The 70,905-nt window shown below is 45.6% G+C and overlaps 6 protein-coding genes across 6 annotated transcripts; 2 read left to right on the forward strand and 4 right to left on the reverse strand.

The window, feature by feature from the left end:
• The first annotated feature begins 8,935 nt into the window (after window positions 1-8,935).
• On the forward strand, window positions 8,936-9,894 carry LOC4335476 (uncharacterized). The gene is made up of 2 exons (XM_066309777.1): window positions 8,936-9,148; window positions 9,374-9,894. The coding sequence occupies exons 1-2, from the start codon at window positions 8,936-8,938 to the stop codon at window positions 9,608-9,610; spliced, it is 450 nt and encodes a 149-aa protein (XP_066165874.1). The 3' UTR covers window positions 9,611-9,894.
• A 1,642-nt stretch (window positions 9,895-11,536) lies between these two features.
• On the forward strand, window positions 11,537-17,274 carry LOC4335478 (FACT complex subunit SPT16-like). The gene is made up of 2 exons (NM_001419237.1): window positions 11,537-11,733; window positions 13,729-17,274. The coding sequence occupies exon 2, from the start codon at window positions 13,762-13,764 to the stop codon at window positions 16,930-16,932; it is 3,171 nt and encodes a 1,056-aa protein (NP_001406166.1). The 5' UTR covers window positions 11,537-11,733; window positions 13,729-13,761; the 3' UTR covers window positions 16,933-17,274.
• Window positions 17,275-17,452: 178 nt separating this feature from the next.
• Window positions 17,453-22,485, reverse strand: LOC4335479 (serine carboxypeptidase 1). Its single transcript, NM_001419238.1, has 14 exons — window positions 22,255-22,485; window positions 22,031-22,176; window positions 21,844-21,920; window positions 20,580-20,702; window positions 20,397-20,499; window positions 20,279-20,316; window positions 20,078-20,179; window positions 19,800-19,880; window positions 19,473-19,712; window positions 19,230-19,295; window positions 19,000-19,124; window positions 18,294-18,407; window positions 18,007-18,052; window positions 17,453-17,751 (listed from the first exon to the last, which is right to left on the reverse strand). The coding sequence occupies exons 1-14, from the start codon at window positions 22,422-22,424 to the stop codon at window positions 17,668-17,670; spliced, it is 1,515 nt and encodes a 504-aa protein (NP_001406167.1). The 5' UTR covers window positions 22,425-22,485; the 3' UTR covers window positions 17,453-17,667.
• A 3,029-nt stretch (window positions 22,486-25,514) lies between these two features.
• LOC4335480 (probable protein phosphatase 2C 38) lies at window positions 25,515-30,935 on the reverse strand. Its single transcript, XM_015781778.3, is given in 6 exon segments — window positions 25,515-25,930; window positions 25,933-26,176; window positions 26,300-26,523; window positions 28,536-28,653; window positions 28,764-29,138; window positions 30,435-30,935. Coding segments are annotated over 6 exon segments (1,497 nt in total). The 5' UTR covers window positions 30,867-30,935; the 3' UTR covers window positions 25,515-25,826.
• Window positions 30,936-47,717: 16,782 nt separating this feature from the next.
• LOC136356190 (uncharacterized) lies at window positions 47,718-48,738 on the reverse strand. The gene is made up of 2 exons (XM_066309778.1): window positions 47,987-48,738; window positions 47,718-47,727 (listed from the first exon to the last, which is right to left on the reverse strand). The coding sequence occupies exons 1-2, from the start codon at window positions 48,736-48,738 to the stop codon at window positions 47,718-47,720; spliced, it is 762 nt and encodes a 253-aa protein (XP_066165875.1).
• An 18,917-nt stretch (window positions 48,739-67,655) lies between these two features.
• LOC4335481 (cysteine-rich receptor-like protein kinase 6) lies at window positions 67,656-69,151 on the reverse strand. Its single transcript, XM_015778468.3, has one exon. It carries the CDS (start codon window positions 68,959-68,961, stop codon window positions 68,116-68,118), a length of 846 nt encoding a protein of 281 aa, XP_015633954.1. The 5' UTR covers window positions 68,962-69,151; the 3' UTR covers window positions 67,656-68,115.
• Window positions 69,152-70,905: the final 1,754 nt, after the last annotated feature.

The following is a 70,905-nucleotide window of genomic DNA, read 5'->3' on the forward strand; positions in this document are numbered from 1 at the left end:
GTCAACGGCATCGTCTATTAAAGAATGAAGGTAGTAGATGTCTCGTAGTTCTCTTAATTAATTAGGCTCATTTTGGGTGTATTTTTTTATATATCTATTTAATTAAGTTCCTTCCAATCAAAACATCGTTATTCTGATTTATAGAATCCATATTCGCTCCATCAAGAGATGAAATACTCACGAGGGCCCTTATATAGGTTGTAGGTAAATCGTAACCGGCCGCGCTATTAAAAATCGAGCTCTATTTTCGCATATGGCTCTCGCCACGCGAACATCTTATGGAGCCACATGTAAAAATAAGATCATTTTCTTATGCGGGTCTCTTAAACGGTTGCATGAGATTGCAGGCAGGCATCTTAAAAGGTCCGCCTAAAAATCTCACTTACCTCTTATTTTCCCACTCAATACTTCAATTTTCTTAACTCATCTTCCTTATCTGCTCTTCTTAGGGGTGAAAACGGAGCGGATTCGGACGGATAATGGTCATACCATATCCTATACCTTTTTTGTAAAGCGGATGCGGAGCGGTTGCGGATGACATGCGAATGCGGATACGGAGCAGATTATTTCGGACGTCGGATTCGGTGTGGAGTTGGCGCAGAGTCGGTTCGGAAACGGAATAATATTATCGGATGTTAAGTTTGTATTCAATCCATACAACAAAAGGGTAGCAATACAATGAGCAGTAATACGATGGCAAAACAACATCTAAACATGGTGTCAACTCTCTAGGAAAATACATCCAAAACACATCCATAATATAAACAACCAAAAACATAATATAAGTCCTCACTTCGCTGCATTGCTTAAAAATAACGGGCAAATGCCATAACATCACCATCAGGACCCAACAAATTAACATGTTCAATAGTCCAAGATCAAGATGACAGTACGCTAAATCTCATCTCTAAATTAATCAAATTAGACATTGCTACTGACTTAAATTACCTAAAGCAAAGCTCATCTCTAAATTTCTAAATCCCAAATCTCATCTCTAAATTTCTAAATCCCAAAATTGAAATTTCAAATTAGAGAAAGAAGTCAAAGAACACAATACTTAATATGGAGCCGGTGGGAGGCGACGGTGGCTAGCAACGGGGAGTCCGGGAGGTAGAGGCGTTGGCCGCTGGAGAGTGGCGACGGTGGATGGGACAAGCAAGCGGGAGGATGGGGACGATAAGGACTGGATCTGGAGGAGAGGCGACGTCGTAGGAGGCACTGGCCGCTGGCGAGTGGTAATGGTCGTTGGATGCGCTGGCGCTGGCCGCTGGAGAGACGGCGTCGCAGGAGGCGCTGGCCGCTGGAGGAGAGGCGGCGTCGCAGGATGGCACATGGCAGGCAGGAGGCGCTACGACGGGCAATTGATGGGGTAGTCGCGGCGCTGCGGCGGTGGCGTTGCGCATGTGCGGCGTCGGGATGGGGACTAGCCTGTGCGGCGCACGTGTGCGTCGGGACTGTGGCGCAATGGTGGCGCCGACGCGTGTGAGAGTGGGAGGAGAGCCGGCGTTTGACAGTGGGGGATTAGGATTATGTTAACACTCAACATAAATGGGCTAGATGGGCTGGCCTATTTAAATGGGCTCAATTGTGTAGCTTTTTGGCCTGAAACATGCGGATTATCCGCCAACTCATCATTCGGATAATCCGATTCAAAAATCGGATAATACGCATCCACCGGATATCGATGATACCATATCCGCATCCGCATCTACATGATAAAATCCGCATATGACGGATATCTGAAAACTCTTACCATATCCTCACTCCAGTCGGATTCGGAGCGGATCGGATCGGATAATATCCGCTCCGTTTTCACCCCTAGCTCTCCTCCTTCTGTCTCTCACCTCCCCTCCTCCTCATATTAATTATCACCTCCTCTCCTCTCTCTGACTAGCCAGTAGGCAGCGGTTGGCTCGAGTGGCAGCGACGGGCGACTAGGCAACAACGGGTGGCAGCAAGCGGCGGCTGGCTCAAGTGGGAGAGGCAGGCGGTAGGTGCGCCGTCCCCGCCATAGATGCGCAAGGGACGGCCCTCCCCCGCCCAGTGAAGGTGGCGAGGGGTTACGGCGGTAGCGGCAGGGCCATCCCCCACACAGATTTTGCGGTGGTAGTGGCAGACCGCACCTAGCTAGGGTTTTGATTTTTGGGAATTTTACTTTTTTTTCAAATTTAATTTTTACATGTGGACGACATAAGCACCCACACACGAAAATTGGATTCGAAAATCGGATTTTCGCAGACACTTTCAAGCAAAAAGACGGCTTAACCGCACGTAAAAATAGTTTTTGGCCATTTGGAATAATTCTTTGAGTTCTCAAACTAAAAGCAAATAAATGGCGCAGAACAAAAGAATTCCAAAAGTCTCCCATACACACTGGCATGAATAATTCTATAGCTCAGGTACATGTGCAACATTATTAGAAAGAAAAAAAGGTACGTGTGCAAACAAAAACTAGCACAAGCCACAAAGCTATTTTCTCCCTTTTTTTTTCTCTTGTTTCTTCTCCTCATGATGTTTTGCTATGATAACCCTCCATCCTTGCATTAATGACCCATATTAACACACGGAAGGAGGAAATTTACGAAATTTTGTGTTTTTGGGTATTTTTGGGACCGACGTGTTTAGAATTTTTAACTTTTAATAGATTTTGACTAAAATTTGAATAAACTTTTACCAAATTCAACAGGGAGGTCCATCATCCTCACGCGCTCCATTCCGAAGCGTGCGAAGCCCATCCGGAGGCCTGTCCACACCGGACACACACGCGCCCCGGTTTGCCTTAGTCGCCGCCGCCGTCCTACCCTCTCTGGACCTATGCCCCCCCTCCCCGCCCCCCTTCAAAATTTTTGCCATGAATGATAGAGTAGGAGCCTAATGCATGCCGGTGGGTACCTTTACCCATTCCCCAAACCCATACCCACCTAAAACGGGTAGGGTATGGACAAAAAATCCTTTACCCATTAGAAATAGGGTGGATACGGGTATGCCCGTAAAGTAAAAGGGTATAGGGAGGGTGCTACCCACTTTCCCCGTGTTACCCGTCCCCAATCGACCTCATCTAAGCGATGGCGGCGGCGGCGGCTTCGACGGCGGCTTCGGTGAGCATCCGGCAACAGTGACTGCAGCCTCGGTAATGGAGAAAAACCCTTGACAAGGTACTGCTTCGATTGACTCATCTGCTGCTTCAATTTGTGAAATCTTTCTTCTGCTCAAAGCCTCAAACCCTAGAAGTAATCTTGGTTGCATATGTGTAAATCTTGGTAGTGTCATCTTCCTGCAAGTTCTTGGCTTTGTTGCATCCAACATCTTGCTGATTCTAATGGGAGATCCCAGCCATGATCGTGATGCGGCCGGAAGTTCCAGTAAGTGGAGAGGACCTGCTGTACCTGTAGATGTTGCTATTTTATACTGACAACCATTCATGTGGTATGTCTTTAGGCAGTAGAATGAATTTTATTTCAAATGAGCTCCATTGGTGATATTCAAAGCTTCGATGGAAATCTAGAATTGCAAAATTTTTCACATGAATCATCTGACGAGTGGCATGATGATGGGTAATGTTTCTACTTCACACTTCTAGTTAATCGTCTTTCTTTATTTATTTTTCATGCTAATAGAACTCCAATCTTTTATAGTGTGTTTAATGTGGATTTTGCTTTAGAATTTACTAATACAGTACTTTTGTCGATTCAATTCCATAGAGTTGAGGGAATAATTGAGCTAGGTAAATATGTTAGTTCAGACAACAGAAAGTTCAGATCGAAAGTTTGGAAGGATTTTAAAGTGTCAGTAGTGGATGGTTATACTAAGGCAATATGTTTACAATGTTCTGCCCATCTAGTCACTGGCAACAAGAATGGAACAAGTCATTTGTGTTATCACATACGTGTTTGCCCAGAGCTTCAAAAGTCAAAGAAAAAGAGAACTACTTCAAAGGCAGAATTTCCTGTTTTTGATCAGCAAAGAAGTCGTGATGACTTTTGCTCGAATGGTTGTTTGCCATAATTATCCATTTTGTATGTCTGAGTATTATTACACAAGGCAATTCATTTATAATCTGCAACCTCAATTTAAGATAATGCATAGAACTGCTGTGAAAGATGATATCATTAAGTTATATAAGGAGGGAAAAAGGAAGATATATGAAATATTGGATAAAAATCAGAGCCTGAATGAGTGAAATGACAGGCTATATGAGCATGACAGTACATTACATTGATGCTCATTGGAAATTGCACAAAAAAAATTTTGGGCTTGTGCATGTCAAAACCCCACACACTGGTGTTGTCATTTCTAAGGCAATCATGGCTAGATTGTATGAATGGAATTTGGATAGAAAACTCTTTAGCTTTGTTCTTGATAATTGCTCAGTCAATGATGTAGTGATTCGGGAAATACTTGGTATCCTTTTACCCAAGCAAGCATTACATTTAAAAGGTGAATTCTTTCAAATCCGATGTGCAATGCATATATTGAACTTAATAGTTTAGGATGGATTGAAAGTAATTGCCCCCATTCTGGTAAATATTCGAGAGACAATTAGTTATATCAACAAATCCACGTCAAGATTGGAAAAGTTTGAATTGATTACCCAACAAGTGAATGCTCCCAAGTTATCTTTAGAAACTGATACTCCAACCAGATGGAATTCAACTTTTCACATGCTTGAGAGAACCATTAAATTCCGTGAAGCTTTTCTGTGATTGAAAGAATGTGACAAGTTTTTCCCATCAGATGAGGACTGGGTACATGTTACTAAAGTAACAGATTGTTTGCGTGTCATTTATGAAGCAACTCTGAGGGCTTCTGGCTCAAAATTTTCCACAGCAAGTCTTTACTTCAATGATTTTTGTGGAATATATATTTTTCTGCAAGAATTGAAGTTGAGTGATGATAACTTTATTGCTTCAATGGCTGTGCCAATGGCAGAAAAAATTGAGAAATATTGGGAGACATGCAACAAGTTATTATCTATTGCAACCATTCTTGATCCTCGCTACAAATTGAAGTCTATTGAGTACTTCTATGGATTGCTTTATCCTTCTGAAAAAGATGTGAAATTTGAACATATGAGGAGATGCTTTAGTGAATTATTTGATGAGTATTCAAAGCAAGCAACAATGCAATCCTCATCAGTTGTCGACACTTCAAGAAATTTCCAGGAGTGCAGTTCACAATCACATGAGTCCTCGTTGAGCTTATTTTCTACCATAGTAGGATTAGAAAAGTATATCCAAGATAGCAACTCAAGCCAGCAAACAAGATCAGAGCTCGATGTCTATCTTGATGATCCTCCACATCCTGGAATCAGTGATACTTCTTTTGACATCTTGGCTTGGTGGAAGTTGTATGGTTCCAAATATCCAATTATTTCTCGAATGGCTCATGATATCTTAAGTGTTCCTATGTCAACAGTAGCATCTGAATCATGCTTCAGTTTAGCTAATCAAGCACTTTGTGAGAAGAGGTGCAGTCTACTGCCTGAAACACTTGAAGGTGTGATTTGTACACAGGATTAGCTGAGGGATTATATACCAGGTACAGATCTCCAATAAAAGAGTAAAATATTGTATTGCAATTTTGATGAATTTGCTAATCACTTTTTTTTTCTGGAGCAGATGAGTTTTTGGAACAGATGATAGCAGAAGATGTGTCATGTACTCAAGAACAAGCAGTTGTAGATCAACTTGAATGAAGATGTGCTGTGATGATTGAGGCACTTGGATCAGTTGCCAATTACTAGTGACCTACCTAGCACATTGTATCAACTAGTCGAATATTTCAAACTCAGTACTTTTCACGGTCTAGTTTCATTTTTAACTCACTTAATCAGCTAGTAGCAGAAAGCATATGTACTCCTGTTATTAACAGCTTTGTTGTACCTTAAATTGTGGGGTTTCATATCTAATTTTCCTTTTAAATGATATGGCTATTACCCAACTCTCTTTATCCACACCTATCAGTTTTATCCATTCCCCAACGGGTATGGGTAATTTAGATGACAATGAATATGGGGAGGGTAAGAACGACTAAGGTTTGAAGTGGGTGAGGGTATGGGTAAGCATGGGGATCCCCGAACCCTCCCCAACGGCAGGTGTTTGAGGTCTTTGGATGACTGGAGGTTGAAGAAAGCGTGAAATTGTGTCGACGAACGCAGTTGGGCCAGGCTCACTTAGAGCAGATACAATAGCAGACTATTAGCCAGCTATAAACATATTTTAATAAGATAAAAGATGATATAGAAAAGCAGCGGGCTACAGATCTGTAGCCAGCTGCAGCATGAACTCCAAGACATAATGTGTGTATAACAGATGAGACCATACATTAATATTATAGTAAGCAACTATTGTATGAGTTGGCTATTAGATTGGCTATAGATGAATTGGAGCTAGTAGTGGGCTATACTATTAAACTTGCTCTTAGAAAAGGAATTCCCTTAGAAATTAGGCTACAGGCCCACATGCCACATCTAGCCCCCAGCGGCCCAGCCCAAGTGGCCAAATACCTAATTCCCCAATCCCCCAGCCCCAAATCCCCTAGCAGAAGGCAGTGAGCTCCCCGTGCGGCGGCGCCGGCGAGGCAGCAGGCAGAAGCGCGCGGCGCGGCGGCGGGCGGCGGCAGCAGGCAGCAGGCGAAGCGCGCGGCGCTGCGAGCGCGAGCAGCCGCAGGCCAGTGGCGGCGGAGGCTGCAGGCCGGCGCCGGCGACGCCACGGCAGCATGTGAAGGACCAGGCGAGCAGCAGGCAGCCCCTTAGCCCGACGGCTGCAAAATACAAGGTATGCAATGTTTTGTCTCATACTCTCATGTACAGATTTTGCCTCGTGAAAGATAATCCGCGTCGCACGTGAGAAAATAATCAATTGTCTTGTGAATGAAGTTGTGATGTACTGATATTTCTCATTATCTCTCTGTTTCCATATGAAACTTCTTTTAGGGTGTGTTTGAGGAGAAGGGGATTGAGGAGGTTGGAAAGATACGCAAAACGAGGTGAGCCATTAGCACATGATTAATTGAGTATTAATTATTTTAAACTTCAAAAATGGATTAATATGATTTTTTAAAGCAACTTTCCTATAGAAATTTTTTGCAAAAAACACACCGTTTAGTAGTTTGGGAAGCGTACGCGCGGAAAATGAAACAATCTTTTTCCCTTTCTCCTACGCTCGAACGCAGCCTTAGAGTACAACGTAATATTATGCTATTGTAATATTGTTTGAGACGTTATGTGCTTATGCCGGTGTTCCCAGTATGTTGAGCCCCCCCCCCACCCCCAATTTTTCATTCCTGGATCCACCACTGTTGGATCCAGTATGTTGAGCTGCCACTGTTGGATCCGAGGAGACTCCCGTCCGCTGCTGCTGGTGAGCTCCCCGATTTGGGGACTTCGCGAACCCTTGTTTGTTCGTTTGTTTGGCCATGGCGATGTTGGATGGCTTTAGGTTGACTATGAATTTTTGGAGTTTGCGGTTGCCAAGAGGGGAAAAAAATGGTTTGTTTCATCATTTAGGCTATTTTGTAGATGAGGGAATTGGCAGTTCTCTGCCTATTTTTCGCTATTGTACAGTTTTTATAGCCTGTTTGAGTTTCTGAATCTCTGGTCTTGCCATCGTCAAGGGGGCAGGTGGCTTGTTGAGTCAGTGTATGTAGTCCATGCGGGCACCAACTGTTCGATGGATTGCCCCTTAGGCAGGAAATGGCAGTGACTGTAGAATGCATGTGCTTGGTGAACTGCCAGCCTTGCATTGCTTCCCTGAGAAGGCTATTCGTTCGTTCCCCCTGTATCCTGAGGATGTGCTGGCTGTGCTGGCCAATGGCCACAAGAAGCAGGTTTAGTTCAGCCTTTCAATCCAGAAATTTTCTTCGTGATATGGTGCTTGATAGGCTAGTGGAAGAGGCCTCAGGGGGCAACTTTTATAATCTTCACAACCCAATATGTTGATGTATAGTCTTTACCTTTACATGCATATTTGATTTTTTTTTCTAGAAATTTTGTCTCAATCAAACTTGAAATTTCTTGCTACTCAGTTTTCTAATTTTGCTTGCTCCAATCAAGTAAGTTTTTTCCAATAAGTTTTCTGTGTTTGAAGTTATAATATGTACCCGTTATGAACTGTATAGTAGTGATAGTAAATATAGCTATAGTAAACATTATTTATGGTTTGAGTATCTTCAGCAATCCATGAATTGCGTGAGATTATGAAACATCTTTCTATGGAACTAGTGCATTCTTGTTCATAGTTCTCGTTGAAATAGCAAACTCTGGTTATGGATATATTTGACCTTTTCATAGTTCTCCAAAGAATGAGATGAGGTCATGTTTACTTTCCTAATTTTGCTCAGGTCTACAACTCTAAATATGACTATACTTGTAAAATCGCCTTGACGATCTCCCCAATTTATGGAGTTTTTATGGCATTGTACATTGGTATTTTCTTATGGTCACATTCATATTTACTTGTCTCCAATAGTTTTATTTATAAGAGATGTTGAGGAGCAAACACTGCATATCTTTACACTTCACATACGAATATACTTTGTGCTTTGCTGCCTAGATTACTGCATCTACTTTTTTGTTAAATTCAATTTCTTGCATAAAATGGGGATAAGTTAACTGAGAGTTTCAGTAGACTAGTACATCACAACCTAGGTAATTTGAAGAATTAGCTACTATGATTCTTTGTTGAAACTTAGGTTTAGTAAAATAGAGTAACCAGATAATAGGTTCTATCAAATGGAAACTGGAGAAGGTACTTCCATAGTCGTATCATTGTTAATTTCGCCCTCAGTATAATATTAGTGTTGAATATATGAAAGATTGCTTTCGATGATTTCAGGTGATTTGAGACAATCAAGATGGCTTTTTCATCAGTTTTCAGGAGAGGAAATGTCAAAGAATTGATCTCAAATGTTTCGGTCTACACTAGCACAGTAGGTAATGGCTTTGGCTTTAGGCAGTCTGAGACTCTTGACTGACTTGAGTCTGTATTTGCGCTATTCTTTGAATGACAAAATATACCTCATTGCAGAGTCATCTGGAGGATTGAGCTTGATTTTTAAGCGTTGGGCCACCAAAAAGACAGCTGGATCAACAAAAAATGGCCGTGACTCTAACCCTAAGTATTTGGGTGTTAAAAAGTTTGGCGGAGAGGTACAATCTTGTGATCTGTCATATGACTTTCATGTTTTTTATTGTTTATGACAGTACAAAGTACTTTCTTTAATCACGTAAAAGTAATCAGACTTCGGAGATTTGTGTGTCCCTTCTGATCCCGTACCTGAACTCCTGAAGCAACTTGTCATTTTTGTTATTAGAACAAAAAGGTGAAAAAGATCTAAACTGTTCCTGAACATCAACATTTGCATCATTTTTTAGAAAGTGGAGCCAGGAAACATCATCGTCCGCCAAAGAGGAACCCGCTTCCATCCTGGGAACTACGTTGGCATGGGGAAGGACCATACTCTCTTCTGTCTGAAAGAAGGACATGTGCGATTCGAGCGCAACAAGCTGACTGGCAGGAAATGGGTTCATGTTGATCCTGTTGCTGGGCATGTGCTCCACCCTGTCTACACCAGTGATTCGACCCCTGCAGCTGAAATGGAGCCATTGTAATGGCTTTACATGGAATGAAGTAACATATGTTGCTAACAGCTTTCGTCCTTGCCTTGAGAGTGACTTCTCTAAAGAAACTTATTGCGATTAAGAGGTTTCTGGGTTGAATTTGCTTGCAATAAGGAACCTAACCATCATGTTCAGAACCCTTTTGTTTTTGGTTCTTGCTGTGGCTTAAAGTTGTTTGTTTTAAGTATCCTTTGTGATTTGTGGCATGAAGGTTGACAAACCTACATGATTTATGAACACACAGAAATTCTAAAAATGTTGCTTGGGCCGGGAAAGTCGAGATGCTTATTTTTCTTCGAAATACCTATGGAATAACCTATGTCACGGGAATTTGAGAGAACTTTGTAGGAGGGTTAATCCTTTGGCTTCAAGAGTTTCATATGATTGTTTTTCATATATGATTTAAAATATTCTGCAATACGTAGGATTTTTATTCGAATTGATTCAGTTTCTGCAAAAGTCATCCAGAATTCGTTTGGTTCAAATGAAGTATTTCTTTGTTGCAATACATACTCTTCCCGCCCAATCACCCAATGATCCAAAGGAATATATGTGTGAGCACTTCCTTTATTGAAGTATAGTATCGGTTGTTTTAATTCCAACTCTTCACATTTTGGAATCTACCCTGGAAATGGCTATTTTGAAAGTTTTACTACTATTTTATTGTCATGTTATAACATTACATAGAAGTTAATTTGTCGGTCACTCCATCATCTTTTTAATAAGTTTTTTAAAAGCTAATAGTTAATTTTTAATAAGTTTTTTAAAAGCTAATACTTAATTAACTGTGTATTAATCTATCGCTTCATTCTGTATGTAGTGTAAGTGTTCTCTACCCTAAAATGATATAAGTACGTCTTAAAACGCCATAGAAAAACTGGTTATCTTTATTACAACCTCTCATCTTTTTGCTTTTGCTTATACTTATAAGCCAAAATTTAAATTTTCAACCTTAAATTTGGAGTTGATTTTGAGGTTTTTCATCAAAATTTATTTTTTAGTTTTTGCTTTTAGATCACTAAGGCCCTGTTCGTTTCTTATGTAAGGAGAGGGTTAAATTGTGAATACTCGTGGCACGCTTTTAAAACTGCTAAACGATGCGTTTCGTGCGAAAACTTTCTATATGAAAGTTGCTCTAAAATATTAGATTAATCTATTTTTTCAGTTTATATAATAATTAAAACTCAATTAATCACATATTATTACCACATCGTTTTGCGTGAAACACTTAATCTTTATCTTCATCTTCAGGAGATTCAAACACCACCTAGAAACACGTATATAAAAGTTTTGTTCACAAATTATTTTTCGTTTGCAAATATGCAATTTTGCTTAGGCTGTGTTTAGTTTATCGCAAAGTTTGGATTTTGGTTGAAATTAGAGATGATGTAACTGAAAAGTTATGTGTGCATGACAGGTTGATATGATGGAAAAGGACTGAAGTTTGGATCTAAACTTTGGATCTAAACACAGCCTTAATCCCCAAATAAACCAAACGATGGGGGCCTTAGTTTCTTCAACATGTTAAAATTAAAAAATATATTTATACAACTATAAACATAAACAAACACACACACACACCACGTTAAAATTCCGAGAGAGAGAGAACCGATGCGAAAAGAGCGATCCCCTCCCGCGTCTTTCAAACGGAGCCGCGCCCCGGATTCCCCTCCATTCCCGGGGGTTTCCAGATTCCCAGCGAGGGAAGAAGCAAGCAAGCAAAAAAAAAAAAAAAAAAAAAAAAAAAAAAAAAAAAAAACGGAGGCGAGCGCGAGCGCTGCGCATCCCAGATGGACGGCGGATCGGGTGCCAGCGCCAACCGCCTCGCCGAATCCAGGCCGTCCATTCCTCCGCTCGGTCGGGCGCCCCGCATCCTATTAAGCCTGAGCCCCACCCACCCCCCACCCCCGAACCCTCGCCCTCCTCCTCACCCCGCGCACCCCCTCCACCTCGCCGCCGCCGCCACCGCCGCCGACTCGCCGGGGCTCGCCGCCACCGGTGGTGGGGGGGAGCTCGACCTCCTCGCCCCACGCGCGCGTCCGGACGCCGTCGTTCTGGGCGCGGGAGAGATCCGTCCGTCGCCCCCCGCTGGGCTTGCGCCATCCTCTCGCCGGGTAAGCCCTAGGTTTTTTTTTTTTTTGGTCCGATCGATTCCGCCGCGCTCCTAGCCGCGGGTGAGGCAGGAATCGGGGTGGTTGCGGGGGGCTCGTCGTGCGGTCGAGGGATTTGGTTGTTCCTAGTAGGAGGGGTTGTACTTGTTCATCCCGTCGATCCAGTGGAGGCGCGTGGGAGATCTCGGTTGGGGGTTTCCGTGGGCTCCGTGGGTTGCCGCTCGCGGTGCAGCGGCGGGATGTGGATGGGGATGGGGATGGCGTGGTGGGCCGTAGGTGCGAGCAACCCTAGACGGATTTTTTTTTTGTGGCCATTTTAGGGTTTACGGGAATGGATTTTTTTTTTACCGAACAAGAGATGTACTCTGAAAATTGCTGTCTTTTCGTAGCGAGGGGCCTATAGGATCATTGAAGCCTTAGGGACTTAGGGTTTGGGCTGCTTGCAGCTGTATTTCTCATTTGTAAACATTAGACTTCCGTGTCTGCTGTGGGAGGATGAAAGAATTGACTTGGGAGCTGAGTTCTATTAGGTTCACTGGTTTTGTGGAGTAATGTTTGGAAATAATCTGAGGGAGTATAAGGCTGCTCCATCGCAGTGCCACGTGTAGCATTCGGTTCGAATTTGTCATTTGTGTAATGTTTCTTAGCAGTTACTTTTTATTTTGGAAGTTGGTTCTCCCAAAAAACTTGTGTCCTATCTGGTTTATTTGAAGGTATCTTAGGACAACAAGACGATTAGATGCAAAAGTTGAAAGTAGGGGCATTAACATAAACCTTGTTGGGTGCAGAATATGGTAATTTTATACGTATTAATTGCGTACGTACCGTTTCCACAAAATTGTTCATGTAGTAATAAATAACTGCCAAAGAAAGCTGATGTGACTCCATGAATGAATGTATACTACGCTATATCTGCTGTATTGATTGCTGTAGCAATCCATTCGTTTTCAGTATTGTGTTGGTGCATTGTTTGCAAAAGCAAATCATATTTATTAATTTTTCATTATTGAGTTGCAGCTTGCAAATGTGTATGTATGTACATATTGTGAGAGAAAGTAGGCATGTCTGAACTCTCAGCATGATTATTGTCATAAGAAAAATGTTATCGTTGTTTTTCTCTCTTTTTGGGTAACTGTTTGTGTTTATGGTTATCAGTTCTATATTATAAATTTGTTCAGGCTGGAATTAGGCTGACCAAATCCTTGTTTTGAAATTCGAATTATATTGATATATATCTTGTACGGTCATTGCATTTTTTATTGTTTTGCTTTATAGGCTGGCTTCATTACGTACTCCCTCCGTCCCAAAAAAACTTAACCTAGGCAAGGATGTGACATCTCCTAGCACAATAAATCTGGACAGCCCTTTGTCCAGATTCGTTGTACTAGAAAATGTCACATCCCTTCCTAGGTTTAGTTTTTTTGGGACGGAGGGAGTAAACTTGTCTATGTTAAAGTTTGGAATATCCAAAGGTCCTCAACTAGTATGTGCTATTTTCTTGACCTTAACATGGAACTATACATGACCTTTTTTTTTCCTATTTTACTGAATAAGATGATTGTTTGTTTGCGGTTTCCTAAATGTACTTAACTGTTGGTATTGTTGTGAAGATGTGATGGAATTAGTATTGTGGTATTACATCTATGTGGTAGACAGCTTTTTGGGTTTGCAGGAATGAAGTACATAAATATCTGTTTGGTGCTGTGGTACAACAATGTAAATAGTTTATTGCAGTGACAATGTTGCACTGTTGCATGCATTTTTGTTAGGATCATGGTTGTCTGTTGCCTTGTTATGCCATTAACAAATCTAGAATAAGTGAAGCAGCTTAAAGTTATGTTCTTGTGCTCTTAAGAGCAAACATTTAAGAGGAATAATAGCATTCTGTGTTCAAACTATATTTTAGAACCTTTGCCCTTGCTTAAATAGTTCCTGTACATTAAAATAAACTTGTGAAATAATTCACTAACTAATTATGGATTGATTTGTTTCATGCAGTTCACTGGGTTAATGTGAGCTTCTTGATAAAATATGGCGGATAATGGTAATGCAAAGCCAGGTGGTGGGGGATCTGGAGCTTATACAATCAACCTAGATAACTTCAGTAAGCGGCTGAAGGTGTTCTATGACCATTGGAAAGAGCATAATTCTGATCTATGGGGTTCTTCTAACGCTATTGCAATTGCTACTCCACCCCCGTCTGAAGATCTTCGTTATTTGAAGTCGTCAGCTCTGGACGTCTGGCTACTTGGATATGAATTTCCAGAAACCATAATTGTCTTCATGCACAAGCAAATACATTTCTTATGCAGTCAAAAGAAAGCAAATCTCATTGGCACCCTCAAGAAGGCTGCAAATGATGCTGTTGGTGCTGATATTGTCTTGCATGTGAAAGCTAAGAATGACAGTGGTGTTGGCTTAATGGAGGACATAGTGCGTGCTGTCTGTGCTCAGTCAAAATCAGATGACCCAATTGTTGGTCACATCGCAAAAGAGGCACCTGAGGGTAAGCTCCTTGAAGCTTGGGCAGACAAATTGTCTAGCTCATCTGTGCAACTTACAGATATAACGAATGGCTTCTCTGAGCTTTTTGCTATGAAGGATACCTCAGAGATCACATGTGTGAAGAAGGCCTCCTACCTAACCTCATCTGTAATGAAAAATTTTGTGGTTCCGAAGCTAGAGAAGGTGATTGATGAAGAGAGGAAAGTGACACACTCTTCATTGATGGATGAGACAGAAAAGGCTATTCTTGATCCTCTTAAGGTCAAAGTGAAGTTGAAGGCTGAAAATGTTGACATATGCTATCCTCCTGTATTTCAAAGTGGAGGGAAGTTTGACCTCAAGCCAGGTGCCTCAAGCAATGATGATTATCTTTACTATGACTCTGCAAGTGTTATCATATGTGCAATTGGGGCCAGATATGGAAATTATTGCTCCAATATGGCCAGAACATTTCTGATAGATGCTACTCCTACACAGATCAAGGCGTATGAAACTCTTATGAAAGCTCATGAAGCTGCTCTAGAAGCATTGAAGCCAGGGAATCGGATGAGTGCGGTTTATCAGGCTGCAGTTGACGTTATTGAGAAGAATGCCCCTGAACTACTTCGTAATCTAACGAAGTCTGCTGGTACAGGAATTGGTCTTGAATTCCGAGAGTCTGGCTTAAACTTGAATCCCAAGAATGACCGTATCATAAAAGCAGGAATGGTTTTCAATGTCTCCCTTGGTTTGCATAATCTTCAAGCAGAAAAAAAGAGTGAGAAGACAAAACAATACTCTCTTTTGTTGGCTGATACATGTTTAGTGCCATTGGAGAACTTAACAGCATCATGCTCCAAGCTTGTTAAGGATGTTGCTTATTCGTTTAATGACGAGGATGAAGTTCTTCCTGTCAAAAAGGTGGAGGTTAATGCAAAGGAGGCATTGCCACCAACAAAGGCCACACTTAGGTCAGACAACCAGGAGATGTCCAAGGAAGAGCTCCGGAGACAACACCAGGCTGAACTTGCTCGTCAAAAGAATGAAGAGACTGCTAGAAGGCTTGCTGGGGTTGGCTCTGGTTCTGGTGATGGGCGTGGTCCCTCAAGGTCATCAAATGAGCTTGTTGCATATAAGAATGTTAATGATGTTCCATATGCAAGAGAGTTGGTCATACAAGTAGATCAGAAGAATGAAGCTGTCCTCTTACCTATTTATGGCAGCATGGTTCCTTTCCATGTTTCTACTGTTAAGAGTGTCACAAGTCACCAAGACAACCGCACTTGCACTATCCGCATCTTCTTCAATGTGCCTGGCATGCCATTCTCAAACGATAGCAATCTGAAGTCGCAAGGGGCTATCTACTTGAAGGAGATCACGTTCCGCTCGAAAGATCCACGACATAGCAGTGAAGTTGTTCAGCAAATCAAAACGTTGAGGCGGCAAGTTGCTTCAAGGGAGTCAGAGAGAGCTGAAAGAGCCACCCTTGTTACTCAGGAGAAACTCCAGTTGACAAGCAACAGAAACAAGCCAGTGAGACTTTCTGATGTGTGGATAAGGCCTGCATTTGGTGGACGTGGGCGGAAGCTTACAGGAACTCTTGAGTCCCATGTCAATGGTTTTAGATATTCTACTTCAAGGGCTGATGAGCGTGTGGATATCATGTATGGGAATGTAAAGCATGCCTTCTTCCAGCCAGCAGAAAAAGAAATGATTACACTCCTTCATTTCCATTTGCACAATCATATTATGGTTGGAAACAAGAAGACAAAGGATGTTCAATTTTATGTTGAGGTGATGGATGTTGTTCAGACTCTTGGTGGGAATAGGAGATCAGCTCTTGATCCTGATGAAATTGAAGAAGAGCAGCGTGAGAGGGACCGAAAGAATAGAATAAACATGGATTTCCAGAACTTTGTGAACAAGGTTAATGATCACTGGTCGCAGCCACAATTCAAGGGGCTGGATCTTGAGTTTGATGTCCCTCTTAGAGAGCTTGGATTCCATGGTGTTCCATATAAAGCTTCAGCTTTCATCATTCCAACTTCGACTTGTTTGGTTGAACTAATAGAGACACCCTTCCTGGTGGTGACCCTGAGTGAGATAGAGATTGTTAATTTGGAGAGGGTGGGCTTTGGGACAAAGAACTTTGACATGGCTATCGTGTTCAAGGATTTCAAGAAGGATGTTCTTCGCATTGATTCCATACCATCAACATCACTTGATGCAATAAAGGAGTGGCTTGACACGACTGACCTCAAGTACTATGAGAGCAGGCTGAACCTTAACTGGCGTCCTATTCTGAAAACTATCATCGATGATCCTCAGAAATTCATTGATGACGGTGGCTGGGAATTCTTGAATATGGAAGCAAGTGATTCAGAAACAGAGGAAACAGAGGAATCTGATCAGGGCTACGAGCCTTCTGATGCTGAGCCTGAGTCTGAATCAGAAGATGAAGATTCTGACAGCGAGTCCTTGGTGGAATCAGATGAGGATGATGAGGACGATTCTGAAGAAGACTCTGAGGAAGAGAAGGGTAAGACCTGGGAGGAGCTGGAACGGGAGGCAAGCAATGCAGACAGGGAGAATGGTGCGGAGTCGGACAGCGAAGAAGAGAGGAGGCGGCGCAAGGTGAAGACCTTCAGCAAGTCCCGTCCACCACCGGAGCGCAGCAGCTTCAAGGGAGGACCCTCAAAGAAGCCGAAGTTCAGGTAAATCTAACGGTGCTTCGCCAGGCCTGGCTGCTTCCTGAATGCGCGCCCTTTTTGAGGGGCATGGTGTGCTTGGCTGTAAGCAGAAGCGCTCCTAGCTGTTTCTCTAGATCATTACGACACTTTGTTTCCGTAGTAGCGTACTGCAGTTAGCTGAAAGGGCGGTCGGACTTTGGTGAACTCCATAGTTGATGAAATGAACTGTAAAGACTCTTGCCATCTAGGGGAAACCCAAGTTGATTCATTAGTTGTATCCTCATTGATGTAATGTTTTGTTTCCTGGGTAGAATGTTGACCTCCAGAATGTATAATATTTATGTTGGCGGACGTATCTTGTGCAGATGGCAATGCTGCAGCCTCAGTTGTGTATTTCTGTCAGTTGCGTCTTATAGCTCCGTTCCGTTCTCTCGACAAACGGGTGCTATGTTAGGTTCTGTCAGTGCTCTGAAATGTAATGTGTTTCCTAAAATACGGTGTAGTTTCTGTGGGACAATATTACCATCTTCAATGCGACAACGGTGCATGCAGGAATGTAAATGGATCGGGCAATTGAATTTTATGCTATCACATGTAGCAAATAAATTATCAGGAAGGTTTTTATGGGGGTAGTACTGGGACTGCTCACATCCCTAGATGCAGATTACGGACAAATGCACTTGTCTGCCTGTTGAGATTACAGATTACAACTTTTTTTTTTCATTCGGAGGCTCAAAACTGTTACGACGAGTTGATCTTGATGTCAAATCTTCTTCCCGGACAACCAGTGGCTATAGAACGCAAGCGTCTCCTTGGGCTTGTACTCCGGGACAGTGTGTCCAGCTCCCTGAAACGTCGGCACATGTTGTTAACATCATCAAATAGTACAGCTTCAAAAGCTAACCACAAGCGAAAATAGATGTGTTCATTCCAATGGATTGTTTGTTTAGACAGTTGTGGTTTAGCCTGAACTTGCTAATGCATGACTGAAAACCGTCCAGTGTTTGCTAAAGAAAAAAAAAAAAACACATGTTGAGTGAGCAACATCCTTTTGGTACAGAACATGCAGCTTATCTACTGGAAAAGAAATCTGGTCACTTACCTTTATGGTGAGGAAAGTGAGATTGTGTTCATAACCTTGTGTATATCTGCAATGGCAATATCGCTCTAGTGAGGAAAACTTGTCAAGACATTCTCTCTTAATTTCTTGCTTCCTCAAGTAAAAAAATGTAAACAGAAGTCTTATCTACAATCTGCACATATACTTCTAAAATTCTAGGTAGAAAAGTATGAGTTAAGCTGAACTGAGCTAATATCTAGATGTGACATAACTCCTGAAAAGGTATATGAAGAACTGATGATTCCTATGAAGAAAGGATGAGAACATACCCAGCGACTTGCCCTCCAAAGTACCATGGTCGCCAATGATCAATTACTCGGTATCCCATGGATCTAACCCATGCTTCCGTTCCGACATAGGGAATACAGAGATCATGATCTCCACTACAAAAAACAGAATGATCAGTAGTTGGTTCTCATTTTATTTTTTTCAAAGACAAGCACAAATTTGAATTTTAGGCCTCTTCAGGGTTTCCCAAACCGACGGTAACCGCGCGGTTACCGCGGTTATTGGGCTTACCGCGGGGTACGGTAATATAAATACCGCGGTAACCTCCTTAAATTCAAATAAATTTAAAAAATAATTTGAATTTTTGATAAATTTTGCACGGTTTTGTACGGTTTTTCACGGTTACCGCGCGGTAACCTTACTTACCGTCGGAGCGCGGTAACCCCGGCCCGAGCGGTTTAGGAAACCCTGGGCCTCTTAGGCTGAAGCAAGGTTCAGAAACCGTTGATAATCCCTAACCCATATAAGTTGGATTCCAAACAACCCAACTTGGTACTCCAATTATTTTCAATCCAAATGAGCAATAATTGTAGTACTATTTGTTATTTGTAGCTAAAAATTCTGGCATTCTGCACCAAGGTTATTAATAGGAATTTAATTTAATTTAATGTGTAGCTTTTTTTATAGGAATTTAGCACTTTAAATCACTCAATTTTCAAATTACAATCTTAATGGTCTGTTGCATACCTGTAAATAAGTGCGCGATATCCCATGGCTGTGAACTTCTTGTGGTACTTCACCATGCTGTCTCCAGTATCATGGTAGTACTCTATTCTTGCAGTATACAGTTCCCATGACCCAATTAAGCTTTTCTGATGTGCCATTTTAACAAGGTAGTTCCCCACAAAGAGAAGAAAGTGAGGTGTAAATTTTAAGATAAATTCAAAATGAAACCTTTGGTTCCTCGTCTATCATACCGGTTCCGCGTGAATGGCAGCTCTTACATCTTCATCATCCAGCCATGCATTAGCAAGTTCGTCGCTCTACAAGTACATGGAAATGTTGATTTGTTAAACACATGAAACAAAATGTTTTATCTGTTGACGAAATTAGGCACCCGAATTCTAATAATTTGGAACGAAACACAGCTAAATGTTTGATCTACAAAATCAAAATGATGAAATTTGAGACATATTAAACTACCACTCCAATTTACACACCGTGCAGGGGAGTGATCTACCACCAAGTTCAGGCCACATCGTCATGCGTCCACGAGTCACAGGAGCACGGAGAGGCCAAGAGCGGCCAGCCATTCGCTTTCTCACTGGAAATCGCTTCTCTGTCTCACCTAGCTTTCTAAAACTTGATGGCAAGCTGCTGTTCTTGAACTCTAATTCTTGAATTTCAGGGTGATGGTAGCAGGGAGCAAGGATGTTGTACTTGTTCAGGTCCTTGAGTTCCTGCAGTTGCCAGTAATGGAGCGTTTACCAAATTTGTAGGATTGTGCTACATTGTTTTGTTTACATGTGCTGGCACAGGGAAGTTACCCAATGCACTCTGTCTATCTTTTCTTGGCACAGATTATTAACTTTGCCCCAAAATGTACCATGGCATGCAGTACTTGCATCCTGCAAGAAAGCAACTCAAATCATTTTTTAGCTTTGTTAACTTTCATCAGATTTTTTTCTGTGTTGTCTATCTCCTCTGACATTACCAGTGAGCACAACCCTCGTTTAACATATTCTTTTAGACAGAAGTATTTAGACAGATTCTTTTACTGTTTTGAGGTGAAAGAGCACAAGAGCGGAGGCATTGATTTCTTGACCTCAAACAATTCGGTTGAGATGAGACCCATCCCATGTGCAAACGGCACAAACGAATTGAAATCATAGTCCTGATCAGTTGCTCCATTGCCAATTAGATATCCCTGAAAAATAACCTTTAAATTGTGAGCCCAAAGACAATTTTCGCATGCATGTAGAGTTGTTGTATGACGTCATCTCCCGACAAATGAAAATGGGAGGACCTTAAAATTGATTCTTGGCTTCAGATCCTTTTCTATCCCTGTCAGGACATAAACAACATAAGTAGGAAACTTTTGATAATAATAGTTTCTATATATATTTTTTACTGACAAACTCAACCTTTTACAACTTCATCAGCTAGTGTTGGAATGTAGATCCCTGCAAATGACTCTCCCGACATGTAGAACGGATTTGACTGGAACTCAGGGTATAACTCAAACCACTGCAACAATGCATAGAATCAACATAAAAATTTTCCGAAGTGATATTGATATTATTGCAACCACAGTAGGGAGTAGGTACCTTCAGAAGGAAGGTGTGTGCATCAGCCGCTGTTTTTAGGTCACCTGTCGTGTAATCTGATTTATTCAACGAGTACGACATCCCAACACCAGCAGGGGAGTCGAGGTACACCACGTTGGAAACCTATTTAGTGCCATATTTAATCACTCACTTGATGTTGTATAGATATTTTTTGAGCCAAAAAAGAGTTGATAGAACGTTAAGAGTGACTTAGGTACTGCTCTTTTCTTCAACTCCATCTCATTTTCTGTTAAAACGGTTTTCAAACTGTTAAATGGTGCGCTTTTTGCAAAAAAAAGATTATATATAGAAGTTAGTTAAAAATATCAAATAAATCATTTTTTAAGTTTATAATAGTTACTCCCTCCGTCCAAAAAAACCCAACCTCATACTAGGATGGGACACATCCTAGTACAACGAATCTGGACGTACTAGGATGTGTCCCATCCTATTACTAGGTTGAGTTTTTTTGGACGGAGGGAGTAATACTTAATGCGTTGAAAATCAACCTCCAATAGCATCATCAACAATGCCAATAGCATCATCAACAATGCCCTTATTCTATCCCTAATCCTAATTTTTTGGGTTTTGGTAAAAAAAATGCCTCTAACAGATAACCTATCCTGATCCTAATTTGTTGGAAACCCCATCCCCGCATCCTTCGCTCTCTTCATTTGAGGGAGAGCGACACCGCACCTCCAACCCTAATCTCTCTTTCCCGCGAGGTTTTCTCTTTGTGCGCGAGGAGGGAGATCGCGCACGTGTAGGAGCGATCTTTTTTTTTTGGTGTGCGGGGTCTGTGCAAAAATAAATACTTCGGTTGGTAGTTTAACATAAGAGCCCACTCTTAGTTTTTTAGTTTTTGGAATACTTCACTCAATTAAATTTAGGCTTTCTTTTGGAGAGAGGAGTTTTCTCAGGACTATACACATTCTGTCGGTGATGCTCTCAGCTACCTAATTTCTTCTTTTCTTAAGCTTAGCACACCAAAGCTCAGTGACAACAACCAGACACATGAGACATCCTATGAAATATGCAAAAATAAACACCCCTGCTACGTGACAACTAATTGTGACACAAATAGCGGAACAAAGCATCTGAAGAAACTAGATCAGTTACTACTAGTTGTTTTATCTTTGTAAAGAGTAAAAGGTACTAAAAATTAGCACAAAGACCACAAAGGTGCACACCTAATCCCCCGGGGATTACGGAGAAGAGGTTTCAGAAACAGAGATTAAGGAGCAGAGCAGTGCAGAGCTATCACCTTGGACCAGCTGTAGGGGTTGAGCTCCAGATTTGGGAGGCCACCCGGATCGCTGCCACGCTCGAAATTGAAGGGGCCTGCGCTGAATATGCAAATTAATCCAATGGATTGGATGGAATGGAATGGAGCACTTGAATCCTAATCAATGGCGATTAAATCGATGGTGAACAAGGAGATTGGAGCGCACCGTTCTCGTAGACGAAGCCGTCGAGGCTGGAGCATCCCGGGCCGCCGTTGAGCCAGAGCACGACGGGGTCGGCCGCCGCGTCGCGCTCCGACGTCACCAGGTAGTAGAACAGCCGCCTCCCGCTCCCCTCGTCCACCGTCACGTACCTGCGACGAACACCACGGCGCGTCGTCGGTCAGATGATAAGAGAAGAGAAGAGCGGCGGCGCGCGACACGAGACGCACCCGGAGTAGTGCTTGGAGGGGAAGGCGCCATGGAAGCCCGGGAGGCTGGCGACTAGGTGGCCGTCGGGGGCCGCGACGGCGACGGCGATGGCGATGGCGATGGCGGCTGCGGCGGAGAGCAGCAGCAGCGGCGGCGGCGCGGCGGCGGCGGCGGCGGCGGTGCGAGGCATCGGAAAGGATGATGATTAGGCGAGGCGACGATGGGTCCTTGTTTTCTCTTTGTTGGAGGTTGGTGGGGGGTGTTAAAACTGGAGTATAAAACATTGGCGCCAGCGAACAGTGGAGCCGCACGTGTCAGGTGAGGGGGTGGGGCCCACTGGAGTATCCCGCTGACATCGGCACTGAGTTTGTCTCCAAATAATGTGGCCGGACTAGGGATGAAAACGGGTTAGAATCGGTATATTATTTTATTATTTTTTTCGAAAACGAGCAGAAACGGTCGGGGAATTTCCATATTTACGATGAATTCATCTATTTAGTGCCAACTTCGATACCATGCTGACAGAAATAAAAAAAACAAAATTTTGAAAACGGTAACATCGGTAAAAATAATATTATTATATTAGTTTTGCGAAAACGGTATCGATACGGTCGGGAAATTTCCATACTGTTTTCACCCCTAGGCTGGACTGGCAGGCGCCACCCCGTTTTAACCCCTATATGCAGTACTGTCCCCTGAGAGCAGCTATAATAACAAATTATAAGCCAGATATAAACATATGTCGAGGAGATAAAACAGTAGAGACAAGAGTTGCGTCGCAGTGTGGGGCTATTAAATTGATTGTTCATGATTTGGAGCTAGTAGTTAGCTATACTATTAAACTGGCTCTGATTTTGAGTAGATGATACGGAGCCATGGAGGTCCACGCCCAATGCAAAGTCTGTGTGGCTGGCTGGTTGTCTGGAGCTGTGGTAGAGAGGATTTAATTTCGACGAGTAAATTGTAAGTTGAGCTAATTATTTTTATCGAAGTTTTTATAGTGGAGTATGATCACTCTCTATTTCATGTTTTTAATTAAAGTTAGGAATATTTACCTACCGTTTGTATTTTGGACCGGTTGTCCGCATGTCAGCAAGGATTAGAAGGAAGAAGCTTGGGAGAGATGGGGGCTGAGCTCATCTTTTCCGGCACAGGTAATGTGTTGTTCATGTCCCGTTTAATGCCAGTAGATCAAGCAAAGGCATTAAGAGAGGAGCAAGGTAGCCCCGATCGAGCTAAGGAGAAGTAGTAGCTGAAAGTGTCCTTGTGGAGCAATGGTAGAGCTTAAGCTCTAGGTAAAGGGAAGGGCCAAAGCCGATGTTGATGGTGTGGTGGTGATGGGGAATCAGAGTTGGATGCAAATCCACCGCTGTACTGCACCTGCAGTACGTGTCACTGGCATGTGGGTCCCACCTATTCCGGGCCCATATGTCATTGGCACTTACCGCACATGCATTACAGGAGAGGATCCCAACTCATCAGAGTTAGGCTGTCTTGGATACTCCAACAAGAGTTAGGGTGTGCTTAGTTCACGTTAAAATTGGAAGTTTGGTTGAAATTGGAACGATGTGACGGAAAAGTTGGAAGTTTGTGTGTGTAGGAAAGTTTTGATGTGACGGAAAAGTTGGAAGTGTGAAGAAAAAATTTAGAACTAAACTCGGGCTTAGATGAAATTTTGGATACTCGTGGCACGTTTTTCAAACTGCTAAACTATGCCGTGCGAAAACTTTCTATATGAAAGTTGCTCTAAAATATCATATTAATTCATTTTCAAGTTTGTAATAATTAAAACTCAACTCAATTAACCACACGTTATTATCACATCGTTTTACGTGAAACACTTAATTTTTATCTTTATCTTCATCTTCAGGAGATTCAAACACCACCTTAGAGAAAAATAAACATTGGATAGATGGTTTTTCAGACAAAGACTTCGATTAAAAAAAATCTGGCCTAGCCAGCAATTTACTTAATTTTATTTTGATGAAAATAATGTTATTATTGATTAACACTGGAATGTTTTTTTTTTCGGGGAGGAATGTATTTTTCTATGGCTATGATTTTGTTGCTATCATTATCTTAAAAAAATGATTTTGTTGCTATACGAGAAATTAATAATAAGAAAACACTTTTGGAGATCATGTTAAGTTTAACCGTGCTTTACATTTATAATCGGTGGGGGCAAGGAGGGGTACTGCAGTTAAGGCTTGGCCTTTGGATGGATGGATTTTGGGTGCCAAAAAACCATGGAGGGGTTGCCGGGTTAGGTGTGGGTCAATGATTGATCTGATCGGATCCCATCCCACTAAAAAAATTATTTTCATGTAGCACGTGAGAAATAAATTAAGTGTACTTAGGTGCACCATTTAATTTTAATATTTAATAGTAACTCCGTTGTTGACATCGTAAAATATTTGCAGTCGATCCTCGTAGTTTTAAAACTTCTGTTGATGTAAAAATACCAGGATTTAAAATGTGAAAAATCATATTAAGTAGATTTGCCTTAAAAAATAACTCTTCCATATGTTTTTATAAAAATAAGCTATGACAAATACATAAAAACAACAATATTTTCTTCTATAAAAATAAGAAAATGCAGTGTTAGTATGTCTAAGATTATTTTGTTTTTTTATTTAACAAATAGCATCCAATTAGTAGAGTCTCCAGCAAGACGATGCTACTTAGGAGGATGTTATCACCGGATCCAAGAAGAGATCATCGAAGGGTTCTCATCATGGAAATAGAGACTAAGGTATGAAATTAAAATACACAGTTTTTGTGCTTTCCCCTCTCTTTGTTAAGGAAACAGATCCCCTGACTTTGTGTAGTCTACAGTTATACCACTGACATGTAGACCCTACTTTGATATGGCCCACATATTAGTGGCACAACTCCAAACTGCACAAAGTTAGAGAAGTCTCATCCCTTTGTTACATTTTCTATTTTCCTCTGTTCCAATTTCTTTTGGGGCACATAATCATATAATCCTGTTCTCCTTTCAGAACATACACATTGCTACAGCCATAGCCATCACCATCCTGAGATTCATGATGAATGCAACAAGATATATATGTTCAGAAATCACATGCAAGACCAAATGGCACAGTGTCGTTTTCCATTGATAAGGTACCGTAAGTTGGACGGTTTCTTAAACATTCTTCTGGCTCTTTTGTCAAAAACCACAATAATATGATAAAAAGACTTGGACAAAAAGTTTAACAAAGCCTACAGTTCCATAGAAACTTAATCTGAAACAGAAATAATAGAACAAAAATGATACTTGACATATAAATCTTCGCTATTATTATGAACAAAATGTAATAATACCACAGCACTAGACTGAATTTCTTTAGACTTGCACTAAGCTGATTTGATACTTTACAGAATAACTGAAACAGAGGTCCTAGAACCACTAATTGCAGTGCAGAATAAACCAAGCAACCACTCCCCAACAAGCAAAGTAAACTGGCTCCGTCTTCCCATGCAGAAGAATCATTGCAAGTATAATAAGCTGCACAAATCTTGGGCAAAATGGTTATCCTAATCCATAGACAAGTACGGATTTTATGCTTTCCCTTGCAACTTAAGTAGGCTATCGCAGATTTTTCGAGACACCATCAAGGACAGGCCACTCATCACCTGTTACCAATGCAGTAACGAGATCGGTAAGAGCCCTAGTGCTTGATTTGATGGTCAAGAAAGATTACCACCACCCAGTTCTATGGCATTGGCCAAATCTTTGATTCCTGAACCGGGGGGTTTATTTCTAGCATCTGTATTCAAGAACAGGCAGACAACAGCGCAGTCATCAATTTTTGATGTGGGGAACCGTGTTCTCCATGCACGTTGAGCCGATTCAACAACAAATCGTGCCGCTGAGGCTTCTGACTTGGCTTGGCTGACAATGCTAACAACTTCTGAGTTGGAAAGTACATCCCACACCTACAGTTAATAAAAGAAACAAAACAATCATATATCAAAAATAATCTTCCAACCAAAAGTAAAATTTACTTCTGTGAACAAGCAAGATATATGTTCAAGTAAAATTTGTGCTCAATGGCTCACCCCATCAGTTGCCAACACAACAAATTCATCCTTTTCAGTGATGCGGTGGTAGGAAACATCAGGCATAGAAATTAGACCATAATCCTTTAGACAAAAGTCTCCAAATGCTCTTGCCATGGCCAACCCTGGCATGTTGTACTTCGGAAGCCAAACACGAGCAACATCTGGCTCATCTGGCAGAGAGAATATTCTGCCACTTCGTTCCCTAATTCGTGCAGCTTCACCTGAAAACATGTTTTGCTTCATTTAGGGGAGTAAAAGCAGGAAACAACTATCCGATGTGTACATTTGTAGTCATGCATGCCATTTAGTAATGTAGACACAAAATCTTGATATTACTTATCAAACATAAACTATCATTATTATTATTATTTTAAAATAATTCACAGAAACAAGCCTTTACAACAGATACTGAAGTGTGCCAACAATCTCAGCTATGCAGGAAAAATATCGGAATTGATCATTTCAGAAAAAAAGACTAATGATTTTCATTATATCAACAATTATTTGTAGAAAACTACAATTATTTTTTCGAAGTCCCAATAATTTCCTTTAAAAACGCTTTTCGATGATAGTTACCGAACGCCGGCAGGCATGGCAATGTTATCAGATCCAAAGCACCCAGTCACACCTACTTGACCTTGGGTCACCAGTCAGACCACATTATATTGAACAGGAAAATACCAGCATGTTGGGTTTGAACGGTAAAAAAAACATAACTAAATCCTATGCAGGATGTTAATAGTTTAAAACAATAGAGCTGTTATCTCATTTGGTACATTCGTGTCTATGTTAACCTGTAGGTGTTGGTTTGAACCTTTCTGCATGTCCTTTTTATATTTAGCGCGAAGTTTGGCCAGGTAAATGTTCAACTTCCTATGCCATGTGAAATCCGGTCAGGTCAATCTGATTTGCCTGGGTTCAAGGTTCTACTCAGCTATCCTCATTTAAATCAACATACATAGTCTCTCCTTTTGTGACATTGCATTACTATTTTTGCTCAACACATGTGCACTGTACTAATTAGTTCACAAAGTTCTTCAGGGAGTGATGTTGAACTGAACTTTTATATCATACTGGGATACACTATGTAAATAGAATGCCAAACTTGCTGCATGATGCAAAAATCTGTCATTCTCTAATCAAGCCAGTCCTTGTAGACCAGATGTGACGTGGCAGATCAAATTTGTCACCTTGTGGTTTCAATGTTAAAAGAGGTTTACTTGTAAGATCTTTATTATTTCCAATTTGAATTTTGAATATTTAGTTCCCAAAAGTGTTAAAACAGTATTTAAGAACCAAATTCTTCGGATGCATCAAATTGTTAAAGCCCTGACATTCTGAAAGAGGAAAATGGCAGTGCAAATCATGTTGAGTTTCCACACACAAAATAACAGGTATATAAATGAAGCATGTACCATATAAAAATACTTTTTACTGCAATATCAAAAGGTTTCTTTCATCTTGCCAATTGCCATACCTCCAAAGAAAAAATAAATCACAGTTTCGAACAGACAACAGGTATCAGTAAATCAAAGGCGTGGGACAGACAACTATGAACTATCACATCCCAGATAAATAAACTTATTGCACTGTGAAACTAAATAAACTAATGAAAGATGCATTTTATATTGACACATTGTGAAATCATTTCAGCTGGCTCACCAATTTTTGGTTTTCAGTTCAGCAATTTACAAATGCATCTAGTGTAGAAGCACTGAAATATTAAACTTTTCCTTACATTTGAGGGAATAAGCTAGAGATTTTTCCTATGTAATTTTGCAGTATCCTAAACCTTCTAACAAGGAAGTTTTTACTCTAGCACAGATAGGATGACTGCAAACCTCAGCCACCTCAAACTCTAACCAGCTTAACAAAAAAACTAGCCCGACATTCTAACTTGTTCAGAATATCATTTCCACATGTTCATCTTATATCAAGTAGTTTCATGAAAAACATATATAGTTATAATGGTGTATAAATCTATTTTAAGTGTTTGACGCACTACAATAACTCTGTACCAGAACTTGTTACAGAACAATAGTGCTTCTAGAATTCTTTGTATCAAAATAATCAGCAGTACCCACGATTTCAATTGTACTGGAGGAAAAAAAAGAAACAATCATCATACACTTTTAGAAGAACAGATGAGGAACACAAATACAAAACATACTTGGAAAAACAATCATCATACACTTTTAGAAGAACAGATGAGGAACACAAATACAAAACATACTTGGAATGGTAGGCTTCAGGTCAACTGTCAATTGTACAGCAAAAAACTGGTCATATTCATCTCTAGTTCCCAAGACAGCTCTAGAATCCCCCAAGTTTCCAATCAGGAGATCATGTCCCTGTATAAATAGAAAAGAAAAAAAACAGGTTTCAAAATATCAACTAAAGCTTAACAATAAGAAAAAGGGCATTATCATCATGAAATTCCTAAGTTTTGACACATTTTTACCTGCTTGATCACTGTGACTGCTGTAGTACCACTGAACACAGAGTCAATGGTTTTATGAAACTTAAGATCCCTGTCCATTACATAAAATGCCCTTAATAATGAAGTTCTTAATGCAGCAAACATCTCGGGGTAGTCTCCATTCTCCTCCGTTCCCAGGGGAGTTTCAGTATCTCTATCCATGCGTTCGGTGCCACCACCTTCAGTCATGCTGCTTGTGACAATGTTAGTTGAAGTTTCTTTGTGTCCATCTCTTCCTAAATTTGCACTCAACTTTATAGGGAGGAGATCTCTGACCCTCTTGGACACCAAATGGCCATATGGTCCATGGCCATCAAAAACACCACAAAAAATTGTATCTTCCTTTGAACAGAAATTCTGGAAGTCAAACAAAAAACACCATCAAAATCAACTTTGCGGTGCCTAAAAATGGAATGGTAGAACAGGAAAACTGGAAGTGGATAATTCATATGATTACAGACTATTATCAGGTAGGAATTGATAAATTTATGTAATTTATAGCTGAAAGGAATATCATTCATGGTTTTAATATTACAAAGGCTTCATAGAAAGGAACATCAGATGGTGCATTCCCATGGAGATCTCCAAAAATTTCAACAAACCAGATCACAAAAAAATTGTACTTTCAATTTATTATTTGGCTTTTATAGTATTTTTTTCCATGGTTACTAGATGTAAATATGGAAAAATCAGAAACCATTATCACAATAAAGAAATTGGTAGGGCAGCAAATATGTTGCCATTGCAAAAGTACATGAAAGGAGCTATCATTCTACTAGCTGGCTCACAAAAACAATAGTTGTATGCTACATGGCATGCCAGGTGGTACTTCAGCAAACTGTGGAGACAATAAGGCTCGGTGGGTTCACATCCTCTACAATAATGGTACTATCATTATAGGCACCGACGTGTGGTGCAATGGGAGGGTAGGATCCACATACTAGTGACTGTAATGGTAGTAACATTATGGTAGAGGATCCTCACAACAAAAGGATAATACTAGGTGTTATGGGGCAGAACGATAAGCAAACATTAATTACACAGCAAAAGGATGGCCCAAGAGCTAAACTCAATGTGTAAACAGATAAGAATAAGATCATCCATAAAAAGAAGAAAGGATAAGGATGAGAATCGTGTGGAGCACCTCCCCTGCTAACAAATTTTCTACATAGGGAGAATAATAATTAGGTTGTATTATATTACTATCTGAAACAGTCTCCACCAGCAATATCCAATGGCAATCCATATGGAGACAGAACAAAGTGGTATTCTAATATCAAGAAGTAGGGGAATCAAACATGCATTCTACACCAAGACGACACATGTATGTCCTATGTCAAAGTTGAAAAAAAAATCAATCTGTGTAGGCCAGCTCAAGCATACACAAGAACAACATATATTAAAAAAAAATCGCAGATATATCAGACAGTTCGGGGCTTTCATGTAAACGTTCAATCATCAATCAATCAATCACGAATTAACACGTTTCTCTTTCGCCGGGGGTACGAACAAATTTCACATCACACATCATCTCAAAGAAAGTAAAAAAAAAAATTCACATCACAGAAAACACATGGAAAAGAAGTTATTGGGGATTAATGGGGGATGAAAGAAATAAATTGGGGATTAATGGGGGATGAAAGAAATAATTACCTCCCAGACAAGCATGGCGTCCTGGTTGACGCCCTTGTTGCCCCGCATCGTGTAGAGCGAGGCGGCAGCGGAGGCGCCGTTGGCGGCGATCCGGCCGTCCCTCGGCTCGCGGTCGCGCGGCGAGGAGGAGGAGGACGAGGAGCCCCCGCGGCGGCGCCGCCGCATCGGGCGCGCGGCCCACCTGAAGTCCGCGGGGGGCATGATCTCGGCCGGGGTGGCGACGCCCATCGCCCGGAGCACGCAGTCGAGGAACTCGAGGCAGCATCCTCCTCCTCCTACGCCACCGTACACGGCGGCCTCCGTAGTGGCCGCCGGCTTCGCCGCGGCGAGGCGGGCGGCGACGGCCAGCAGCCTCTGCTGCTGGTGCTGGTGGTGGTGCCCCGCGGCGCATCCTGCAGGCCGGCGGCGCCTGCCCGGCGTCACCGCCACCATCTCGCAAATCTTGGAAGAGGAACAGAGGCAAAAGCCAAGAAGGTAGAGCAGGAAGAAGAAGAAGTCGTTGGAAAAGGAAGCGGTGGTGGCGGGGCGGGGAGTTGATATCCGCGAATTTCGTGTGGCCTCGCGGCTGTGGACCAGGGACGAATCGGGAGATTTTTTCTTTTCTTTTCTGTTACTTGCGTTGCAACGGATAAAAAAACTTAATGATAATATACGTTTTTCATGCATAACCATATATGACAATCAAAAAATCAAAAAATTGGAATATCTTAAATGCAATAGCCCAATCTCGATGATGGCAAGCTTACGATGTTTGTTTTAAAATAATTGGATTATTCATGTGACAACATACATATAATCTAAAATATTATTTTAATCTTATTATTGCAACCAATGAAATACATATAATCTAAAATATTCTTTTAATCTCATTATTGCAACCAATCAAATCCTACACTGACTCGTATGATCAAGTCCACACAAAATAGAGTCACTGTGCACTTTTCTCTAAATAACAATTAAAATATGTTTATTTTCTAAGATTATTTCCATATAATATGTTATCAAGAATAATAGCTATACTTCACAAAAATAATATGATAATTGTCTACAAAGATGTGCAGGGTCTCCAACATAGGAGAATAGATGATGAAACAAAAGTCGTGTAGGAGATGGAAAAAAATTGATGGAGTCTATCCGACCAAATGTTCATCAACTTAACCTTTTTTCTAACAGTTTTTTCTCATATGCTTTTTTTTTTTACAGAAGATGGAAATATTTTTTTCTCGCGCGTTTTTTTACTGACTACGGAACTTTTTTCTAACGCGTTTTTCTTTTGCGCTTTTTTCTGACATTTTTTTCCTCACGCGTTTTTTAAACCGTTTTTATTTTCTCGCGCATTTTTTTCCTTTTTAATATATGGTAGAAACTTTTTTTAATAGTTACATTAGATTAGATTAGAGATAAAGAAGAGATATAAAAGGACTACTAAAACAATGAATAGAAATTAGACTTTTTTCCACCGCGTTTTTTTCTGCCCTTCTTTATTTTTTTTCTCGTGTATTTTTTTACGAACGGTTTTTTTCGCCACTTTATTAGTGTCGGACCTTTCTAGATATAATAGGATTCGATTTTTTTACCGTGTCACATATAACTCCTTTTTATTTGGAATGAGATATTTTTTTTTCAATTTTTTTCGCCCTTTTTTTACCGCGGCGACGGAGTCGGATTCATTTCGATTTTTCCTTTTTTTTCCCTATTTTTTATCGGACAGATTTTTTTTTCGCCCCTTTTTTTATCCGACTTTTTTGATTTTTTGGCCCAGTTTTTTCGCTTGGCTTTTTTCGCCTTGTCGATTTTTTTACCGTGTCACATTTAATTTCCTTTTCTTTGGAATCAGACAGTTTTTTTAATTTGTTTCGCTCTTTTTTTACCTATTCGTTTCCTTTTTTTCCTTTTTTTTGCCCCATATTTTATTGATCGGACTGATTTGTTTTTTCGCCGGTTTTTTTCGCTCCTTTTTTGGATGGGACATTTTTTTCTTCCGGTTTTTTTTCCTCCCTTTGCTGGATCGGACTTTTTGTTTCGCCCGGTATTTTTCGTTCGGTATTAAAATAAGAGTAGTAGAGATAGAGATTTAAGTAGTAGTACTAACTTGTTTTTTTCTTTTCTTTTATACTCCCTCCGTATATTTTAATGTATGACGCCGTTGACTTTTTAATCAACGTTTGACCATTTGTCTTATTTAAATCTTTTATGCAAATACAAAAATACTTATGTCATACTTACAGAACATTTGATGATAAATTAAGTCACAATAAAATAAATGATAATTACATAAATTTTTGAATAAGACGAAAGGTCAAACGCTTGTTAAAAAATCAACGGCGTCATACATTAAAATACGGAGGGAGTATTTGAGTAGTAATACTAACATGTTTCTTACGTTGTAGCTGGCTATATACCTATATAATCATAAATAAATTATAGAATAATTTGGGATAAAACATTAGATCCGGGAGTTATCTAACTCCTGCATAAAAGAACACAAAATATAATATCAAATTTAATGGGTTGAAAGACGGTAGAGAGTAGGGGTGAAAACGGTACGGAAACGGACGGAAACCGTCTTTATCGTTTTTGTTTTCATATTTTTTTTCGGGAATCAGAATCGGAATCGGAAACACCGGATACGAAAACAGAATCGAATATTATCGAAACAAAAAACGGAGCTAAAACGAACCGGCGCGAATACGGTAACGAAAATTTATCGGAATAAAAAACCTCTCAAACTGATAAATCCAATTGAATAAATTATCTATGTTCAAAAGAGTAATGTTGTTAATAAATCCCAATGTAGGAAAAAAATATTCTTATGTAATTTTAGATTTGCATAACAAATATTTTTGAAAAAGGTAACAGCCAAACACTATGGTATTCGCTATTTAGTGCTTAAAAAAAGAATCCAGGGTATTGCAGTCACAAAATTTCTGATAACTCCGAGACAATTTCCAAAAATTCCGAGAAAATTTTCGGAAAGTTTCCGACCGATTCCGAGTTCCGATGGAAACTGCGCTTATAATTTCCGATTCCATTTGCGAGAAAATATTTCCGAATTCATTTTGGTTTCCGAAAAATTCCAAAAAAATTCTGACCGACAGATTCCGTTTTCGAAAATAGGTCTGGAATCCGGAAAGTTTCCATACCGTTTTCACCCCTAGTAGAGAGTGGTAAGACCCACAGGTCGGTCGAACCAGGGATTTGGTCAAACCGACCTTAGGCCCCCTCATCTCCACTTTTCACGTGGAGGTCCATGGAGAATGGCGATTGTGGGTGAACCGACATCCATAACCGTCATAATTGCCCTATAAAAGGAGGAACTCACTCATTTCTAAAATGCACAATAAAGTGGAGTGCAACTCACTTTTATGAATTAAATTTGAAAATACATATTTTTTTCAATATTTTGCGTTTATATACATGCATAAAAAATATTGGCACAAATATACCTCCTCCGCGTAATGGGGATACGGGATGGAGGCGGTGCCGCTTTTCCATTCCGTGGGACCGGCGGTCGCGCAGGACAGCCGTGCGGCACCGCCTCGCATGGCCTCACTGGAGGGCGGTCCTGCAACACGGCGCTGTGTGACCGGCTCGGTCCCGCGCATCATTGCCGCGCAACCGCCCTGCTCCTGCCCATCTGCGCCGCTAGCTGTGCCTTGATTAATTCTAGACCTAATTGAGGCCAAAATTAACAATATGATTAACCAGCTAGCTTGTACTTTCTCTTAGAAGAATTAAGTTGGCAATGATGGATGGATGGAGCTGAGGAGATCAGGATGGAATAATTAGTAAGCTAAGCTAGTACTCCCTCCGGTTCTATAATAAGCTTTGGACAAGGTTGATGTCAAACTTATATAACTTTGACCATAAATAACTTTAAAAATATTTGGTTTAAAGAAACTAGAACAATATATATAGATTTATCTTTCAAAACATATATAGTAAAAGTTAACATGCATTTATTAATTTTATATATTATAATAGAAAAATAAGGTCAAACATATATTTTGTAGACTGTGTCATTGTTCAAAACGTCAATTAAAATAAAACCGGAGGGAGTACCTATATATTGTGGGGTTTGGCTAGATCAACTGCGTGCATGCGTGCTTGAGAGGTGATGCTTTGCATGGCTCGCGTCGACCGCGACACGCGCACGCGCGGGACGGGACGGGAAGCATGGTCCCGCGCCACGGCGCCACGCGACCTGCTCGGTCCCGCGTGCAGCCGCCCTCTACCACGCTACCGCTCTCCTGGGCTGCGGGAGTGAGGCGGTGTCGCACAGCCATCCTGCAGGACTGCCGGTCCCATGGAATGGAAGCGCGGCACCGTTTCGGTCCTGCGTCCCCATCGTGCGGAGAGGTATATTTGTGCAAATATTTTCTATGCAGGTATATAAACGCAAAATATTGAAAAAAAATGTATATTTTCAAATTTAATTTTCACTTTTATATCTTAGGCATCAATTTAATAGTATGGTGAAAATAGATAGAGAGTGAAGGCAACGTCCGAATACCTCAGTGAATGCTTCTTTAATAAAGTACTATGTCATCTTTGAACTTAGTTCATCCTCGTATATTTTCTTTTATTTTATTCCCTCCTCTTCTTGCCTACCATAGAGCATCAATCTATTCAAAACCTTCCTGTTACAAGGGGCGTGTTTTGTGAGCCACTTTTTTCTTCAAAACCCATATCCGTTCATCTGGCTATAAAGTCTATCCTGGCTTTAAAAACAGGTCATATGGAAAAAAAACTATTAGCTGCTAGTGTGTATGCAGAGAAATATTGATCAATTTATATTCGTTATTTCAAAATTAAAATTAAAAAACATAATTTTCATAGTGAGCATCACTACCGGAGAAATCATTTTTGTTGGTTGCCTAAAATACACAATAATCCCGGTTCATTAAAAACTGGGGATAAAAATATTTTTAGTCACAGTTTATAAGTGTAAGGGGACTATGCTATCTTTAGTCCTGGTTCACCTTGTGTTAGAGGCTATCAGATCCCCGGAGATCTTTACTCCTGGTTGGTAACATCAACCGGGACTAAAATCCTAACTTTAGTCCCGGTTGTTGTTCCCAACCGGAACTAAACATCAATATACGTATATAATCCTTTGCTCTTATCCTTAAAAGTTAATTTCCATCTCTTATTCCTCCTCCTCTCTCTCACACACTCTTATCCTCTTCTTATCTTCCTATTCCTCCTTCTCTCTAGTCTCTCACAGTCTTATCCTCTCGGTAGCGCCTGATGAGGACATAACTAGCTCGGATATAATCATGACTACCTTATATATTAATCAACCAAAGGTGTATATATTCTACATTGGATTTACTTGTTATATATTTGAATAAACGTTGCTACACAATGAGTTTTGTGTGTTTTCGTTTGTAGAGGTACTTGCTTAGGTGAAGGAAAATATATTAAGCACTCGAATTTGGGGTTCCACAAACCGATCTAGCGGCGAAACTGTTTTTGACAGATTAATCTAAGCAAAACCTGACTCTAAACGATGACGGCTACTGAATAAATATGATTAGGGACGTCCTAGGGTTGCCTTAGGGCGCACACCCCCTTGGGCTAAGCCCACGACACTAAAAGTACATTTACCCCCCTAGTGGGTTTTGGTGATTAATGACAAATGTGGTTAAGGGACTAATGAGTTCATTGAGCTACTTTCAGGTGCATTAGTCCAAAGTGTGGAAGATGGATGCTTGGAGACCACCCAAAAGTATAAAATCAAAGCGGACCAGAACTTGAGGAGTGCATAGGATAGTTTATTTATTGCAATCGAGTTTTAGAAAAAACCGTACTATTAAGAGGGGTTCCAGGTGGTGCTCTGAGATATGTCAAGTACTCTTAGTGTGAACCAAGTGACAAGTTTCCCTAGGAGTTATTTTTGCAAATACTCCGTCTGTCCAAAAATGCAACTCTGGAACTTCCTGTCTTTCAGGTCCGGAAGTTCCGGTCTGGTGAAAAAGATTTTCCTAACTGTTTTCCAGAAGTTCCTGTCTTCCAGGTCCGGAACTTCCTGTCTAGTTTCAAGTTCAAAATTGTGAGTAACGGCTAGATGACGTCACCTAGCCGTTATATATAACCAGCTCGTTTGCAGCTCATTCTTTGGCTATTCTACTTTCACTTTTCGAACCTAGAGCTGTTGCTAGCCTCTCCTAAGTGTTTATTGCCTTCTCCACTCAATCTTGAGCCTAATTCTTGTGAGAAAGAGAGATTGAGAGGGAGAGAAGAAGATTTGGAGAGGTGTGAAGACTAGGATATTGGGTGAGCACTTGGAATATCTTGTGGGCTGTCATCTCGGTGCTTGTTACTCTTGGAGATGATCTCCTAGACGGTTAGGTGTCGCCCGCGAGAATCCGTTATATATTGTGGATGTCCCGAGTAAGTTTGTGAAGGATCTCCTCTCCTCCGAAAGAGAACGAGGTAAGTTAATGAAGTTCTTGTGCTGAGATTCTAGAGGTTTTCCAAGTAGAGCAACCCACACTTGTGGCGAATTTCTAGAAGTAGGTTGAGTTGGATCTTGGTAGTCACTCAATTCTAGAAATTTGCCTAGGGGTGTTTGGGGTTGAAGGCTGTGGATTTCCTCTGGTGTTTTTGCATAAGTGAGGCAAGGGGTTAATTGAGACCCAGCTCTTTGGAGCTCCTCAACGGAGAGTAGGATCGCAAGATCTGAACTTCGGTAAAAAATCGCTCTTGTCTATTTCTGTGATGTTTCTGTGGATGATTTTGTGATCTATCTTCTGCTTAGAATACCTGTGCATCATCTTATGAAGATTGGCTTAGTCTCCTGTTTCGAAATTTGAATTTCTTCTTTGTTCTGAACACCGGAAGTTCTGGGCCTGGCAGACCGGAAGCTCTGGTGTTCCTTACCAGGAAGTTCCGGGTCTGTTTGAATTTTACCGCTGCGATTTGTTTTTATGTTTTCAGGGACTGCCTATTCACCCCCCCTCTAGGCTTCATCAGCACGTTTAGACACAATTACAAGGCCTAAAACCCAAATCAGATTCAGACCAGATGAGATACATGACTTGTTTTGTAGTTTCCCGGCAGCTCGGTGGAAATTTTGACATGGGACCAAAACCATCTGAAAGTAGATTCCATAAGCTTTTCAACAAGTACTCATGGGCCCCGAAATTCCTTCTAGATCAGCGGCTATGTCCATTTGAAGTTGATGCTGTCAGGAGGCCCGAATCCGAATCCAAAACGTGTAAAACTTGATCTCTCGTCTTTTATGGACCAAAAGTGACGTGGTGAAATAGAAGTAGACTTGGAGAAGGTCTTGGTTTAGTCCCCAATCAACTTCTTTGATCATCCATGCATGCGTTACACTCGGTCTCTTTTCCTTCGCCCAAGCAAGTACCTCTGCAAACGAAAATACACAAAATTTATTGTGTAACAACGTTTGTTCAAATATATAAAAAATAAATCTAATGTAGAACATGTGCACATTTTCTCCTCTTTATTCATTGAGTCGTACACAGTGACTCTGCATGCGTCCAAGTCGAAAGAGAACAGGACCCAGTGGAATCTGGAATATGCGTGAGATGAGATAAATATCAGAATGTACATGTTATATGTATGGGAATGAAATTTGTTCGAACGACAATAAAAACTCACTCTGTGTTGTACGGCAATAGTATGAACGTCTTGAAATGCTGCTGCGTTAGGAGATGGACGAGATTGTCCTCTGTGTCTTTCTCGTACTTGTCGAGCATTTCGGTGTTGATTTTCCGAGGGTCAATGAACCCAGTATCGTAAACCCCCCGCCGTCGGGCCCTTTGAAAGGAAATTATTATTGCTTACATATATGCTAGGAGCTAATTATTGAACGAAACAAATCGAACTCAAAGATACTTACAAAATCCATGCGCTCAGAAGAGAGACGTCGAGGGCGTCCCGATGGTACAGATCGAAGACATCCTTGAAATGGATCCATAGAACATCTTCTCCTTGCAAGAAGTCGGGGTTTCTGATCCTCGCTCCGAACATCTCTCTACCATTGGCGCTCATTTCCATGTATCGTTCATGGAATTTGTACATTTGTGTCGGTAGGGACTGCAGCTGCTCAGGCCTGACAAGCAGTTTACCGAGTTCAAACTTGTATGCCACTTCCGCCTTCAGGATTGGTGTGCCTCCAACCAACTGAGCCACAGTTAGACCGGTGTCCAAAATGAAATCCATTATGCCAAAGTCTTCGCCGGTCACCAACGGCTCGACCACTTGGTTTGGTTGTTCTCCAAGCTGAGGAACTGGTTTAGACTTCTTGTAATAGGCTTTCCTAAGTGTTCGGTCATAGTCCGATAGCTTTAAGGCCTTCTTGTTTGTGGTGGATATTCCCTTGAAGAAATTCTTCATGCTCGGGTCAATAGGTATCTTCTTTTCAGGAGTCCGAGGCTTGAGTTGCCTCTTCACTTCTCCTGCCACATAAGGGTCAAGCTCCTCTTGACTACAATCGTATGGCGGCTCCTTGTTTTTGGTGGTGTCAACTTTGGCCTTCTTCGTTGCCCTTGTGCTGGCAGGAGGTGGAGCTTGGTGAGACCTTGTCTTGGGAGGTGCAGGCGGACACGGTGGAGGTGGAGGTGGAGGAGGCGGAGGAGGCGGAGGAGCCGGAGGAGATGGTGCAGGAGGAGGTGGCGGAGGAGCCGGAGGAGATGGTGCAGGAGGACGTGGCGAAGGAACTGGAGGAGATGGTGCAGGAGGAGACGGCGGAGCCAGAGGAGATGGTGCACGAGACGCCGCTTGTCGCCCAGGGAGGATGATGAACCGGACGTGGCTTGTGTCTCGTAGATGCGTCTCACCATCTCCTCCTAAGTAGTCCAACTCGAGGTCCTCGTACACGGCTTCCACCAGCTCAACTTCGACCCTCGAGTATCCTGCTGGAATCGGCCTACAGTGGTAAGTCCCTGAAATGTCCGTTGGGATGTCCTTTACCGATGCCACCTTCACGTGATGAGAGGTTATCTATTAGTAATCAACCTAAGCAGCAACTTGCGGAACGTACAAGTCAAAAATCATATATTATATCGAGCATACCTTGATTGATAAGTTCTTGAAGGGAATATGCAGCTCACATGGTGTCCGTTGCGTGATCTCATCAATGGGGCAGGTGGTTTCGTCCTGGGTTTGCATGACGTCCATGCTATATGATCCTACCTACCCCATTGAGGCGCAGCTGCTACGATTGCCTGATGGGCTGACCATTGGAGGAGGTATGTACGGCTGGGGATCGTGTGACCGATATGCTGCCATGCGTTCATCCACCTTCCGGGCCACCTCCTCTTGCATGCTGAGCTCGTAGCTCGATACCCTGTACTCAAGATCTGCAATCTTCGCCTCGGTATCTCTCTTGCTCCTCATCTGACTCTTGTATGTGTGGATGTCCTCCTTGAATCCAATCTGTCGGTGATATGGGACCGGGAGTATCGTGACCAGAGGCTTGAGGCAGACACAATCGCCCACGTGGCCTGGCACCTTCGGGGACGTCGGGCCCGAGGGTGAGGTGTCCGCCCTCCTCCTGATTTCCCCGAGGGGGGGTCGGGTGACTCCTGCCCCGGCCCCGAGGGCCGAGGCGCCCCGACCCCTTGTGGAGTTAGCGCCACATGAATGGGTTGGGTGAACACGGTAAGCCTCACCTAACCACATTTATTGCGGTTTGGTCGAACGTGTCACGCTGCATGCAGCGTAGTGCAGTGCGTTCCTTTATCCGGTCTGTGACCAGTCACAGACCGGTCAGATCACGGGTTAGGTGGCGACTGGCGGTCTGACGCACGCCTTGCCCCATCCCGTCAAGACGAAAGCCTCTAGGCACTCGTCTCAAGCCAGAGCTAGCGTGTAATCTCTTAGAGATGGCACGTTAGCCCTGGTTAGATTTATACCAGGCTTCATCCCAACCATTACAGGCAAGATGCTACATGAAGAAGGGCAAACATGCACGTTGCTAGGCTGACGCGTGGTGGGCAAGAATGACCGATTTGTGACCGGTCTAACACCGGTCATGTCGTCGGCAGACAGCCACGTTCCCACGACGCGCCTGCCTCCGGCAGAAGTGGAGGTAGGTGTGTGCCGTCCCGTCAGGAGGATGTTCGGAGGACAACCGTGCAAATCTCCGTCCATTTATGAAGAGAAGAAAAGTCCAGTTTGGAAAGAGAGGGGTGCATGTGGTATCCCCTTGAAGTATAAAAGGAGGACCCTGCCCATAGGGAAGGGGGTTGATTTTTTCCAGATTCAGAGCCTAGAACGAGGGAGGGGTCGGCTCACACTTTGTAGCTCCTTCATACACAGATCCACCAAAACACAGGAGTAGGGTATTACGCTTCCCAGCGGCCCGAACCTGTATACATCGCCCGTGTCTCGCGTTTCTTCCTAGCTGGCGATCTTTCCACATACCGAGAGAGCTTGAGATTTCACCCTAAGCCCCCGGCCGAACCGGCAAAGGGGGGCCTGCGCGGTCTCCCGGTGAGGAGCCACGAGCTCCGTCATCTGGCGCGCCAGGTAGGGGGCTCAGCGTGTGTTTTCTGAGCTCTCGCACTTTTCCGTGTGCGCCAAGTTTTTCTTGTTCAGCCTAATGGCCGGGCAAGCAAAGGCGCACGACCTCTCTCCGAGTGTGAGCGGCGACGACGGGGAGCCAAACCCACGCCGTCGAGCTCGTACTCCACCGCCTCCTCCACACCAAAGTCCTAAGCAGGGGGAGGCCCTCGAGAGGGTCGACAGATCCGCGGCTTCACCGATCGCGGGCGATGGAGGAGAACGGCGAGATGGGGAGCGTCGCCTCCTCGTCTATGGCGACGGCAGCACGCCCCAGGGCGCGCTTCAGGCTGCTGGCGCGCTCCTACGTCACCCGCCCGTCGTCCCTGACCCGGAGTCTCCAGCCCAGCGATGGCTGGACGACGTGGCCAACTTGGTCATGACGGCACAGCAGCGCCTGGGTGCTGGTGGACGGTCCGCCACCACCAAGACCTCCGGCGCCGCCACTACCGGCTCCGTGTCGTCAAGACGGAGGGCGCGGCGAGCGGCGGCTGTTGCACGCCATTCGGCTGCCACTCCCTCGTCGGCACCTCCGACTCGGGAGGATCAGCGTGGAGAGCCGGATGCCCGCCTCGACATCGAGCGCCGGCGTAATAGCCGGCGTACTCCCCGCGCAACGGAGGGCGCCTCTTTGTCCAGAGTGTCACCTCGACATGGACGTGAGGACCAGCCCTCCGTGCCCCCGGCTGGTGGTGTCGGCTGTAGAGCCTTTGTGGCGAGTCTTCGGAATGTCCGTTGGCCCCCAAGGTTCCGGCCCACCATCACCGAGAAGTATGATGGGAGTGTCAACCCCACCGAGTTTCTCCAGGTCTATACGACCGGGATTGAGGCCGCTGGGGGTGACGACAGAGTCATGGCGAATTTCTTTCCCATGGCCCTGAAGGGACAGGCGCGGGGTTGGCTAATGAACCTGCCACCTGCGTCGGTCCACTCTTGGGAGGATTTATGCCAACAGTTCACTATGAACTTTCAAGGCACTTATCCGCGCCCAGGCGAAGAAGCGGACTTGCACGCGGTACAGCGAGGGGATGATGAGTCACTTCGCTCGTACATTCAGCGGTTTTGCCAAGTCCGCAATACCATACCATGCATCCCTGCACACGCGGTGATCTACGCGTTCAGGGGGGGTGTGCGGCACAACCGCATGCTCGAAAAGATCGCTTCCAAAGAGCCCCAGACTACCGCGGAGCTTTTTCAGCTCGCAGACCGAGTGGCTCGTAAGGAGGAAGCATGGACCTGGAACCCCTCCGGTTCCGGAGTGGCAGCTTCGGCCGCCCCCGGATCCGCCGCTCAGACAGGGCGGCGTGACAGGAGGAGGAAGAAGTGGTCGGTCCATTCCGGCGACGAGGGTCATGTCCTCGCCGTCGAGGGCGCTCCGCGGGCCACCCGAAAGGGGAGGCCTGCGAGCGACAAAAAGAAAGAGGCTGGTACTCCCACCAGGGAGCGCCCAGTCGGCAAGTGGTGCTCCGTCCACAACACCTCCCTCCACGATCTCGCGGACTGTCGCACGGTCAAAAACTTGGCTGAGCGAACGAGGAAGTGGGAGGAGGACAGGAGGAAGGAACGCCGTGAGGGCAAGTCGCCGGCAACTCCCTCCGGTAAACGGCGAAGTGAGGCCAAACAGAAGGCCCCTGCTGTTGACATCGATGACGGTGATGATGACCTAGGTTTCCAAGAACCTGGGGCCACCATTGCCACTGTCGATGGGGGAGCGTGTGCTCACGTCTCTCGCCGGAGCCTCAAGGCCATGAAGCGAGAGCTTCTGGCCGCGGCCCCTACTCATGAGGCGACGCGCCGGGCGCGGTGGTCGGAGGTTGCCCTCACTTTCGACCAGACCGACCACCCACCGTGCGTCGCCCGGGGAGGGCAGATTGCGATGGTGGTTTCCCCCACCATTTGCAACGTGAAGTTGGGGCGTGTCCTCATAGATGGGGGAGCGGCCCTCAACATCATTTCCCCCGCGGCTTTTGATGCCATCAAGGCCCCGGGGATGGTGCTCCAGCCGTCCCAACCGATTATCGGTGTGACGCCGGGGCACACATGGCCGTTGGGTCACATCGACCTACCGGTCACCTTTGGTGGATCAGCCAACTTCCGCACGGAGCGGGTGAACTTCGATGTGGCGGACCTCAGTCTGCCCTACAACGCGGTCCTGGGGAGGCCCGCGTTGGTGAAGTTCATGGCGGCGGTCCACTACGCCTACCTCCAGATGAAGATGCCGGGCCCCGGTGGCCCCATCTCTGTCCATGGCGACCTGAAAGTCGCGCTCGCTTGCATGGAGCAGCGCGCGGACCACCTCGCTGCTGCGTCCAAGCCCGAGGGTGGTGACGAGAGGCTTGGCACCTCCGCCCCCACCGCCCCGAGGCAGCGGATTGTCACATGCGCCGAGGTCCCGGTCAAGGAGGTTGCCCTGGGCGACGGCCCATCCAAGACCACACGGATCGGTGGTCTTCTGGATGGCAAATAGGAAGACGCGCTCGTCTCCTTCCTGCGGGCAAACGCTGACGTCTTCGCATGGAGACCGGCGGATATGCCCGGGGTCCCCAGGGAGGTGATTGAGCACCGTCTCGCCGTGCGGCCGGGCGCAAGGCCGGTCCGGCAGAAAGTGCGGCGGCAGGCCCCGGAACGTCAAGCCTTCATCCGCGAGGAGGTGGCGAGACTTCTGGAGGCCGGATTCATCCGTGAAGTCATCCATCCGGAGTGGCTGGCGAACCCGGTGGTCGTTCCAAAGGCGAACGGCAAGCTTCGGATGTGCATCGACTACACCGACCTTAACAAGGCATGTCCTAAGGACCCTTACCCCCTGCCTCGCATAGATCAGATTGTCGACTCCACCGCGGGGTGCGACCTTTTGTGTTTTCTAGATGCATACTCTGGTTACCATCAGATTCGCATGGCTAGGGAGGATGAGGAAAAAACTGCGTTCATTACCCCCGTAGGAACCTATTGTTATACATCAATGCCCTTCGGGTTAAAGAATGCAGGTCCTACTTTTCAACGTACTACTCGAATTTCTTTGGGTAGCCAAATAGGGCATAATGTTGAGGCTTATGTCGATGACTTGGTTGTAAAGACGCGCAACCAAGAGACTTTACTCTTAGATCTAGAGGAAACTTTTGAAAATCTCCGCTCCGCCCGCATAAAACTGAACCCCGATAAGTGCGTGTTTGGTGTACCTGCGGGCAAGCTTCTCGGGTTCTTGGTCTCTGCCCGAGGCATCGAGGCCAACCCCGAGAAGATACGAGCTATAGAGCGGATGCGCCCCCCCAGCAAACTTAGGGATGTGCAATGCGTCACCGGTTGCATTGCCGCCCTAAGTCGTTTCATATCGAGGCTGGGAGAGAAGGCGCTACCCTTATTTAAGCTCCTCAAGCGCTCGGGGCCGTTTACTTGGACGGAGGAAGCTGAACGTGCCCTCACTCAGTTGAAGACATATCTCAGCTCTCCCCCAGTTCTAGTCGCCCCGGGGCCAAACGAGCCCCTACTACTCTACTTAGCGGCGACCCCCCAAGTAGTTAGTGCAGCGTTGGTTGTGGAGCGCGATGAAGACAATCCTCATTTCGCGCACCCCCGCCCTGTGCTGACTTGGCCCGGGAGCGAGCAGGGAGGAGAAGCCCCCGAGTCGAACGGTGGCCTAAGGCCCCTGACGACCGGAGTCGGCCCTCTGCCCGCTTGTCAGACGGTGCTGGGTGCCCCCGACCCTCAGGAAGGCCCCGAGGCCACTGCGGGAAGGCCGCACCTATCGCCCTTTGGCCCCGAGGCTAACCCTGTGCTGACTCGACCCGGGAGAAAGCAGGGAGAAGAGGCCCCCGAGCCGAACGGAGGCCTGAGGCCCCTGACGACCGGAGTAGGCCCTTTGCCCGCTTGTCCGACGACGCCAGGAGCCCCCGACCCCCAGGACGGCCCCGAGGCCACTGTGGGAAGGCCGCTCCTGTCATCCTCCGACCCCGAGGTCATCGGCACAGAAGACGAGTGCGCCCCGAGAGGCCACTTGGACGAAGAACGCCCCGGGGATGCGGCCCCTAGCGAAGAGGATCGGCCCCGCCGAAAGGTGCAGCGGCCTGTCTACTTTGTTAGTGAGGCCCTCCGGGACGCCAAGACCCGATACCCTCAGGCCCAGAAGATGCTTTACGCTATTCTGATGGCCTCGAGGAAACTGCGCCATTATTTCCAGGCGCATCGGGTCACTGTGGTTACGTCTTACCCCCTCGGTCAAATCTTGCATAATCGAGAGGGTACAGGACGAGTGGTAAAATGGGCAATCGAGCTTTCTGAGTTCGATCTGCACTTTGAACCACGCCACGCTATCAAGAGCCAGGCCCTCGCCGATTTTGTGGCAGAGTGTACCCCGGCTCCAGAGACCGTCTCAATCCCCGAGGCCAGCACGGACCCCTCTCAGCTGCCTCACACCGCCCACTGGGTGATGCAGTTCGACGGTTCTCTGTCTCTCCAGGGCGCCGGTGCGGGGGTCACGTTGACCTCTCCGAACGGAGACGTCCTCAGATACTTGGTCCGTCTCGACTTTCGAGCGACTAATAATATGGCAGAGTACGAGGGACTCCTTGCCGGACTCAGAGTGGCAGCTGGACTGGGGATCCGCCGCCTCTTGGTGTTAGGCGACTCCCAGCTGGTCGTTAACCAGGTCTGTAAGGAGTACCGGTGCTCTGACCCACAGATGGACGCTTACGTACGCCAAGTGCGGCGTATGGAGCGCCATTTTGACGGGATAGAGCTTCGGCATGTACCCAGACGGGATAACATGGTTGCCGACGAACTCTCACGGCTCGCGTCCTCGCGAGCCCAGACCCCACCGGGCGCCTTTGAAGAAAGGCTTACCCAGCCGTCGGCGCGACCCGACCCCTTAGGGGAGACGGATGCGCCTGACCGGCCCCCGAGGCCCGTCGGAGTCCAGGCCTCGGGACCCGAAGGGAGCGCTCCAAGCTCCCTTAGATTGATTGCTTGGATCTCTGAGATCCAAGCATACCTCACAGATAAGACTCTACCTGAGGACCGTGAAGGGAGTGAACGCGTCCAACGCATTTCCAAACGCTACGTGCTGGTAGAAGGGACCCTCTATCGGCGCGCGGCTAATGGAATCCTCCTGAAGTGCATTCCTCAGGAACAAGGCGTTGAGCTTCTTGCCGATATCCATGAAGGCGAGTGCGGAGCCCATTCCGCCTCGCGCACCTTGGTTGGCAAGGCCTTTCGTCAAGGGTTCTATTGGCCGACAGCTCTCAATGATGCAGTTGATCTGGTCCGGCGATGCAGAGCGTGTCAGTTTCACGCCAAGCAAATCCATCAGCCGGCCCAGGCCCTGCAGATCATACCACTTTCGTGGCCATTTGCTGTCTGGGGGCTCGATATCCTGGGACCGTTTAAGCGGGCCCCGGGCGGGTTTGAGTATCTGTATGTCGCGATCGACAAGTTCACTAAGTGGCCCGAGGCTTATCCGGTCGTCAAGATCGATAAGTACTCTGCACTTAAATTCATTAAGGGCATCACGGCCCGTTTTGGAGTGCCTAACCGTATTATTACGGATAATGGCACCCAATTCACTAGTGAACTCTTCGGCGACTACTGCGAAGACATGGGCATCAAGCTCTTTTCGCCTCACCTGCCCACCCCAGAAGCAATGGCCAAGTGGAGCGCGCCAATGCAGAAATCCTCAAAGGCCTTAAAACCAAGACCTTCAATATTCTCAAGAAGCATGGCGATTCGTGGATCGAGGAGTTGCCAGCGGTGCTCTGGGCAAACCGAACCACACCAAGCCGAGCAACCGGGGAAACGCCTTTCTTCCTCGTCTACGGCGCAGAAGCGGTTCTCCCATCCGAGCTCACCCTGAGGTCTCCTCGGGCCACCATGTACTGCGAAGCTGATCAAGATCAGCTTCGCAGAGATGACCTCGACTACTTGGAAGAGCGAAGGAGGCGCGCGGCCCTCCGAGCCGCGCGCTACCAGCAGAGCCTGCGGCGCTACCATCAGCGCCACGTCCGGGCCCGATCACTCTGCGTCGACGACCTCGTCTTACGCCGCGTCCAAACGCGTGCTGGATTGAGCAAGCTCTCACCAATGTGGGAGGGTCCGTATCGAGTGATCGGTGTCCCCCGGCCGGGCTCCATACGGCTGGCCACGGGCGACGGCACTGAGCTGCCTAACCCGTGGAACATCGAACACCTTCGTCGCTTCTACCCCTGAGGGGGGGGTCGAGTGTCAGGTTTTGGCTCGGGCCAACCCCGCACCCCCCTCGGGTGTGCAGGGTTGGCCGGGGGCTACCACGCATGCACATTCTTATTTCTCTTATTTCAGCATTTCAATAAAAGCAGTTTCAATTTCCTAAAGGTTGTGTCTGTGCCGTTTTTTCCTTTTGTAGAATCTTGACTTGAAATAAGGTCACTCGTACTCAACCTTGCCCTCGGGGGCTCGGTTCGGTCAGCTAAAATCGCCAAACGGGGCCCAGAACCGAGCCGTGCCCCGGGGCGTGGTGAACTTCGGGGGGGAATCGGCAAAAACCCACAATCGGGTCACCCATAACCCTCGGTCACCACGTTCCCGGCCTGGCCAGCCTCGACATGTGGATCTCCCCAGGCACTAGCCCCGACCCGAGCCATTAGAGGACTGGGACTTGGGCACGAGTCCTTAAATCAAGCTAAGACACAAAAGAGGACCACGGCACAGATCATCCTCATCTCATACGCATAGCAAAATAAAATTGACACGAATTTTTTCATCATTTTTGATTCCAGATTAAGTTGATCTATACAAAAAAGAGGCATGAAGGCCTTGGAAGAAAGAAAAAGGAAAAACTGGAGTCAGGCGGGGGCCTGGGGGCTCAGTCCGATGCGCCCGGGTCGCCGGCCTCGTCGTCACGATCGTCTGCACCGCTGGCATCGCCCTCCTCGTCGGAGTTGGGGGCGAACGCGAGCCGAGGGGCCGACCCCTCGAAACTGTGGACGATGTGGTCGGCGGCATCCCGGACCCGCGCACGCGCGTCGTCCTCGGTCCCGGGAGGGAACTCTTCCAGCGCCATCCATGGAGAGAAGTTGGGGTCCCTGGCCTGGTAACTCGCTAGTACGAGTTCAACCGCTCCTTGGGCGAGGTCCCTCGAGGATGACTTGATGGTCTTCTCGAGCTCCTCGGGGAGTTGTTGAAGAGCCCAGGCCATCCTCGTGAGGTGCGAAGCGAGGCCTTCCAGGTTGGTGGAGTGCGTCCTTGTCTGGCCTTTCCAGAGGCCCGCTTGCCGTCCGGCGCGATCCAGGCGGGAGACCGCATCCCAAAGCATGCCGGGCCCTATTTCGCCCGCCAAGCGGAGGGCCTCGGCTTCCCCGGCGGATGAGTCTAGCGCGCACTGCATGTCGGCGATGGTGAGTTCGGCAGCTGCGAGGCGGGCGGCTAAGTCGCTTTCGCCCGCAGCCGCCCCGCCGATGCACGCCCTCGCGTCCAGCTCTTTTTCCCGCGCCTCGAGATCGGCAGCCCGCTGCTCCAGTGCGGCTCTCTCGGCGCGGACGGATTCCAAATTGCGGCGGGCCTGCTCCGTCAGCGCTGCCTCACGGAGGGACAGGGAGTCCGCCAACCGTTGCGCTTCGGCCTCGGCCTCTTCGAGAGCTCGCTCCCACTCGGCAAGCGCGTCTTCGCGGAGGCGGAGTGCGGACTCCTCTTCGGCGCAGGCAGACTCGTGCGCCGCCAGCGTTGCCTCCCGGGAGGTGACGGCGGCCTCGCGGTCCGCCAGGACTTTCTCCGCGACGCAGACGCGCTCCTCCAGCGCCATGGCGCGCGCCTCGAGGGCCTCTTCACGCCGCTGGGACGCCGCTTCAATCTCCGTTGCCTGCCGCTCTCGGGCAGCGGCGGTGTCAAGGACCCCTTGGGCGGCGTCGAGCTTTTTCTTTAGCTCCGCCTCCCAGCTCCCGTGTTGAAGGCGGAGGGTGTCCTGCGCCTCGATCATCGCGGTGGTGGCAATGAGGGCGGCCTCCCGCTCCTCCTCCACCTCTCGGGCGATCTCTGCCAGCGCCGCTTTGCGGGCTTCAAGCTCAGAGACGTGACGGCGGTGAGCCTTACGGCCCACCTCCACCATGACATCCACCGAGCGCCGCCCCTCCTCGACACGCGCCCATGCGGCCTCGAGCTCCGCTCGTTCCGCTCGCAGGGCCTCCACTTGGGCGCTGAACCCATCTAGCACCGCGGTGTTTGCGGCGGCCAAGGCCTGCAGAAGGGGCTCGGCGCTCAGCGGGGCGACAGAAGACGAGGGGAAGAGCCGCCTTGGAGAGAATGCGACGCGGCTCGGCCCGCCGGAGGACGCGCTGGGCTCGGGGATGTCCCCCAGACCCGTTTGGTCCTGGGCGTCGCCTGGGGAAGTGGGCCCAAGCGACGCGCCAGCAGCTTCGTCGTGAGCTGCCTCGGAAGACGCCATCGCCTCAGCCTGACGAGCCCGGGCGGCCTCCTCCTTAGCAGCTTCTTCGGCTTGGCGAGCCCGGGCGGCCTCCTCCCGAGCGGTATCCTCTGCATGGCGAGCCCGAGCGGCCTCCCGGGCGGCCTCTTCAGCTTCCCGAAGGCGATCTGCGGCCTCTCGCCGGTCAGATTCTCGCCTCCGTTCCTCTGCGGCCGCCGGATCTTCGGCCTCGGACTGGCCAGACTTGGGATGGCGGGAGGAACGTGACGGGACATCGCTGAAGCAAAAGAAAAAACCAGAAGACAAACAAGATGGGTAAGAGAAAACTTGCTTTTGGGTAAAAGAAAGGCGGTCGCAAAGAGAGTGGGACGAACCTGCGAGGGGGTCGGTTAAATGACCACCTTGGAGGGGAAATCAGATTTCCCCGGGATGGTTCCGTCTCCCCCATCTTGCGGGGCCGCTTCTTCTTGCGCTCCCCCTCGGGCTGCGATGTCAGCGCGGCCCCCTCCGGGCGCCGACTGCTGGCACGCACCGCCCCGCCCCCTCGGGGAGGAGATGGGGGAGGTGTTCCTCCCAGCTTCCTCTTCCCCTGGGCGTCGGCAGGGCGGCTGCTCCCCGAGCCCCCGACGCGGGGCCCAGAAGCACGACCCCCTCCTGGGGTAGATTGTTCCCCCCGGCGGCTCTCGCCCGCGCCGTCGTGGCCCTTAGGAGTTTCCTCCTCTGAGGCCCCGACCCCCATCATAATGGTCAGAATGGAGGCGCGGTCGGGATCGCTGCAGAGGGGGAGGATTCCTTGAGGAATGAGAGACGCCTCCACGGAGCTGAGATTCAGCACCCTTTGGACCACGATCTTGAAGTCCTCGGGAGCCCAATCCCATCTGACTCCCTGGTGGGTCCGCATGTAGTCTTCGGACCCGGTGTACTCCCAGGTGCCCCGGGCGCGCCGTTGGAGCGGCGCAATCCGGCGACGGAGGTAGTCGCCGTACACCATGGCCCCTGTGAGCCCCTGGGATCGCAGGCCCGCCAGGCTGTCGAGGACGGCGTCATAGTCATCCCCCAGATCTACCGGCGCCCGCCAGCTGGAGACCTGCGCCGGGGGCTGACTTGGAAGTCGGAGGCGCGCTTCGTTGGCGAGGGGGGTGTAGAACCAGTCGCTCTTCCAGTCGTCCCACTTCTTGCGGAGGGCGCAGGGGATGTAGCGGTTCAACACCGGCCCCAGCGGCTGGAAGTAGCAGCCACCAACCACCGACGGCGGCGACACCGACTGCACGGTGAAGAACCACCGGAACAGCCGAAGAGATGGGCGCACCCCAATGAACATCTCGCACAGGTGCGCGAAGATGACCAATGTCATCACTGCATTGGGGGTGAGGTGCGCCATCTGGAGATCGTAGAAATCCAGAACATCCATAAAGAAAGAAGAAAATGGCGGAACCAGCCCTGCCATTGCGAAGGGGAGGAAGAAGACGGACCGCCCCGGGTAGTCTGGTGCCGGGCGTCCCTCGCCCAGCATCACTATCTCCCTGCCGGTGGCAGATTCCGGCATAAAGCGGCGCGGCAGCCCGGCGTGCCTCTCGCTCACGATGCGAGAAGGCGGAAGTACGCTTCCGTCGAGCAGAGCGGAACCCCGTGCCATGGCGCCGGAGGAAGGGATGATTGAGAACGAGCGCGTGTGGCGAAGGAAAGGCGCAGCAGAGAAAGAGTTAGAGCTCAAGCGGCGAAGGCAAGGGGAATAGTGGCGAAAGGAAGGGAGCAAATCCGTTCCTCAGTGTCTTTATACCTTTGCCATCGCTGTGCCCGGCTCCTCGTTTCTCGCGCCCACTATCTCGCTCCCTCGTTTCTCACTATCTCGCTCCCTCGTTTCTCGTGCCCACGCTTCCACTAATCCCATTCGCCCGCTTGCGGCGCATGAGGTGGATATGCGGTTGTGGCAGTCGAGATAGATCGTATCGTGCGCGCGTTAATTACGCTCGCCGACCGAAGCAACGTTACCATATCTCCAGGCGAAGCAAATCGGTTTACCCAGATTCGTACGTCGCTCAAGTAATGTGGCAGTCTTGAAGAGACCGCCCATTATGGACAGCCAAGTCACCATTACCGATGTGCATGATTTGAGACCGTTGGGTTTCTGCCCAACCATGGAGACCGGTCCCACCTGTCACCAAGCTTTAGGAGTGGCGTCACGCCCGACCGCTTCCCTTGAGAAGGGCGATCGCCCTGGCATAACGCCGGGGGCTACTGTCGGTGATATGGGACCGGGAGTATCGTGACCAGAGGCTTGAGGCAGACACAATCGCCCACGTGGCCTGGCACCTTCGGGGACGTCGGGCCCGAGGGTGAGGTGTCCGCCCTCCTCCTGATTTCCCCGAGGGGGGGTCGGGTGACTCCTGCCCCGGCCCCGAGGGCCGAGGCGCCCCGACCCCTTGTGGAGTTAGCGCCACATGAATGGGTTGGGTGAACACGGTAAGCCTCACCTAACCACATTTATTGCGGTTTGGTCGAACGTGTCACGCTGCATGCAGCGTAGTGCAGTGCGTTCCTTTATCCGGTCTGTGACCAGTCACAGACCGGTCAGATCACGGGTTAGGTGGCGACTGGCGGTCTGACGCACGCCTTGCCCCATCCCGTCAAGACGAAAGCCTCTAGGCACTCGTCTCAAGCCGGAGCTAGCGTGTAATCTCTTAGAGATGGCACGTTAGCCCTGGTTAGATTTATACCAGGCTTCATCCCAACCATTACAGGCAAGATGCTACATGAAGAAGGGCAAACATGCACGTTGCTAGGCTGACGCGTGGTGGGCAAGAATGACCGATTTGTGACCGGTCTAACACCGGTCATGTCGTCGGCAGACAGCCACGTTCCCACGACGCGCCTGCCTCCGGCAGAAGTGGAGGTAGGTGTGTGCCGTCCCGTCAGGAGGATGTTCGGAGGACAACCGTGCAAATCTCCGTCCATTTATGAAGAGAAGAAAAGTCCAGTTTGGAAAGAGAGGGGTGCATGTGGTATCCCCTTGAAGTATAAAAGGAGGACCCTGCCCATAGGGAAGGGGGTTGATTTTTTCCAGATTCAGAGCCTAGAACGAGGGAGGGGTCGGCTCACACTTTGTAGCTCCTTCATACACAGATCCACCAAAACACAGGAGTAGGGTATTACGCTTCCCAGCGGCCCGAACCTGTATACATCGCCCGTGTCTCGCGTTTCTTCCTAGCTGGCGATCTTTCCACATACCGAGAGAGCTTGAGATTTCACCCTAAGCCCCCGGCCGAACCGGCAAAGGGGGGCCTGCGCGGTCTCCCGGTGAGGAGCCACGAGCTCCGTCACAATCTTCTAGGGAATCACGCCTTTCCCTCGTGTTCGTCCTGGATGCTCGGGAGTCTGTAGGGCGAGTGACAGCTCGTCCTTCTCTCTGTCGGGTCGGAACGTGCCCTGAGAAGAGGCTTCCACTGCGTCTGTTAGTCGACTGGCAGCCTCGCGTATCTGATCGCTGAAGACCAGGGAGCCATCAACTGGGTTAAGCGTTCTACCGTGAGCATAGTACCAGAACTTCGATCGATCCGGCCATTTAGCGGTGGCCGGTTCGATACCCCTCTCAATCAAGCCTGCCTCCATCTCCTCCCACTTCGGCATTGCGACGCTATAGCCGCCTGACCCCAAGTGATGATGGTACTTCTTCTTGGCAGCGTTTTCCTTGTTTTTGACCATCATCGCTTGCCCTTGTTGCCCTGTCTTGTAAGCAACGAACTCGTCCCAATGATCCCTTAGCTTTGGGAATACGTCGAAGTTCGGTGTTAGTCCCTTCAGGATGTATTTCTTGTATAGATCTCCCTTGAAGGTCTGTGTCGCGACCGGGAAAATTGCCTTTTCCCGAACGCTAGTGTATTAATCCCCGTCCCAGGAAAAGCCGGGGTACACCACACAAACATGATATAAAAGACACATCTTTATTATATCGATAATATTTACATTATTACAAAGGCACTTAAGGCCTGACAATCAAAAATAAACAGCAGCGGACTAGCGGGCCTACGGCTCCATCTTCACAGGCGCTCAACTGGGGTATAAGCCAGGACTCCACCTAAGACATCTTCTCCAAAGCTTCTCTTACTGAAGAGGGGAAGGATTGAGCAAGAATGAGTACAACCACAGTACTCAGCAAGCCACACCGGCGGATGCATAATTAATGCAAGGGAGGTACAAGGGAATAATAATAGGGATTAAGTTTTGCAGTAAACAGCATTTAAAAGTCACTTAGTTGCCCAAAGCCATTTTGTAAAGACGATTCTAGAGCTACACAGTATTATTAAACAAGGCCGTGAACCCTCACGAACCTGCCTTGACCCAAGGCCTACGATGATTTGGACCGAACTGGCAACCCGACCTGGGTTCCAGCTCGTCCCAAGCCAACCCAGGCCAACCATTCCACATTTTAGTTGCTGAGCAAATTTTAAGAATTAAAACACTGACTTGGGTACATTGCTAGGCTTGCCCATATCCGAGGGCTCGGCTATTCGAATAGATTTACTCTGATCAGAGGTGTACATCTTTACCCACAAGACACATCTTTACTCCGCATTCCATGGCCTTGGAACCCGTCGTAAAGATGTGACATAACCCTTCACCCATCCTAGCCGTGAACAAAAGTACCGACCCAACCCTGCCTACGGCCGGTATCCCGGGACAGGCAGGCCAGGATTGAGCCCCTAGCAACAAGATCTAGACCGGGTGCGCCACACACATAGGGGTGAGACCACCCGCGTACTAGTCCAGTGCCATGGCATCTCGACTAACGGGCACCGACCCGTGTAGTCTTCATTTGCCTAGACATCTCGATTACCGAGCCGCAGCTCGCGTAGCCTTCATTTGCCTCAGAGATATCCATCGTCGCAACGACTTCATCCATCTCTATCCGTGTCCTTTTGTTCAGGACTAGACTGAGCACCGAGTTAAGCCTTACCCATTAGACATGTGGTTAGTACGGTAGTGCTTTGCAACAGAGGCCCGAGCTTAATCCTTATAGTGGCCGGGGTGCTACTTCCCATAACTGGCATGCACCCAAACCCCACCGAAAACAGGTTTTAGGGGTTTTGAAAGAGGAAGAGAGGTGTATGTCCAATTCCACCATAATCCAACAATTCCATAGTGTCCAAATGATATGAGAATTCCCAAAGTCTAAAGTTATAAAACCACCTAATGTTGCCTAATTAATCAGCGAAGCATCTACCTAAATTCATACTAGTGGAACCATAAATAGAGTACTCACTAGTTGGGGTTTTGTTTAACCTAGGGTGAACAAAGTAATAATAACAATAACAATAATAATAAGGTCATAACAAAGGTAAATAGGTATGGCTAGATAAAACAGTGATAACGCGGGAATTTAAATAAAGCGGTAATGCAATAATTTAAATCAACATAATTTTACAAACTGGGATTCAATATGATCAAGGATGATGTGACTTGCCTTGCTCGCTTTCCCAAACGACGGCTTCGACTTCCACGAAGAGCGGATCTTCCGAAGCTGCAGCGTCTACACGACCAACGGAAAAGAAACGGCTTTTACTCTAATAACCTCCACATAACAGCAGGAACAAAGCACAAAAATGGGTTCTTGACTTCTTAAGGAAAAATTAGAGACTTGAACGGTCCAATTCCGAGTTCAAATGGCCAAGATATGGCCATTTGAAGTTTATATGCTCTTTAAATGGATATTTGCGAATTTCTTCATTTAAATTTTAATTAAAAAACTCATTTATTGCGTCAGCCGAGGGAGAGGGCGCGCGGACCGGGTCCACGGGAGTGGGGCCCACGCGTCAGCCTCTCGGTCCACGGTGGACCGGGAGCACGCGGCTGGCGGCGGTCGGCGCCGTGGGTCCCACGCGTCAGCCGCACCCGCGGGCGCGGGCGGCTGACGGCCGGGCCCACTTGGCAGCCGCGAGGGCGCGCCCGAAGGCGGCCTCGCCGGCACGGCCGACGGGAGGCGGCACGACCGCGCCCCGATGGTCACCGCCGGCGACCACCGGCGCGGCGGAGCGGCGCCCGAGAGAGCGGAGAGGAGAGGGAAGCGAAAGGGACGGTCCACGGCTCACCCCGAGACACGAGGACGGCGGAGACGACGAACGGAGCGGAGGAACGCGGCGGCGCGGTTCGGGACGGCGAGGGCGACGGTGCTCCGGCGGTCGGCGAGCGAAGCGGAGGGGTGGACGGGGTCGGCGGCGACGCGGCGAAGCCGACGGAGGTGGCGCCGAGTCGGGAGGAAGCGCGGAGCGACGTCGGCGGCGAACCGGAGCTCGTCGGCGACGGCGGAGAGAGAGGAAGACGGCGCGAGCACGAATCCGACGGGGAGAGCGAGCGGCGAGCGGCGGAAACGGAAGAGCGAAGCACGGGGAGCAAATATATAGCGCCGAGAGGGGGAGAGCGCGGCCGGAGAGGAAGGAAACCGGCGCGGAGATCTCGGCCGCCATTGAAGACGCCGGCGACGATTGCGGGATGAATCCGGACGAATCCGAGGGAGAGAGAGAGGGGAAAACGGGGGAAACGGGAGAGGGAATCGCGGGGAATAATTTCCCCCTCTTTAATGCGCGCGGGGACGGCGGGATGCGGCGGAATCCGCGGCGGCGGCGGCGCTAGGGCACGGGCGGGCGGCGGCGCGGCGCGAGGAGGGAGATGACAGGCGGGACCCACCCGTCAGCGAGGGCGGCGGGCGGGCCCGCCCGTCAGCGGCGCGCGCGCGGGGAGAGAGCCGATGGGCCGCGGGGGAAGAGAGAGAGAGGGAGGGAATGGGCCGAGCCGGCCCAAGAAGGAAAAAGGGGGGAAAAAGACTTTTTAGGGATTTTTCTTTTTATAAACCTTTTCAACTTTGTTTATTTCTTCTCAATTATTATTTGTGCTCTGAAAATTCCACTAAAATTTGAGGGCTCCTTTTAGACCAAGGAGAATTTAACAAAAATTCTCCGGGCCACATTTGAATTTTTCTTGTACGTATTTTAGTGTTTGCCAATTTCTTTTCGAATTTTAATTAATTCTATTATTCCTTTTAGAAGATGATTTTTATTTCGGGATGAATTTATCAGGACGTGACAGTCTGGAACTGTTCTGCCATTTTCTTAAGAGTCCACTGTTTCACTATGTTCTCCGTACCCGCAGGGAGCGTGAACGTCTCGAGCATTGTAGTCCACAGCATCTCTTTCTCTGATTCCGGGACAAAGCTGTCATCATCCCCGCGTGCCCTTGTTTTGCGCCAGTACACCTTGCTGACAGGCACGTTATCCCTCACAACCCAACCGATGTGGTGTACAAAATTCTTGGCTGCTTCTGCCGGGGCACTAGGTCGGCCGTCTTCGTCCACCTCAGTTATGATGTGCCGACCCTTTATCTTCTTCGTGGCACCTCGTTGTCCGCGTGCCCTCTTCTGTCCAGCGGAGGGATGACTTCCACTGGCCTCCTCCTCGTTCCCCTCCGCATCCCTCTCCACGTTCCCCTCCTTGTTCCCCTCCTCGTTCCCCTCTGCATCCCTCTCCACGTTCCGCTCCTCGTTCAAGTACTGGTTTGGATCCTCGTTCCCCTCTTCTTCGTTCCAGTATTGGCTGCTTCCCTCTGCGATTGTATCATACAGTATCTGTTCCTCATCGCGATCAGCCATCTGTTCATAGAAGAAATATTTGCTAAGCGTAATATTAAAACTCTACTAATTAATCTTGTATTAAAACTCAAATAATCATATATGCTAAGTCTAAGTGTCGTGTATTAGAACCCTAGATAATCATATATGCTAAGTCTAATTAAGTTTCGAATATTACATCTCTAATAATCTTATATTAAATCTCTAACAATCTCTAACAATCAAATATGCTAAGTCTAATTAAGTTCCGTATATTAAACCTCTAATAATCTTATATTAAATCTCTAACAATCTCTGACACTCACATATGCTAAGTCTAATTAAGTTCCGTATATTAAACCTCTAACAATCTTATATTAAATCTCTAATAATCTTATATTAAAATTGTAATAATCATATATGCTAAGTCTAACAGTCTTATATTAAATCGCTACTAATCTTATATTAAAATTGTAATAATCATATATGCTAAGTCTAACAATCTTATATTCAAACTCTAATAATCTTAGATTAAAATTGTAATAATCATATATGCTAAGTCTAACAATCTTATATTCAAACTCTAATAATCTTATATCAAAATTGTAATAATCATATATGCTAAGTCTAACAATCTTATATTAAATCTCTAATAATATAATAATCTTATATTAAAATTCTAATAATCTAATAATCTTATATTAAAACTCTAATAATCTTATATTAAATCTCTAACAATCACTTCTTTACAACACTTGCCTGCGCGAATTCCTTCGATGGCTAGCTACCACTTCGGCTTGAGGGACGACAACGACGTCTTCTCTACAACATTACTAGGAAAATATATTAGTCTAAACAGGGCCAAGTTACATTTATTGTATTTCACGTTTTAACCTATATATATAATCATATATGTATGCTAAGTTTAATAATCGTTTAATTATCTCGTTCGTACACGTTTTGCTCGCGTTCGTTCTCACACTTTTAGTACAAGTGCATTCACTTTCGTAAGCGTTTCGTTCACGTTCGTTTGCGTTCCTTAATGTTTCGTTCACGTTCGTTCGCGTTCGTTAACGTTTCGTTCACGTTCGTTAACATTTCTTTAACATTTCGTTCACGTTCGTTCGCGTTCGTTCACGTTCGTTAAGCGTTTGTTTGCGTTCGTTCGCGTTTGTTCACGTTCGTTCACGTTCTTTAAGCATTCGTTCGCGTTTGTTCACGTTCGTTCACGTTCGTTCGCGTTCGTTAAGTGTTCGTTCGCGTTCGTTCGCGTTCGGTCACGTTCGTTAAGCGTTCGTTCGCGTTCGTTCACGTTCGTTAAGCGTTCGTTCGCGGCGGCGGCGTCTCACGGCGGTGGGGGCGCGGTCCGGTGCCGAGGGCCGGCCCGGCGGCGTGGGGGCGCAGCGGCAGCGTGGCGGCGGCGGCGGCGTCTCGCGGCGGTGGCATCTCGCAACGGTGGGGGCGCGGTCCGGCGGCGTGGGGGCCCGCGGCGTGGGGGCGCGGCGGCGGCATGATCTCGAGACAGGGGCGGCGGCGTGGCAGTGGCGTCAGCGTCGCCGGCGGTGGCGGCCACGCCGAAGTCGTTCGTCGGCAGTGGCGGTTGACCGTGGCGTGGCGTAGTGGCGTCGGCAACAAGCTATAGCTAGGCACGCGGCGGCGGTTTGGAGAGAGAGAGAGCTACATCGAGAGAGAGAGGGTGGGGGCTCTCACCCAAGAGAGGCGGCGGCGGCGTCTGCGGCGGAGGCGGCGAGGACCGCCAGGCAACGGTGAGAGACGACGCCGGCGTCGGCGCGGGGTTGCCCTAAGCAGTGGCGGCGAAGGAGAAGCCGATGCTCGATCTCGATGGAAAAACGTCTAAGTGTTGGTGGAGAAGACGAGGGCGCACCGGGAATATATATACCCCCCAGATCTTTACTTCCGGTTGATGAGAACAACCTTACTCCCGGTTCATAACAACAACTGGGATTAGAAATCTATCTTTAATTCCGGTTGTTGTTACCAACCGGGAGTAAAGATATCTTTACTCCCGGTTGTTCTCACCAACCGGGAGTAAAGATATTTTCCCGCTATTTCCAAATTCTTTTTTAAACCCGGTTAGGGTTAAGAACCGGGACTAAAGATAATAGCACTGAATATTGAATTTCGTTGAATATGTGTTTCTAAAATAGTAAATAATGCATTAAAAATTCTAATTAACATATGTAAATCCCACATGCATGATTTAAAACTTTTAAAAATTCTAATAATCATATATCATTAGCATATGCATGATATTAAATTGTTAAAAATTCTAATTAACATATGTAAATCCCACATGCATGATTTAAAATTACTAAAAATTCTAATAATCATATAAAATTAGCATATGCATGATATTAAATTGTTAAAAATTCTAATTAACATATGTAAATCCCACATGCATGATTTAAAACTTTTAAAAATTCTAATAATCATATATCATTAGCATATGCATGATATTAAATTGTTAAAAATTCTAATTAACATATGTAAATCCCACGTGCATAATTTAAAATTACTAAAAATTCTAATAATCATATAAAATTAGCATATGCATGATATTAAATTGTTAAAAATTCTAATAAACATATGTAAATCCCACATGCATGATTTAAAACTTTTAAAAATTCTAATAATCATATTTATTTAGCATATGCATGATATTAAATTGTTAAAAATTCTAATTAACATATGTAAATCCCACATGCATGATTTAAAACTTTTAAAAATTCTAATAATTATATTTATTTATCATATGCAAGAAATTAAATTGTTAAAGTTCTAATAAACATATGTAAATCCCACATGCTTGATTTAAAACTTTTAAAAATTCTAATAATCGTATATAATTAGCATATGCATGATATTAAATTGTTAAAAATTGTAATTAACATATGTAAATCCCACATGCATGATTTAAAACTTTTAAAAATTCTAATAATCATATATAATTAGCATATGCATTATATTAAATTGTTAAAAATTGTAATTAACATATGTAAATACCACATGCATGATTTAAAACTTTTAAAAATTCTAATAATTATATGTACCTAGCATATGCATGATTTAAATTTGTTAATCATCATATATAACTAGCATATTCAATACATCCAAAATAGTTTACAACATTTACGGCAATACATCGGCGGTGACGGTTGTCCGCACGTACTTTCTCCTCACTATTGTTCCTTCCTTGTGATCGCTACGTGAGTAAGGGGTGTCTTCATTTGCTAGGAGGATGCTAGGGTCAATCGTCACCGTGAAAGGGCGTTGCCCATCAAACTGATCGTAATCCTCGTCAGTCTTGTCCTCTACTCCGACGATTTTTCTTTTGCCTGGGAGAACCACGTTGCGCATCGGCTCGTCAGGCCCTTTGCCCTTCTTTCCTTTGCTAGACATGTCCTTCACGTTAAAAACTTGCGTTACATCATTGGCAAGGACAAAAGGTTCGTCCGAGTATCCAACCTTGTTAAGGTCAACCGTTGTCATCCCACTGTCATCAATTATAACACCTCCACCAGTCAACCTAACCCATTGACACCGGAACAGAGGGACCTTGAGAGGTCCATAGTCAAGTTCCCATATCTCCTCGATGGCACCGTAATACGTGCCAGTTGTACCATCGTGTCCCATGGCATCGATACGAACAGCACTGTTCTGGTTCGTGCTCTTCATGTCTTGGGCTCTTGTATAGAATGTGTACCCATTGATCTCATATCCTTGGAATGTTGCGATCGAGCCAGATGGACCCCTCGCCAGGAAGGCCAGTTGCTGGTTAATCGTCTCGTTACCCATGAGATGTTGTCACAGCCATGCGGGGAAAGTATCAATGTGATGCCGTGTAATCCATGCATCGGACTTACCGATGTTTCTGGTGCGAACTAGAGCCAAGTGCTCCTTGATGTAAGGAGCCACCAATGAAGATTGTTGTAAAACCGTGAAATGGGCTTTACGGAATAAATTGTTGTCTACCGTCATTATTGCTTTCCTTTCGAGAGTCCCCATTCCCCGTAGTCTCTCTTCATGGCGTAATTCAGGTAACTCGATTGGGCGAAGGTCTTCAATAAATTCTACGCAAAATTCAATGACCTCCTCTGTTCCATACCCCCTTAGCGATGCTTGCCTCTGGACGAGCACGGTTACAAACATACTTCTTCAGAACGCCCATGTACCTCTCGAAAGGAAACATGTTGTGTAGGAACACAGGCCCGAGAATACCGATCTCTTTCACTAGGTGACAAAGCAGATGCGTCATTATATTGAAAAATGAAGGTGGAAATATCAACTCAAACCTGACAAGACATTGCACCACATCATTCTGAAGGGCTTCTAACCTATCCGGATCGATGACCTTCTGCGAAATTGTGTTCATGAAAGAACATAGCTTTGTTATTGTTGCCCGGACATTGTCTGGGAGGATACCCCTTATTATAACTGGTAGCAGCTGTATCATCAACACGTGACAGTCATGAGACTTTAGGTTTGTGAACTTCTTCTCCTTCATGCTTATTATTCGCTTTATATTCGTGGAGTATCCAGATGGTACCTTGATACTCTCCAAGCATTGAAACATACTTTCCTTCTCTGCCTTGCTAAGAGTGTAGCTGGCTGGACTCAAGTAATGGCTGCCTTTCTCCTTTGGTTCCGGGTGAAGGTCGCCACGTTGTTCTATATGCTTCAGATCATTACGTGCTTCCAGTGTATGTTTCGACTTTCCATATACACCTAGGAAGCCAAGAAGGTTTACGCAAAGGTTCTTAGTAAGGTGCATCACGTCGATTGCGTGGCGGACGTCCAAGAATTCCCAATAGGGTAACTCCCAAAATATGGAGTTTTTTTTTTCCACATCGCCACGTGACCATCTTCGCACTCTATAGGCTGGCTACCAGGCCCCTTTCCAAACACTACTTTAAGACCTTTCACCGTAGCAAACACTGTTTTCCCGCTACGATGTTTTGGCTTCGTACGGTGGTCCGCCGTATGTTCAAAGTGCTTTCCTTTCTTCCGTACTGGATTGTTTGCTGCAAGGAATCAACGATGACCCATGTACACAACCTTCCGACAGTGCTTAAGCGTACTTTCTGTTTCATCCATACAGTGAGTGTAAGCCTTGTACCCCTTGTTTGACTGCCCGGATAGGTTGCTAAGTGCAGGCCAATCGTTGATGGTTACGAACAGCAGCGCTCGTAGGTTAAACTCCTCCTGTTTGTCCTCGTCCCACACGGGGACACCTTCCTTCTTCCACAACAGTTTAAGATCTTCGACCAGTGGTCTTAGGAACACATCGATGTCGTTACCAGGTTGCTTGGGGCCTTGAATAATAATCGGCATCATTATGTACTTCCTCTTCATGCATAGCCAAGGGGGGAGGTTGTAGATACACATCGTAACGGGCCAAGTGCTATGGCCGCTGCTCATCTCTCCAAAAGGACTCATGCCATCCGTACTTAAACCAAACAGTATGTTTCGTGCGTCCTTTCCAAAGTCTTTAAATTTTCTCTCGATGTTTCGCCACTGCGAACCATCTGCGGGGTGTCTCAGCATCCCGTCCTGTTGACGTTCTTCAGCGTGACAAAGCATCATTCTAGCATTCCCCTTGTTCCTAAACAAACGCCTTAGCCGTGGTATTATAGGGAAATACCACATCACCTTAGCAGGAATTCTCTTCTTCGTTAGCTGCCCGTCAACCTCACCTGGATCATCTCGTCTAATCTTGTATCGTAGTGCTTTACAAACAGGGCATGCTTCTAGGTTCTCGTACTCCTTACCGCGATATAGGATACAATCATTCGGACATGCGTGAATCTTCTGAACTTCCAGTCCTAGAGGGCAGACTATCTTCTTAGCCTCGTACGTTGTCTCGGGCAATTTGTTTCCCTCCGGAAGAATGTTCTTGACGAGTTTCAATAAATCGCCAAATGCCTTGTCACTAACACCATTTTTTGCCTTCCATTGCAAGAACTCCAGAGTGGTATCCAATTTTTTGTGCCCCTGCTCACAACCTGGGTACAACGACGTTCTGTGGTCCTCTAACATCTTGTCCAATTTATGGGCCCCCTTTACACTTTCGCAGTCCTCCTTGGCATCCTGCAACATCTGACCAAGATCATCCGCAACATCGTTATAATCAGCATCTCTTTCCTCCTCGCCCGTTTGATTTCCTTCAAATCCAGCGTACTGAGCAAAGTCTGGAATATTGTCGTCTTCCACTTCATCTTCTTCCATTTCAACCCCTTGCTCTCCGTGGAATGTCCAACAATTATAGCTTGGCATGAACCCCGACTCAAACAAGTGGAAATGAATAGTCCTGGATGCAGAATACTCCTTCTGATTCTTACACTTATTGCATGGACAACAAATAAAACCATTCTACTTGTTAGCTTCGGCCACTCTCAAAAAATAATGCACGCCGTCAATAAACTCTTTGGACCGCCGGTCAGCGTACATCCATTGACGATCCATCTACATGAAATGAAAAAAAAATCGTACACAAATAATCATTCGTACAATAATAACAGTCATACAATAATGATAAAATAATCACAAACTCTTTCAACAGTCATACAATAATGACATATCATTATTCATACAAAAATTATAAAATATTCCACCAAATAATTCTTATTTATTATTTTTTAAGTTTTAAATTCTTTTAATTTTCAATTTAGTTTGTTTTCTTTTATTTAAGATTAACTTTCTCTATATTTTCCTACTCAACTATTTTATAAAACCTTATTTAGCAAATAAACAAAATTTCTATATATTCTTTCTTTTCCCACACAAATTTTCTCTCTCATCAACTTACAACAAAATTTTGGAGATAAAAAAGTGTGCAAAACATAGCTCCAAATGTAATATGACCAAAAAAACATTGGAGGATGAAGTTGCTAACCTTTTAGGCACCTCCGATTTGTATATAATCACCAAAGTAAATTCACTATAAATTTTGGCATGACCTCCCCTCTTTTTTGAAGAAATTTTGAAGAAATTTTGAAGCTTGCTCGGGCTGGAGGAGGAAGAAGACATATATAAAGGGGTGGGACTTTAGTCCCGGTTGGTGTTACCAACCGGTACTAAAGATCACCGGGATCTTTAGTCCCAGTTGGTAACACTAACCGGGACTAAAGATCCCGGGGGGCCTGACAAGCACTGACAGCATTTGAACCGGGACTAAAGATTAAATATGCCCGTTATCTTTAGTCCCGGTTTTTATTGCAACCGGGACTATTGTGAAATTCGGCCGACCGACAAAAGATGGTTTCTCCACCAGTGAATGATAAGGTAGAAGGATTTTTTTGTCCTTTCCTTAATTCAATATTTATTCCAACAGGGGATTTGTTTAAATGAGGTAAAAATGATGACAAATAATATGAGCCCCCTCGTTGCAACGCATGGGTATTTAGCTAGTAGTTTGATATACATACAAGGTTACCTGTTAGAGTGCGCAGCCTGGCCCACCAATCTTGGGCCACCCATGTGACATTGGACCTGCTCCACCACAGACCCAATCAAAGCCACAACTTTAGGTTCTGGACCTAAGCAACCTAAAAAACTAGTATGATAGGTGGGTACCGCGTCTCTCACCTTTTAAGTCGTGCTCCCCATCATCAATTACCGATGTGGGACTAAACCCAACATCACCCTCAGCACAGTCTGACAGGGTTGTTGTGTCATCCTGAGCTAAAGCCACTTTAATTATGTACATAATGTTGAACGTACGGAAATATAGAAAAACTGAATTGATGTAGGATGATCCAGAGGCAAAGACGATAAAAAAGTTGCATTTAATTTTTTGCATGAACACAAACAACTACGGATAGCAAAGAAATTTGTTTAACATAGTCAATATAGTAAACAGTGCACTAGTCTCTTGACAGTTCAGGAGGCCAGACGGGCTTATTCATTAATAAATTATGTAGGACTTATTCATTAATAAATTATGTGGGAGTTACATGCATTTGGTTTAAAAAAACACACAAGCACTAACTAACATTTATACTTTTCCAAATTGTGTCATCCCATTAAAACGTCGATCGCTCCTCTGAAGAGATTAGCTTTCACAATATTGCCAACCTTCGGAAGATCTCTTAATAAGAGGCTGCATGACAGCAAAAGCTTTCGCTTTTCCTAGATGGAGAGAGACAATTTTCAAGACCTCCCAGTCCAAATGTATATGTAGATTATGTAGAAGCAGACTGCAATATGACAATATATATAATGAGTGAATCAGAAATGGCGATGTTGTCTGAATTGTTTCTATTTTGGTAGCAAGACACATGTATGGTTTATACTTGTATGCACGGCTGTGTCTTGTACACTTCAAAGTGAACATCTCTTAATAACTACCTACCGTATGATCAATTGGGAAGAAGTACTGTATGGCTTGCCTCAAAGTACAAATCATAGCACATATGGCATATCATAACATGACCTAAAAATCTACCACCCTTGAAGAGTTGTATTCCTCCTTATATATATAGATATGCCCTTCATGAAGAGAGGTACCAAAACTAATCTTAGAGGTTGGAATAGGGTTGAGAAGTTTTTTAGAGTCATAGGTAAATGTATTATTTCAATGGTATATATATGGAGGCATATACCTCATGACTAACATTGTGAGGTATATATGCCTCTATATACCTCCCAAGTCCCATGGAAAAAAAAAGTCCAACCTTACCAATTGTATACTGTTCTTTCAATCAGTTCCACCGATTTTCTTTCTTTTTCCCCTTGAATAGTGAGGAGGTACCTTTCCAAGGAGGTAAGAGAAACCTCAATAATTATATACCTAGTTTTTGTGCACACCTGTTTGGATGCATTATACATGTTTAATGCGTGACTCCTTTATTCACATGAAGGAAGCACATCACATGTTTTTATAATTGTTTTATAATGAAGAAAAGTGTAGCCTTCGTACCTCCCAACTATTACAATGAACTAGCTATTTTCTGTCGCTCAACTACAACAATGGGTCAAAACATTAATACTCATATCTCTAAACATGAAACTCTTCACTGTATGAACAGATGAGTTAGCATGCTGACAAGACAATGCACAACTATTAACATCTCTCGTGTGCAGGGGAGAGAGATAGAAAGAGCAAAACCATAGTAGAGAGCTCAAGTGCTCAACAAATGTGCCAGGCCTCGTCAACATGTTGAGTCATGTATCCATGGCTAAAAGTTCATTCAAATGAGTGGAATGATGGAATGTGTCTGGTATAGAGAGAGGAGGAAAATTTGAAGTTTAGGGACAAAATATTTAACTGTTGCCATAGGTGTGGAATGGAAATTTTTTTAATATGTAATAATTAGATGAGACTATGGCTTGGGCATCTTGTTTATTTCGAAAAAGAACCAAATGTTGTTTCACCACTTAGTGAAACGCTTCAGAGAAATGGAATGTTTAAAAACTACAAACTGCAACACCAACAACCGTGACATGAAACATTGAGCCCAGTGATAAATCCATGGAAAGAATTCATAAAATCGATAAGTAAAGTCAAATATGAGTGGAAACATTTGCATCTGACACGTAAAATCGTTTAAAGTTACTAATGCAGCACATGCATGAATGCAGACAGCCACTGCATGCTCAAGGAGATAGAGAGAGTAGACAGACTATCCGTCTAAGAGATGACGCATGCAGCTAGAGAGAGAAACGAGGTGCGCCGGATGCAGAAAGTGCAAGCGCAAGATGGAGGCACAACCTGTTGGCTTTATCAGCAGACCGATAGGAAGCATTTTTAATGATAATTTCGTATAAATAAACCATCTGACTAAATTCTCCCCTCAGTTCTATTATATTTCTTGACGTGTTGGATAATAATACGGTCTCGAGAACATATTTTTAACTATATTTTTATTATATTATTTAAATTTATTAATGCATGTTTCAAAATTAATCTATGCATAATGTTGTAGTTTCTTCAAACTAGATATTTTAAAAGTTACTTCCTCCGTTTTACAATGTAATTTATTCTAGTATTTCTCACATTCATATTGATGTTAATGAATCTAGATAGATATATATGTCTAGATTCATTAACATCAATATGAATGTGGGAAATGTTAGAATGACTTACATTGTGAAATGAATGGAGTATTGATAGTTAAAGTTTTAATTGTTGATCTCAATCTTATCCAAAACATCAAGGATTACGGAACGGGAGGAAGTACCAACATGAAATTGATACCAGGCACCTAATTTCCATAAAAAAAAATTTTGTGGGGGGGTGAAATGTTTAAGTTGTCCACGGGTGAAACATTGAAAAAAAATAGTGATTGAAATACTGAAAGATTATGTGAAACATATGTTGAAACATTTCAGTATCGCGTATGAACATGAATTTTCATGGTTAAAACATAAGTTTACATATCTTTCATAAGAATATAATTATGTGATATCTTTTTTTACATATTTAATAACAATAAATTCAAGATATAATCGGATTGTAAATTGAATATAAATAATTTAAAAGAAAACTCATGTCAAGCTATTTTAAAAACGTAGAAAAGACATCGGAAGGGAGGAGAATGCTAGTGAGTAGGAAGATAGGCTACTGCATGCACATATAGCGGCCATGTAGCTTAGACATAGGTAATATGATGCCCTATCTTTTCTATTTGATTGGACGTCTAACTGAAAGCTTTGTCGATTATTTTAGCTTTTTTATAGGTGATGGAATAAAACATCTCGATTTTTGCTTAATGAGCTATATCCAATTATTACAGAATTCACACAAAAGCAATCTTACACAGTGAGTTTAGAAGCGCACCAACAAAATATTAAGTAAGCACAAACTAATACACACCAACACAAGATAAAGCTCCCACAACTACTGAATTTTATTTGTGAACCTCTACCTGAAGTTGGCGAAGAGCTGCATATCAATTATTTTAGTTATTGAACCGTTGTAAATTTGGTTTTAACTGGATCGATGTCCAGATTTATTCACTAAAATTTCTCGGGTGAACGTGGACATTTTGTCGGAATGTCCTAATAATAGTATAGGTATACGTGTAGAGATTTGCTTGCACTTTGTCGGCCATAGGTAGGGTGCACCTCCACCATTTTGGTGCGTAGAACTGTAGGCTGTAGCTACCGCAGCTTCCATCGGGTGCCAATGGCGACGACGCTGGCTAGACCTTGTCCGCCCGCAGCACCACCATGGGAGCTCCGGTGTAGAACGGGCCGACGCCCAGCTCAGACCTCAGGTAGCACCTCGCGCCGGCGACCCTCGCGCCCTCGCCGTTGAGCGGGAACACCTGCCACCACCGCGCCAAGACGCCGTCGAGGCACCTGCGGCACGACGCCGGCGGCAGGTCCGGCGAGCACTGCGCCATGGAGTAGATGTTGCGGAACCCCGGGTCGCGGGCGTCGTCCCCCACGCGCTGCCCCGTGGCGAACAGCCTCGCCGGGTTCTCCTCCACCGCGTACCGCACGGTGGCCGCGAGCAGCTCGGTCACCGCGCGGTCGTACGCCGCCACGACGCCGGCGCCTCCGGTGATGTTGGTGCCGCTGATGAGCAGCGTCTCGCCGCCGGCGTTGTCGGTGGCGGCGAGGAAGTCGCCCTTGTTGGAGAATCGGGCGTAGCACTGGTTGTACACGAGGGCCACGTCCTTGGCGCGGCCGTGGCGGCCGCCGCAGACGCGGCCGACGTCGGCGAGGACGCGGGTGCCGCAGTCGAAGCAGTCGGAGACGCTGAGGTCGCCGCGGCAGAGGAGGAGGCCGTAGACGGCGTCGGGCGCGCCGCCGCGGATGCCCGTGGCGAAGAGCGCCGACGGCGAGGCGGCGGCGCCCGCGCGGAGCGCGGCGGCGAGGTCACGGAGGTTGGACTCGTAGGCGCTCCCGGCCTTGTACGTGCCGGCGCTGGTGTCGCACGTCGGCCACGGCTGGCCGGCGGCGAGCGGAGGAAGCAGCAGCGCGGCCGCCGCCGCCGCCGCGACGACGGCGACGGCGTGGATGAGCGTACAGCGCGGCTGCATATTGGCGCGGCGTCACTCAGTTTAAGTTGGGATCGATGCAAATTAAAGCAGGTGAATATATATATAGGACGTAGCCTAGCGTACGTAGTTTTGGGCTGCACTGCGGCATCGATCTCCTACTTTTCGTTTTGGATTTGATCAAGTTCCAAATCGATCTCGGCAACTTGGGCAACTTGGGCGTGCGATAACGCACCAATCTGGCTGAATTCACAGTGATAGTTAGGTATTTGTCCACGCACACACCAACGCACACGTTCATTTTGACGCTTAATTGTCAGCACATGCGCGCGCGCGCCGGGGGGGGGGGGGGGGGGGGGAAGGGTCTCCAATCAATCGCTGGCTTGGTCCGCGCGTGCCGCTGCCTTTGCTATTCTAGAAGCCAGCAACTCTGGTTTCTGGCAGAAGCTGTTCATAAATCACAACGAAAGATGATAACAACGCAACAAAAAACGACCAAGATACGTCTCGAAACGTAAGAGAGTAACGGATCTTTGTTTGAATGGGTTTATTTATTAGATATTTGTTTTACCCTCTTAGGAATTTTTCAAACAATAGAAGGGTACCTCCTCATTGTAAAGTAACCAAATCAAATTATGCGATTTTTCTTGTTTCTTAATTAACCGACTATAGTTACAATACATATAGCCTAAACTTGTATAAAATGTGAAACAACACAGCTTTGTATAGGGTTAATAACTAGATTTTCCATATCTACTATAGGAAAAAATTAATATGATTTATACCGCCCTCAACTATGAAAAAAAAAAGACAACACACACCTCATCGGTTAAATCCGGACATTTAATCACATGCGGACATTTTTAGGTGGTTTTGAATCAAGTTTTCCCACGGCATACTCCAATGTGGAAAACGAGTTGACGAATAGATTGCCACGAGCATTTTTTCAACATTATTTATTAATATCTATGAAAAATTTATTCGCTTGACGAATAGATTGCCGCAAGTATTTTTCCAATACCTTTCTGTCAATATTGTGAATCTGTGTGCTTGTTTGTTTCCACCTCGTTCACGGAATCTCTAGACTAGCTATAGTCCCTATAATGCAGCAGGATCCTTACCTTATCAACGTGGCATATCATGAAAGCAATAGTAAGTTGCGTTGTGTGGTGAGAAATCCAACTAAATTATATTATGCAAATGTGCAACTCAATACCAATACGTTTGTATAAATCTGACAATGTACTTAGATCTTTTTGGTACATTTTTGGATCAAATTAAGATTTATTAGAGATGGGTATTTCTAGCTTTACAAATCAATGAATCTAGATCTACGATTACGTTGATAACATTTAGATAAATCATTTAATTCCCGATTTAGATAAAATTTAAAACTTTGCACCGCTATAATTTAACGTAAAAATTTTAAATTTACTGTGGGTCCAAGATCTAAAACTATGCCCAAGTGACTTAGTTAGTATATTAAATATTGAATAGTAGATTGAATGGTGCACCATCGATCCAATGGTTGCAGGAGTCGGCGGCACAATACCTCGGGCTACAGATTGATCTGTGGTTACAAGAGCGTGCAGAGATCGGTCTAGGCACCAATAGTATACCATTTGGGAGGTTCTGTGCATGCCTGTCAGGTGCTCGCTCGAGATGTTTTTGTCTGTATATCTGTATGGCTTCCAGAATCAGGCATAGACATCCATATTTATATATCCAGTTTCTTCCGTTTAACTGAAGTGATGAAATTTGTTTATCAGTTTTCCCATAAAGAACACGTTGTGGTCGGAGACTTGGTATCCTGATGATCAACCACAGGCATGTAAGAAATTAAACATGCATGCACGATCAGCCTGCATCGATGCATCAAACATATGGTAATTGGAAAAAGTACGAATTACCCCCTGATCTATTGCGGTAGTACGATTTATCCCCCGAAACTATAATACCGGACATTTAACACCCCAAACACTTAAA

This window comes from Oryza sativa, chromosome 4 (genome assembly GCF_034140825.1).
Source record: "Oryza sativa Japonica Group chromosome 4, ASM3414082v1".
Classification (NCBI taxonomy): Eukaryota; Viridiplantae; Streptophyta; class Magnoliopsida; order Poales; family Poaceae; genus Oryza; species Oryza sativa.

What these genes read in the sequence shown, in the direction of transcription:
- LOC4335476 (XM_066309777.1), top strand. Translation starts at nt 8,936, where the DNA reads ATGGCTTTGGCTTTAGGCAGTCTGAGACTCTTGACTGACTTGAGTCTG. An exon ending in TTAAAAAGTTTGGCGGAGAG is followed by an intron (nt 9,149 to 9,373) that starts GTACAATCTTGT and finishes ATCATTTTTTAG; the next exon opens with AAAGTGGAGCCAGGAAACAT.
- LOC4335478 (NM_001419237.1), top strand. Translation starts at nt 13,762, where the DNA reads ATGGCGGATAATGGTAATGCAAAGCCAGGTGGTGGGGGATCTGGAGCT.
- LOC4335479 (NM_001419238.1), bottom strand. Translation starts at nt 22,424, where the DNA reads ATGCCTCGCACCGCCGCCGCCGCCGCCGCCGCGCCGCCGCCGCTGCTG. An exon ending in AGCCAAGAATCAATTTTAAG is followed by an intron (nt 20,180 to 20,278) that starts GTCCTCCCATTT and finishes GTTATTTTTCAG; the next exon opens with GGATATCTAATTGGCAATGG. An exon ending in AGATAGACAGAGTGCATTGG is followed by an intron (nt 19,713 to 19,799) that starts GTAACTTCCCTG and finishes TGGCAACTGCAG; the next exon opens with GAACTCAAGGACCTGAACAA.
- LOC136356190 (XM_066309778.1), bottom strand. Translation starts at nt 48,738, where the DNA reads ATGGCGCTGGAGGAGCGCGTCTGCGTCGCGGAGAAAGTCCTGGCGGAC.
- LOC4335481 (XM_015778468.3), bottom strand. Translation starts at nt 68,961, where the DNA reads ATGCAGCCGCGCTGTACGCTCATCCACGCCGTCGCCGTCGTCGCGGCG.